General features: G+C 39.0%; 3 protein-coding genes and 1 pseudogene across 5 annotated transcripts in view; 2 read left to right on the top strand and 2 right to left on the bottom strand.

The window, feature by feature from the left end:
* The window catches only part of LOC143861137 (transcription factor bHLH153-like), a 4,792-nt gene extending 1,180 nt beyond the window's left edge, over positions 1-3,612 (bottom strand). Inside the window, exons 1-5 of one of the 3 annotated variants that reach the window (XM_077372061.1) lie at positions 3,297-3,612; positions 2,888-2,935; positions 348-471; positions 179-250; positions 31-96 (exon numbers count right to left, since the gene is read on the bottom strand). In XM_077372061.1, the coding sequence (XP_077228176.1) occupies positions 31-96; positions 179-250; positions 348-446 (237 nt within the window). In that variant the 5' untranslated portion in view covers positions 447-471; positions 2,888-2,935; positions 3,297-3,612. The remainder of the gene's footprint in view (positions 1-30; positions 97-178; positions 251-347; positions 472-2,887; positions 2,936-3,296) is intronic. The other 2 variants (XM_077372060.1, XM_077372062.1) reach the window with 2 other exon arrangements.
* Positions 3,613-25,773: 22,161 nt separating this feature from the next.
* Positions 25,774-28,882, top strand: LOC143862417 (protein FAR1-RELATED SEQUENCE 5-like). The gene is made up of 3 exons (XM_077373461.1): positions 25,774-28,123; positions 28,200-28,272; positions 28,460-28,882. The coding sequence occupies exon 1, from the start codon at positions 25,793-25,795 to the stop codon at positions 26,579-26,581; it is 789 nt and encodes a 262-aa protein (XP_077229576.1). The 5' UTR covers positions 25,774-25,792; the 3' UTR covers positions 26,582-28,123; positions 28,200-28,272; positions 28,460-28,882.
* LOC143861338 (protein FAR1-RELATED SEQUENCE 5 pseudogene) lies at positions 26,609-27,268 on the top strand (annotated as a pseudogene).
* A 15,276-nt stretch (positions 28,883-44,158) lies between the features above and the next one.
* On the bottom strand, positions 44,159-68,660 carry LOC143862375 (uncharacterized). The gene is made up of 7 exons (XM_077373415.1): positions 68,335-68,660; positions 52,975-53,046; positions 52,005-52,072; positions 48,490-48,637; positions 48,310-48,393; positions 47,435-47,524; positions 44,159-44,524 (listed from the first exon to the last, which is right to left on the bottom strand). Exons 1-7 carry the CDS (start codon positions 68,596-68,598, stop codon positions 44,519-44,521), a joined length of 732 nt encoding a protein of 243 aa, XP_077229530.1. The 5' UTR covers positions 68,599-68,660; the 3' UTR covers positions 44,159-44,518.
* Between the last annotated feature and the right edge of the window lie 3,429 nt (positions 68,661-72,089).

The raw sequence follows: 72,089 nt of genomic DNA, 5'->3' as shown, positions 1-72,089 counted from the left end.
CAATTTATTTTAAGGAGTATTTCTCTATACCTGAACTTGGTCTTGAAGGAATTTGATGTATCCCGTCGCCTCCAGTAGAACTGAAGCTGTGTCTGACTGCAATCGACACGTTAACTAAGAAAACGTAAAAGGGAAATGGAAAAGATATAATTTTATCAGAGAATTTAACTGTGTTTACCTTTCCGAAGGGTGAGACGAGCTGTTGCAGTGCTGAAATTTTTTGGCCCAGCTTCTCTTTCTCTTTCCTCTCCTGTATCAAATTTGCAATTTGCGATTAGTGCTCGTAAAACGTGAAAACTTGTAAATCCAGACTGACTAATTAAGCCACTGTGAGAAGAAGAGCAGACCTTGATGGAAATGGAGTTCTGTGTTTTATGTCTCTTGACAGTAGTGCAAATGGCACTGCCGGGGTCAAGTGATCCGTGGCTTCTTTTCAGTTCAGTCATTGGCCCCTATCGCTCCTTGCTGCTCCTTGCAAGTGAAGGTAAATGCAAGTGAATTTCAGATTACAGAATTCACAACTTTAAACTATGGGACCATCAATTAGTTGGTCTCCACTCCCATTTGTGGAAATGTTGGGCCACACCGAGGTTGTGTGGATCTAAGTAGGGCTGTTTGAGTTGGACACAACTGAAATCTAGATGGTTGTTTAGACCTTCTTTGGTGTCTTTAGAAGAAGAAAATACAATATGGAAATTAACAAGAAAGAAATAATGAAGTATGGAACAAGAGGTATAAAAAAATTGTTCTAGATAGCTAAAACAGTGAATGCACTCTATAACTATATCATATATTACATTTTTTACATGGGAATCTAAGAACCCAAGATAAACAATAACACTTCTAGCTAATCTAGATAAAAACTAGGGAAAAATACTCTTAGACCCCCTGTGGTTTCTGACACATTCAACTTAACCCCTAATGTTTAAAAAGTTACAAGTAGTCCCCTGTGGTTTCAATTGTGTAAGGTAGGACAGTTCGTCCACAGATTGAAGGGTTAGGATGATCCGATGGAGCTGATTTTTTAGGCACACCCTATCTATGTCAGGGCCCATCAAATGAATGCTTTGGATCATCTAAACAATGTGGGCTCACTGTGTTTTTGGTAGTGTTTGGATTCGGGTATGGGCCCACATTGTTTGGATGATCCAAAGCGTTCATTTGATGGGGATAGGCTGCGCCCAAAAATTCAGCTCCATCGGATCATCCTAACCCTTCAATCTGTGGACGAACTGTCAACTGATGGGACCTACCTTATACAAGTTGAAACCAAGAGGGGTCTTCTTGTAACTTCTTAAAAACTAAAACTAACTTCATTTATCTTTTCTTAGATAAGAAACAATCTTATCTAACTTAACTACTTCAGCCAAACTACTATCAATAGTTATTCGTAGGTTTTACCCCCACAAAAAAAAATTATATATGAAAATAGTTTTTGTATATACGAGATAAATTCTGAACTAGACTGAAAAGTCAAGCATTTCAATGCCTGATTTTTCAACTTTCAACCTTCTTATTTTCAACTCACATATTTAAGCAAATATACTGGAGCGTTTTAGGATCATAGTTTTGGGCCACGACAGAACAAACGAACGGCTTAGATCATCTGGATAAGTGGGACCCCAGATTACATTTTTGTTGACGTGAAATACACAGGTATCATGAGTAGTGCTGTTATCAAAATAAATGGGTGCGGAGCTATAATGAGGGAGCACCACCATTGGAGACAAGACCCAACTTCACCAACCGAGACCCAGTTCAGAATCTATCAGAAAATCCTAACCGTCAAATGGTTAGTTAGAACGGATGGTCTAAAATAGAAAGGTCAACAGTACAGGTCATTTATAACTGCCAGAAATGAAGGTGGGACCCATCTGATGTGCCACGTCGATTTTCATACATTTGAGTGTCCCTCCCTCAAGAGTCAATCGTCAGACAACACATTTTTCTTACCACGGGTCCCACACTTACCACAGTATGAAGGAAACTTACACGGATATTTCAATTTTGGACTATAGATTAAACGGTTCAATTTCATAGAAAGTGAGGAAAGACTTGATGGCTAGGAACATACCAGAGAACATGGCCTTAGATAGGAGAGAATGGAAGAAAATGATCAATATTTAAGTAGTCAATTTAACACCTTCTTCATGAAAATATAGTAAAGGATTCATTAGCTGACCCCAACTAGTTTGGTACAAAGGCTCAGTGGAGTTGAGTTGAGATTGAACGGTTTGGTAGAATGGCCCATCCACACCTGCTTGGATGAACAGTCTAGATCTTGTGCCCATCTAACACGACCATGGTATGATTTTGAATAGAGGGGAAACAAGTTTTTGGGTAGGGGCACAGTGGCACTCGTCACTAGACAAATGAACGGTTTGGATCATAATCCTAAGTGGGCCACACAGCACTTTTGGTCAGATATTCTTAGGCCACAATGTAAATAGCAGCTTACTTAGCATGTATCCCATAAGTCACCTCGGAAGGATGATCCTAGCCCTCTGATCTATATAAGGGATAAATATATTGACTGGAGGGTTAGGATCATCATACGGATATGATTTACTGGGTACAGCCTATTTACATGATGGCTCAACAAGTGAACGGTTTGGATCATCCTACGTAGAGGGATACACAAGACTTTTTGAATAAAACTGCACTTCACGCGCACACAGCATATCACATCTCTATTTTCCAAACGATTCAAACGAATTCCCATCTTGGAAGGGAAATATTTAGTCCAAGGAGAGGAGTGAAATTACCAAAACAATGGGGTGTATATATATAACATTTCCCCAGAAAAGAGAATTAGTACAGAGAACATATATTTATTTACAATTAAAAAAAAAAAACAGAAATAACGACATATTATCATAAAAATTACCGAAAAATTCCCCTCCGCATTGCAGTGAAGAAACTTCAGAAGAACGAGCTGCAATTCAAAATTTTAATTTCACCCTATAATTAGATAAAACTCACCCAAAATGGAAAAGATTAGCAATATGATTTTTCGCCCCCTGTAGGATTATGCGCCCCCCTTTAAAGTGAATTGTGCGCAGTCTTGACGCTTTTTGACGTAAAATTGGGAGGGGGACGCATAATTCTACCGTGGGGGCGAAAAAATCATCGCCCAAAAAAGTAGGGAAATTTGATCACAAACTTCAATTAATTTCTGAAACTTTGATCGGAAACTTCAACAAGTTACGAGATTTAGTAAAAAGTTCTAGAAACTACTCGCTACTGGGCAGGTAAGAAGTTTGAAGGATTTTGACCAAGAAGTAGTGGATAATTACCAGAATGCCACTCTAAAGTAGAAGAGAGAAACCAAAGAAGCCAGTCTAACAGGAAATTTGGCCGGAACTCTCAGAATCCATTAATCGGAAGCTACTTTTAACTTTCAAGAAGAAACAGAATCTGAATCTTTTGGGCAAATCAGAATTCCAGTAAGATTGTAAGATTAGATGGAAGGAGCAATGAAGAGAAAGTCCGGTTGGATTTCGGTAGGAACTTGAAAGAATCGCCGGGATTTGTGCTGGAATTCAGGAAAAGGAAAGAGGTGAGGGGAAAAAGGATGGTTTAGAAGAGGGAAGAATGGGTTTTGAAAGGAGAATTTTATAAGGAAGGAAAGAGGGTCTCTCTCTCTTATGACAGCTCATCTCCAACCACACAAATTTCTTCACTAGGGTTAACTTTAACCCTAGCTCATGTCACTTTCTTCAAACCATGGTTAAACAATGACCAGCTCGGCTTCACTCTTGCACAATTACTTAATTCTCCTTGCTCTTAAATCAGAGAATTTATACGGTGGAAGTACCTTATTTTTGAAGAAGTACTGTACGGACCGCACTATAGGATGATCCAAACCGTCATCATGATAGGCCATAACGTAAATAGGTTGTTTCCAAAAAATCATTTCCATAGGATGATCCTAGCCCTCCGATCTATTGAGGTTTCCATAATATGCAGTTCATCTATAGATCGGAGGGCTAGGATCATCCTATAGAAATGATTTTTTGGGTACAACCTACTTTCGTTATTGCCCATCATATGGACGGTTTTGATCATCCTATAGAAAAATAAGGGATTATGAGGGCTTACACCGTATGAAATCTCCTTAAATCAATTGTCCAGACCCTGGTTTTAAATCTCAGTTTCTTATACGTTTCGGACCTCCCTGAAAGTCTGAAACTGAAATTTCGGCACTTCATACGAAATATCACCGTAAATCCAGGAGAATAAAAATAATTAAAAAAGGAGATGATATTTTCACTCCCCCGCATGCGACCCCTTATAACATGATTTGATGTCAACACTGAAATGGGAAACCTGAACGCTTTTTGACGATAAATCATCTTAGGGGGGGGTGAAAATATCATCTCCCTTAAAAAATTTACATTTTTGGGTTGAATTTGGTAAATTTTCATACGAAATCTTAAACAACAAAACCTTGGACCGACGAAATTTCAGTCTAAATTCAGTACCGTTTTGGATATTGTCAATTTCGGTGTTATCTAAATCCGAAATTTTGGAGAAATCTGAAACTCACTTAAAAGGGAAATGATGTATTTTTTGGGATTTGCTAGGGTTCATCACAAAAGGTGTTTGGGGGAACTCTGTTGCATTAGAGAACACTGACCTAGGCTCGCTTTTCAACAGATTTTGTCATTATTCATGAGGTGGCTGCTCTCTCATGCAACAGGCGATGTTATGGGGAGTCCCTTTTGTGATGGACCCTAGTATATCCCTTCGCATTATGATATTTTGATAAAGGGCTATGACATTTTCACCCTTTCGAACCTAGATTAAGTTCTGACCCTTTGTCAAAGAAAAAAGAACAAATTGATCTTGTAGGATTCCCAAGAAATTCGTCGATTTCTTCCGGAAGCAGATGATTATTCATCTGCTTCTCATGTTCCGTAAATAGTCGGGACATTGAGGAATATCCAGAAAGGCATTTCGGGAATCGATCCGATTCTATCTCTGTTGTTCCGATTGAAGTATGCATTTGCCCTCCTTTTAACGTGATTTGACGTCAAAAGCCTTAAAGTTGCCACTATTCATGTCATAAGGAGGCGAATGTGTACTGCAGAGGGCGTGAAAATATCAACTGTCAGAGGTTATTACAGTTGCCAAAAGCTCTGACAAGCCAATTAAAAAAGAAAAGAACAGCTAACTTAGTGCAATTATTAAAGCATGGTTGTGCCGACATCCCAAAAAGCTCTCGCGAATAAGGTTTTAAATTTCGGTCTAGGGAGGTCCTCACCAAAACTGAAATTTTAGCCGAAATCACGAAATTTCGGCCGAAATTTGGTAAAAGATCTTGAAATGTTGTTTTTTTAGCCGAAATTTTTGTAATTTCGGTTGAAATTTGGTGAAGGAATAAAAAATATTATTTTATCAATAATTTTGCCCAAATTTCCTAAATATCGACCGAAATTTGGAACATTTCAAATGTTTCGGTTCCGGAACGCTTCGGTGTGGGTCCCGACGGTCGAAATTTAAAACCACGCTCGCAATCATATTATAAAAAGAAAAGACAAGCTGAGTTTGTGCAATTATTATAACATCTTAGTGCAAACATACTAGCTATTTGGTATATGAGGAAAGTGTCTCTAGTCTCTCCCCTAGATAAGCTTATCTACTCCTCCCTTTAAAAAAACACAGTTGGCCCACGCTGTTTGGATGATCCAAAGCATTCATTTGATAGGTCCTAACATAGATAGGGTGTGCCCAAAAAATCATCCTAGAACTTCATTTTGTTGGGCACACCGTGTCCAAAATGGACGCATATAAACGTAGACGTTTATATGTGTCCATTCTGGGTACCACAAGGCACCACAAAACGAAGTTCTAGGATGATCCTTTGGTGCTGATTTTTTTAGGCACACCCTATCTATGTTAGGACCTATCAAATGAATGCTTTGGATCATCCAAATAGCATGGGCCCACTATGTTTTTTTAAAGGGAGGAGTAGATAAGCTTATCTAGGGGAGAGACTAGAGACACTTTCCTCTCGGTATATTTGCATTTTTATTTTTACATGCTTAATTTTAGGGATGCTAATATCCTCCGGACATTTTAGTCAAATTTAAACTGACTGGCGTGAGTTTTGTCAAATGATACAAAATCTACCTAGCTACGAGCCAAAAAGCCCTCGACTCGAGGCGACACGTGTGCGGTTGCAGTTAAAGTGGGTATACATCAGACCCTGCAACATCGATTTTCTTCTTTTATCTTTATTTTGGCGGGAAATCGTTGTCGAGTAGTGTGGGCCCCATCCTGTTTCAAAATCCGGGCCCACCTCATTAGTCATAAGTCGTAACATAACAAAATTTCAGCTGTGGGCCAGTTCTTTTGTAGCGCTAAAGTCCACAAGCGCGGCTGCGCGGGATTCTATCTCCGTTGGCCCCACGCGCTTATTGTTGTCAGCTTCTTACGAGGTAGGACGTATCTACTTGAAATTACGATATTCACCTCTAGTAATATTATGATCATGGAAGGGCCATGGTTTGAAAAGACCCATGTATCGGCCCATAGTTTATTTTATTTTTAAAAATTTCTTTATTTTTAAATAAGAAGAATAGCACCAATATCAATTGTATGTGAATAAGAAAATTTTAGTTTAAACCGTAGAAAATTGGAAAAAATTGTTATATGAAATTATAAGAGGAATGCTATCCGAAGGGTGCTCTTGCAGAAACCAGCCGCAAGGGCGCCCCATTGGATCCATGTCTTCAATGGACATTTAGAATAGCAATGGGAAGTGATATATCCGCCCTTTTCTTTTACTTGGGACAACCTATGGTGTATCTATCACTGCAGAAGGGCTGATGTACCTCACGTGGGAAGGATTCAATGAACCTGATTGCCAAGTACACTGCCAAATCTCGATGTCCCATACAGTGGGGCAAATTTATCATTTCCCCACTTAAAAATATGGATGTAATGGAATAATTAATGCCCATCATGGCTAGAACCAATATATGCTCTATTTTGTTGCCAAAGGCTAGAAGATCAGTGGCGTCTCAAACGCTGTCGATCTTCTTGACATCTTCCGAAGTATGTTTGGTTGCCAAATTTGCAATGAAACTCCGTTTGACTCCCAAACATCATGATTGTCTTTTATCCTATGAGATGCCCATGTAGTGGAAATGTTCCATCTAATCTCCCAACCAAATTTCACCATTTTGCTGGAAGAATAGTAGAAAAGTCTTGTCTTATTCCCTTTTCTCTTTTTCTCTCTCTTTCCTATCTCTCTCTACAAGCCTCTAGATTGGTAGTGGCAACCCTACATCTTCCACTAACCTTTTAGAGGATTGCCGCCCAACTAAACACTACTTACCTCTCTTCTAGGGATGGCAATTAAACCCGCAAAAAAGGGGATCCGTCCCGTCCCACGCGGTGCGGGGATTCCTCGATTTAATCGGGGACGTGGTTTAAAAAAATTGTCTAAAATGGGGATGGGGATGGCCTCACCTCCCCGCCCCATAATCCTCGTTTATAAAATTACATAAATATCCATATATATCTTTAGTATTATGAAAATACCTCCATAAAGTGTTATATTTTAGTTTGGAACTTTGGATTCTTATTTAATAATTGTTTGATTAGGTTAAAAAAACTAAAAAATTGCTATTATGGTAGGATGGGGAAGCATGGGGCGGGGAATTTTTTCCCCGTAGTGTGCGGGGTGAGGACGAGGATTAGATTTTCTCCGATGGGAGGGGATGGGGATGGAGAATTCAATATCTCGCCCCCGCCCCTACAGTCTTCCAGTACTCTTCTATACATCTTCCATGCTTGTCTACTTCCTTTTGACTTCTTCTTTCACTAATCTCCCAACCACCTTCGAGCAACCAAACAGAGCATATAGGGGCACCCTCAGGGTGGTTTTTCAAGGACTTCATCTTATTAATTATAAATATAAATTTTTATGTTTATGCTGATTTTGAGAAAATAAAAAAATTAGATATAAATGACAAAAATATAAGTTAATTGTAAGAATACATGATGGCCCAACACATGGTGTGTCACATGTAAAAAGGTAAAACATTAATATTATATTAATAAACATTATAAATGTTAATATTTTTATAAATTTTCAAGAATTAAAAAATCAGAAATAAATGAGAAAAACTATAACATAATTATAAAAATACATGATGGGGCCCAACCTCGCTTGTAGAAAATCTTAAATAAATTTGTAAAAGTTTATATTGTTGGCCACCCTTAGTTTGGTGCATTCATGGAATGAAGTAAATATTGGGCCCATCCTTCGCACACGAAAGTACAAGTGGGTCCTACTTGTAGGCCCAACTTTCAGGATAGTACAAAGTGAGACCTACTTGTGGGCATAGTTTTAAAATTCCACCGAAATCAACATGAAATGCACAAAAATTTTCCAGCTATTCATCCCAGTGAAATGATGCCGAAATCGAAATAAATACTGGAACCTCAATCGTAATTGCATTAGCCATATAATGTATATGTATGTATTACATAAGTATATTTATATAAATTGCATGTGAAATTGATGTATATATTATGTATAAATACTTGTATTAATTACATATAAAATGTATAGTATATATTAAATTATCAGGCAATGGTGTTCAATGCTATTAAATCATTATGAATGATTGTCTTGTTAATGTGATGGTTTATAAGTGTATTTGGTCTTATTCTAGTATTTTCTCAAGTTTCATATTAACATTATATCATTTGCACAGGTTTCTTTGATTTTATAGGATTTTTATCGCAATTTTCAATTGAAACTAAAACGTTTACATTTCCATGGCACCCAAAACCGAAATTTAAGACCTTGTTAGTGGTGAATGTATGATAAGTATTGTTAAAGCATGGGCTCACATGAGAGTATAATCAGAACTTATGAACCCATGACAGAGTAAAGTGTGGCTTACCTATCAAGTCTGTGCTGAGTCTAAATGGGTCATGGCCCGAGAGAGGAAAATGGGTCCTTCTTTATTTGGGCTATGTGAGAGTCTGAATGGGACTAATTACTTGTAGAGGCCACATAAAAGTATAAGTGAGGCTTATATGTCGGCCCACATATATCTAAATGTGCATCAAATAGTATACATTTTTGGTCATTTTAGGCAGCTCAAATATATCAGATATTACCGATATAAATGTTTATATATAGGACTGACAAGGATATCGACCAATATATTTTTAACACTTTTATCTTTATATCAATATATCCGCCCATAGGGGCGATCCCAGAAATTTTGCACAAGGGGGGCAAAAATTATAGTAATTTTTTTTCTATCTTAGGGATGATTGGAAAGGGGGGCATATTTTTTAAAAAATGGGGTAAGCATAAAAAAAAATTAAAAAATAAAGATATATTTTTTTTCCCAAAAAATTAAGGGGGGCAATTGTCCCCCTTCCATTTCAAGTGCCATCGCCCCTGCTGCCCATACATATGGTAAAGATATTTAAAACCTTGCGACGTAAAAAGAATTCAAACCACTAATGTAAGCTCAATCAAATCAATTGTTAGGCTATGAATTTGATCTAGCTTACCAACCAAATTAAATACGTTAAGATCGGACCACATTCAAATCTTTAATTGGTGTAAATGACATTCACATTCTATTGATATAAGAATGGAACTCCTATCCCAACTATATGCTTTTCTAATTCGCCCTTGAAGTCCATTACGATTCCAAAAATGCTATCCGTAGACAATAAAAAAAGTACTTAATAAAGTGGTTGGGATGCCAGCAAAACGGCACTTTGTTTAGAAAATAAAGAGAAAATCCTGTCTTACGTGCCTAGTTGGCCTTAACACAAATAAACAAAAAGAAAATATAATATAGACGGAGAGAGAGGTGGGTTTGAGGCAACCGGACCTCCTAGAGGTTCAATTCGAGAGGAACCATAATTCTCCTAAGACAATGCTTCCTTTGTTGCTGTAAAATTCTCCACAATTCCTTGTAATACAACTATTTTAATACAAGAACAAAGGGAGTTACACAACGCCAATCCATTTGCCCACTTTCAAGACACATCATCAACAACTAACACTCACTATAAAACACGTAAGCCATAACTACATACTCTACATAAAAAGTACATTCTAACCCACCTGACATACATCATAATAACATGCACAAATCACCATATGTTGTGTCAATATAAAAAGTACATTACCATACGTTGTGTCAATATAAAAAGTACATTCTAACCCACCCGACATACATCATAATAACATCCACAAATCACCCTATGTTGTGACACATGCGCATGAAGACAAGGAAGTGAGCTCCAATCCCCATGAAATGCAAAAAAAATACTGGAAATGGCCAAATCGTTTGTCAATTTCACTTTAGTCTTTATTTTCCAAACGAAATTCAATTTTGGAAGTATTTTTCATAAATTGGAGAATGTCATTATCAAATTTCAATCTCCGTGAATTTTGAAAAATATCATTTTACCCTTTTTCAGTATTTGCACCCCTTTTATTTATCTTTCCAGTCCTTTGAGGTACAAACAAAATGGGATGAAAATACTAGAGCCCGAAGGGGGGCGGCACATAAATACAGAGCATTTATATGGTGTCCGTGCCGTTCAGGGTAACACCTTATTTGATCCATCAACAGCCAACTTTATAAGAGTCTGTAGTTGTATAACTATGTCATACCCCATATACATATGTATGCACTAGTGCACATGGGTTTTATTCGGTGTCTGCACGGACATGCAAGTATTTTTCTAAAAATATAGTGCTGCTTCCCTCATTTGATGTTCAAAACCGTTCATTTGTTGGACCACAACGTAATTAGGTTGTACCCAAATACAATCTCCATAAGATGATTCTAGCCCTCCGATCTGTACTTGTTTCTGTAATATGCAAGTCCCCTCTACAGATCGGGTGATTAAGATCATCCTATGGATATGATTTTCCGGGGTACAGTCTATTTATTTACGTTATTTACGTTGTGGTTAGGGTTGCAACTTGAGTCGGATTTTACCCGATCAACCCAAAAAAAAAAAAAAAAAACCATGGGCCGGGTTTAGGAATTTGGGTTTTTTTAATAAATAAACCGACCCGATCTGACCCGAGTTGCAACTCTAGGGAGTAGTCTTTAAAAGCTTACACAGGAAAATGGAATGGAATAGTGATTTTTGGAATATTGTCGTAAAATATTTACTGAACTGACTTCTGGACATTTCCGTAGTTCTATTCCAAACATAATAGTTCCTTCGGTCCTCTTTTCTAGTAAAAGCTAAGCATGAGACAGAGACCTTCTCAAGAAGAAATATACTTACACACCCAATACCAATCAATGCCAACAGAATAATCTTGCCACTAAGGCCTTGTTCGTTTGAGAGGCCTTGTTCGTTTGAGATAGTGATAACCGATTGAGAGCCCCAAACCGATTATTTGACTCAAAATCACGTTTAATTTTGAGTCCAATAATCTGTTGGGGGCTCACAATCAGTTGGGACTTGGGACAATCTCAAACAAACAGGGCCTAATGAGTAGATTGAGAATTAGGACAAGTTCAAATCATATTTTGGGTACTCTCATCAGCATGTTTAAATCAGGTTTAAAACGGGTTTAGGGATAATTAGGACAATTTGAAATAAAAAAGAAGGAACTTTGCATGAAGGTGAAGGCGACAATGTGAGAAAATCCGACCTGACCCGAGAAATTATCTCGGGTAGGGATCGGTTTAAGAATTATCAGTTTTCTATAAAAAAAAAAAAACCCAACCCCAACCGATCCGATACGAGATAGTTTCTTGGGCAAGGTAGGGTTCTAGAAGAAAACCCGACCCGCCCCACCCGGCTTGCAACCCTAACTGTGGTCCAATAAATGGCAGTTTTTATCATCCTATCAAGTGGGTCCCCACTATGATGTATACCATTTTGTGTCTACGTATTTGTAGTCTTGATATAAATGGAGGGAGCGGAAGTTGTGGCAGAAAACATGGAGAGGATGCGCAAATCACGTACTCGTAGAGCAAATTAAAGCTTGTTGTTTCTTAGAAGGGTTAAGGAATTAGGAGAGGCATCACGGTCATGCTCATTCATCTATATCGTCATTGCTGTTGCTATCAGTTATAGCAAAGGTCACCTCTTCCTATCTCCTTCATCCAAAATTGAAATATCAATTAATTAAACACCTAAATCCTTAAAAAAAATATCTTGTTTTGGCCGGAACCATGTTGTCAAAGTCAAGACATCTAATTTCAAATCTTTTGCTCACTATGTATCAGATGAGAGAGAGGAGTGTCATTATCAAAACAGGGGAGTGTTGCTAACTAAAAAAAGCAGAGGAGTATCATTATCAAAATAGGGGAGGTCTGATATCTACTTCCCTGTTTTGATAACAGGGTCCACCATATCTACTCCCCTGTTTTGATTAACTACTCCCCTGTTTTACTAACAGGGTCTACCATATTACTAAGTTTACAAGTTAGCACAGCAAGACTGCAAGAGTGAGCCCACTATATATTTCATCTCACAAGAGTATCGCAGGAAGGTTGGGCTCACCATGTATTTCATTTTACAAGTATAAGGCACTATTAATCTCAGACCCAATAAGTATCTTATTTCAGAGGAGTGCCTCTAGGGAGCCCATATTTTGCCTTTTTAACAAATGGCAAAGTACAGAAGCATTTTTTGGAAATTTGAAGAAATCACGTCAAAATGTCAGTTGTTGAGAAAACTTGAGTTACTCTTTTACTTTCATTTTACCTATTTTGGTTGGACTGAATGCTTAATTTGGGTTCGACTAACATAATTTGGGTTCGAGTGAGCAAAATTGGGTTCGGACTAAAATAATTTGGGTTCTGATGATGCCGAAATCTGCTTGTACGATCTAGCGGTGGTAAAGATGATCCTGTAAGAACACTGTACTCACAGAAAAAGTGTTAGCGGGCCTGGAGTTGTGGCTCCTGGCGCGCACTTCGACATTCAAGTCAGAAATCGGTATCACAGGGAAAGTGAAAGGAAAGAGGTGAAGCTTAGAAACGTTACCAATGAGTGTGAATGAATCTGCTGTGAGTGTGAGGGTCCCTTTTTATAGAGAGAGAAGTCCACAACGTGGTAAGAAACATACTGTTTTAGGAGTCAAAAGGTTTTCGCCTCACTTAAGGATTCTTCCTTGGGGACGGTTCCTCTTTTAGAAACATTACTACTTTTAAGGAGTAGAGAAGGATCTACAATGAACTTTCTTCTTATCATATAAGAGTCAGTTTCAAATAATACGGAATGCCATGTGTCGTTCATCAGCGGGAGGTGCTGATTTTACCCCCAACTATTGCCCCCACTTCCTTGAGTTAGATCCGAGTAAAGGAAGTAGCTTGAGGTTCATCGGTACCTACCTTTCATGGCTCGGATGAACTTGTTGGGTCTTTTCCATATGTGGTTCTTTATCCAAGGTGGCTCTGCTCCTGAATGATTACTCGGTATCGATATAGATGGCAATTACGATTAGATAACATATTTCCGATGATCATTAAAGATCTCAGATTGCCACGTATTATGGGAATCTACCAAATAAGACGTAGGAAACAAAACAACGGCAATAGAAATAATGGCATGATGGGAAAGGAACTTTCTCATAATAAGGTGCACTTTTCCTTGATGATAGAGTTCTGACACGTGTCCAAAAGGCGGCGAAAACCCTAACTGTCATCAATTGTTTTTCCGTTTCGTATTCTCTTTATAAGTGATTTTCTTCTTCTATTTTATTCACACTGCTTCTTGTTTCAAAGCCATTGCTTTAACTTCTTTCTTTTTCTTTGACTTCTAATGGCGCAAGATCGTGATCTCTCCATCCCTGGGCTTTTCAACTCCCAAATTGTAGATGTGGATGCATTGCCTGGCATGGGGCCTCCACAAGAGCTCCTTGCGGAACCGGTGGCAAAGAGAACTCAAAGGGCTTCCATAGGGAAGGAGGTTATCAAGGAAGATGAAATTCCAAGGGTAGGCCCAAGTACTATTCTATTGGCAACTTATGAGGAGGTAAAATTAGATTTCTAACAAGTTTTAATCTTTTGAAAACTTAAACCCAATTTGAAGATTAAGAAATCAAAAATGAAAATTAAGCACACAAGTTAAATCCTATGAGCAATAAAAGAAAAGTAAGAGATAAGAGATAATGCACCCGAGATTTAAAGTGGTTCGGTCCTCCAACGTGAGGCCTACTCCACTCCATCAACCCAACCCGTTGATCGCTTCACTATTTGATCTTCTTAACTTCGGCGAAGATCGGTGCCGATTACAATTCCAATTGCCTTTAACCTTGGTGGCAATCCTCACCACGGAGAGAGGGCTCCGCTTCTCCGAACACTCGCCCGAATACAATTGTTTGAGCAAGAAAGAAAGAACAAAAAAACCCTCACAAGGGTTTACAAAGTTTGAAGAAGATGTACAAATTGAAGCCTATGATCCAAATCCTAATTCTACAGGATGAGAGGCATAAACAAGCTTAATACACTCTTAGGATATTCCAATAGGTTTTTAGAGTGTTAGGATTGATAGTTGTGGAGTTTAGAACTCCCATATATATAGAAAACCCAAAATATGACCGTTTGGGGGTATAGTGGTAATTCTGGCAAAAACCCCGACGACTATAATTTTCTCCCGAAATAGTGGTCTCGGAGTTTCGAGAATTTCTCTCGGAGTTCCAGGAATACAAACAGAAGATGAAAAAATGTTACTAGACCATTTCTCGGAGCTCCGAGGAATGTCTCAGAGTTCCGAGCTCGGAGCTCCGAGAATTCTCTCGGAGTTCCAAGAATTCTCTCGGAGTTCCGAGAATACAAACAGAAGATGAAAAAATGTTACTAGACCATTTCTCGGAGCTCCAAGAATTCTCTCGGAGTTCCGAGAAGCCTATTATCAGCTGGTTTTTCCATTCTGTTTTTCTTATTTATTTGGGCTTCCACTTTTAACCAAGTTGGGATTGTTATGAGGGTTCCAAAGTGTTGGAACACCACAAGGACAATCTCTTAAACATTTAGGAGTCTGTGATTTACTTCATTTATGCCTCTTAAAATCTAAACTAGGATTGGATCTTATACATTCTAAAATGACTTCGATCTTCAATTGCGATGCTTCAAGTCTTCATGCGTCTTGGATCTCCAATGTCTTTGGCCTTCTGAATGCGGTCCAACGCGAGCTTCTTCGCCTCAATCCAAGTAATCTTGTCTTAACACACTCATGATCTACAACTTAGACAATCAAACACATTAGTAATATAAAATCACTTGTATATTGGAATCATCAAAAGAATATGGTAATGCCAAGGTGGGAACCATTGGGCTTACAATCTCCCCATTTGTTATGATGACAAGCACAAAAGATTTTCCAATAAAAGCACACATATATTTCCTTACATCAGATTTTTCTCCCCTTTGGCATCAATAAAAAAGATGGGGTAAAAGAAAATCAAAGGGATAAAATTTACAATTTTAAGCTCCCCCTTTTTCAAGGAAAAAGACAAACATAGAACTCCCCCCTATTTAGAGTTTTTATTCAACACAAGAGGGGATATTTAAATAACCATAAAAAGATATTCAATTTTAAGTGCAAGCCCCTAATCTAAAAACACATATGAAGAGAATCGTATGGGGGCTTTGGGAACACATGCTTTCTTTGTTCTACCACAATCCCTAATCTTAGATGCACATTGGAATTGGTAGTGACCATGTATTCCACAATAATAGCATCTAACATTAGGGCTAGATAGACTACTCCTATCATAAAATTCATGATTAGGTCTATGACTAGCCTTCTTCAAGATTATGTTAATAATTTTATCACCATTTAGGAATCCATGGAGACATAATCTTAACCTTTCATTTTCATTATGAAGATATGTTATTTGATTTAAAAAATCATTAGAGTCATCTTCATAAGATTTGGAAGAGCTTGCCATACTTTGGAGTTTAACAATTTGGCAAGATTTCTCATCCCAACTACCCTTAAGGGTTTCAATCTCAAGTTTAAAATTTTCAATTTTTACTTGAGCTTGAGATATGGAAGAAGAAGATTCATTTTTAAAAATATCAAGTTCATTTTCTAATTTTGAAATAGATTTTTTAAGAACTTTATTTTTTGAAATTTGAGAATGCAAGGTAATGCACAATTCATCATAAGATATGTTTCCACTATCACTACTTGATGAATTACAAGAGGGGTTAGAATTTACCTCATCTTCATGGGTGAGTGCCATGAAGCAAAGATCATCCTTATTAGCTTCCCCTTCACTTGAGCTTTTTCCCGAAGTGCTAGAAGCATCCCAAGCGGCTACTAGACCCTTGTTCTTCTTCCAATCTTTCTTCTTTTCCTTGTACTTCGAGGAAGATGACTTGAGAAGTGGACACTCCGGTCTTTTGTGTCCCGTCTTCTTGCAATTGTAACACCTTATTCCTCCTTCTACTTCACTTTCTTCTTTCTTCTTCTTTTTGTCCTTTTTGTGCTTCTTTCTCCACATGCTTTTAAACTTTCTTAAAGCTTCTTTCTCATCACTATCCGCTTCACTTGAGGATGATGAGTCCGTCTTTGAGGCCTTTAAAGCTAGAGATCGACTTTCTTTTTCTTTCTCTTTCGGCTTCTTCTCTTCTTGACGGCTAGTAAGGAGCATCTTATGAGTGATAAGAGATCCTACAAGCTCCTCCATAGTTAGCGTCTTGAGATCCTTTGATTCTTATATGGCGGTGACCTTTGGATCCCAATGTGGAGAAAGTGACCTAAGCAACTTACCCACAAGCTCGTCAGTAGGATAAGATTTACCAAGATTAGCTAATTCATTTGTTATTTAAGAAAATCGGGTATACATTTCGAAAATATTTTCGTTTTGACCCATTCTAAACATTTCATATTTGCTCTTTAACAAGTTTACTTTAGAATCCTTGACTTATGATGTTCCCTCATGGGTAATGGCAAGAGTATCCCAAATAACCTTGGCGGAATAAAAAAGAGCCACTCTATTAAACTCCTCCGTAGATAAGGCGCAAAACAAAGAATTTATAGCTTTGTAATTTAAATTTGCTTGCATTTTCTCTACTACATTCCATTCTTCAAATGGTTTGGAAGGCAAAGTGTAACCATTGTTTACAATGTGCCTAAGTTCCACATCTATCGAAAGAAGATAGATGCGCATCCTTATCTTCCAATGTCCATAGTTGGACTCATCAAAGAAATGAGGTCTAGTTGTGGAATGGACTGCCGGAAGTCCGGTTCCATTTATGTTTGCCATTTCACAATTAGAAAGTTGCCAATGATCTTATGATCTTTCCCTTGTTAAATTTTTAAAAAAAATTTACCAAATATTTTAAGAAAAGAAAATCTTTTAAGAGCCAAGGCTCTGATACCAAGAGAAATTCCAAGGGTAGGCCTAAGTACTATTCTATTGGCAACTTATGAGGAGGTAAAATTATGTTTCTAACAAGTTTTAATCTTTTGAAAACTTAAACCCAATTTGAAGATCAAGAGATCAAAAATAAAAATTAAGCACACAAGTTAAATCCTAAGTGCAATAAAAGAAAAGCAAGAGATAAGAGATAATGCACCCGAGATTTAAAGTGGTTCGGTCCTCCAACGTGAGGCCTACTCCACTCCACCAACCAAACCCGTTGATGGCTTCACTATTTGATTTTCTTAACTTCGGCGAAGATCGGTGCCGATTACAATTCCGATTGCCTTTAACCTTGGTGGCATTCCTCACCACGGAGAGAGGGCTCCGCTTCTTCGAACACTCGCCCGAATAAAATTGTTTGAGCAAGAAAGAAAGAACAAAAAAACCCTCACAAGGGTTTACAAAGTTTGAAGAAGATGTACAAATTGAAGCCTATGATCCAAATCCTAATTCTAGAGGATGAGAGGCATAAACAAGCTTAATACGCTCTTAGGATATTCCAATAGGTTTTTAGAGTATTAGGATTGATAGTTGTGGAGTTTAGAACTCCCATATATATATAAACCCCAAAATATGACTGTTTGGGGGCATAGTGGTAATTCTGGCAAAAACCCCAACGACTATAATTTTCTCCCGAAATAGTGGTATCGGAATTTCAAGAAATTCTCGGAGTTCTGGGAATACAAACAGAAGATGAAAAAATATTACTGGACCATCTCTCGGAGCTCCGAGGAATGTCTCTGAGTTCCGAGCTCGGAGCTCCGAGAAGCCTATTGTCAGCTGGTTTTTCCATTCTGTTTTCCTTATTTATTTGGGCTTCCACTTTTAACCAAGTTGGGATTGTTATGAGGGTTCCAAAGTGTTGGAACACCATAAGGACAATCTCTTAAACATTTAGGGGTGTGTGATTTACTTCATTTATGCCTCTTAAAATCTAAACTAGGATTGGATCTTATACATTCTAAAATGACTTCAATCTTCAATTGCGATGCTTCAAGTCTTCATGCATCTTAGATCTCCGATGTCTTTGGCCTTCCGAATGCGGTCCAATGAGAGCTTCTTGGCCTCAATCCAAGCAATCTTGTCTTAACACACTCATGATCTACAACTTAGACAATCAAACATATTAGTGATATAAAATCACTTGTATATTGGAATCATCAAAAGAAGATGGGAATGCCAAGGTGGGAACCATTGGGCTTACAGAAGAAGTTCTCGCAGCAAAACCTCTCCCATCTCCGGAAGCCGGCAAGAAATCCACAAGGGCCCCGCCCAGGGTCCGCCACTCCTCCCCAGACACCTGTGACATGTACTGCCGGGACAGGCTTTGAGCCTTTGCCCACAACTACCGACGGTCGGTGAGGCATGCTAGGATTCTGGGCTTGGAGTTCGCTAGAGAGTTCCTTCAGTTGGGTGAGGAAACTTGCAACCTCCAGTTGAAGGTCACCCTTCTTGAAGAGGAGACTGCGGCACTAAAGGCCCAGTTGCAAGGTTCATCGGCGGATGCCGGGCCTTCTCAGGGGGTGATTTCCCCCAAAGCGGAACTAGCCGAGTGATTCACCTCACTCAGAATTCTCGGGCCCGGATCTCTTTATCGAGGAGGCGGGAAGCCCTTCTTTGCAACTCTTCCCTAAGGATCCGGGGAAGCTTCTTTTCGCCCGGTCGGGAATTTTGAAAAATTAACAATGACTTTTTGATTTCATTGTCTTTTTTCTTCTCTTTTTTCTTTCTCTGGCCTAGAAGCCCTTCAATGTAATAGCTTTGACAAATTAATAGAATTCCCTTTTTCGCTTATACTTATCATCATTTATACGTATTCTTCTTTATAATTCAATCACACCCATGAATCCATAAAATCAGATATTCGGGTGAAGTTTTCGGTACCGAGTTATAAACTTCGTGATGCTTACTTGTTGATCGAATAGGTCCGTTCCGAACTTATAAGTTTTCTTGGGTAGCTTCTAGATGTTGTTGAGAGATGGTTCATGAAATGACGCCCCCTTCATAATGTCAAGCATCATCGTTTTTCGGCGCAATGATGGGAGTATGAAATGTCACCCTCTAGGGAATGGACATGTGTTCGCCTTTCAAGGCAAATCATACTTTTCCCACCTATGAAAGACTTTTTGCGTAACTGTTCATTTACATTTTCCTTTTTACCTTTTACTTTGAGCATTTCCTCTGGTAATTTCTTTCCCAAAGAAGGACGATGCAAGGAGATAATCGCGAACTCTTCTCACATTACTTTAGAGGAGATTACTTGGTGATTCACTCCTTCATCAGAATCCGGTGAGTTTTCGTCTTATTTTCATTTCTTACATTTACTTTCAACGAGAGATGTCTGGGGATAGTGATTCTGAAAATTCCTCTGGGAGTGGGGCTCACATGGCGGATTCAAAATCTCCCCCCAAGATGCCCTCAACTGAAGAGGTTAGAGATGAGGCAAGTGCGTGTGAGTCTCCACCGGTGGTTAACAATCCCAGGAAAAGGCGCCCAACTAAAAAGGAAAGACCACCTAGGAAATCCAAAAAGGCCAAAGCGGATTCTGAGGCAACCGTTAGTGCTTCCCGTCCTGACACTAGTCCTCCTAATCTAATGATGTGAGAGTCGTTAGAAGAACGGAACATTCTTTTGACTCGAGAGTTGGCTGAGTTATTCGAGGCCATGGGCAAGGTAAGAGACCCTATTAGATTGGAGGCGGTTACTTCTCAAATTGGTATCCTGTCTGCCAGAGATATTTTCGAGTTTCGCCGTGAGTATAGGATTCCCACAGACTATATCATTCGTGTGCCTTCCTCCGATGAACGAGCTTGCTCAAGCTCGGTTGAGGGAGAAATGGCCTTTTATGTTGAAGCTTTCAAGGGAGGATTAAGGTTTTCGACGATGGGACTCGTTCCCCTGATACTCGAATTTTATGGTGTGGCACCTTCCCAGTTGTTTCTGAATAGTTGGAGGAACACACTGGCCTACCTGGACAAGAGTAAACTTTTAAATGCGGGGGTGTTTGTTGACATCTTCCGTCGTTGTTTCAAACTAGTGGACGATGGAGGTTGGATGAACCTTACTCTTCGTAGGGGTATAATGGTTGGAGATAAGACCCCTTCTTCGATTAAAAGGTGGAAGAATAGCTTTTTCTTTGTGAAACCCCCTTCCTCCGTTGGATGGAAGTTTCCTTTCGACTGGAGAAAACCATCCGCTGATAGGATGGATGTTATTCCAACCTTGGGGGAGATGGGGGATCGAATTTTTAAGTCTGTTTCAGCAGTTGTCAAAATTGACACTTGGGAATTCAAGAAGACATCTTCCAGTGAAGAAATTGACGAAGAGATCAGAGCCGTGTCAAGCGGTAATTTTTCTTTCGTTTAATCTTTTTGTTTAATCGTACTCACAGTGATGGAAAACTTGATTTATCCTCCCTTCTGTAGGTATGGCGCCTAAAAAGTCTAATGTTCTGACCAAGCCGACCCTCATCATATCCGCAGCAGCCTTGGAGAAGGCTCGGAAAGTTAAGTTTAGGGTGGACACTTCCATTAGTGTCCGTCCTTCGAAGGTCCCGGAGAAATCAAAGGGATCGGTCGGGGATGACCAACCTGGCATGGGAAAAAGGGCAAAGGAAACTCCAATTATCTCACCGACCGAAGGTACGACCGGAACTCCCCCTTCTTTTTTTGTCGTTGACGCGTTCAAGGTGATCTTTTCCATCCTTCTTGGAAGGTTGGAGACAAAGATTCCGCCCTTCACAATCTGAGGGTCGGTGTGGAGATGTGTTTGACAAGCCTACTGCCAAGAGATAGGGAAGAACTGAGGAAACTAAGTTCTGGTGCTTTAAGTCACTCTTTGCTTCATGCGCAGAAGAAGATAAACACATATTAGAACCCCTCTTCTCCTTTCTAACTATATGGGCTTATGTTCTTCCTTTCCTTGTTAGGCCAACGACCTTAGCGCCATGGCTTCCAACCGCATCATGGACGTTCTTGCTGATAACTTAAAGCAAAAAGGACGTAATTGATACTTTAGAGGGAAATAACAAGTCCTTAGAGACCAAGGTTGTCGAGTTAGATAAGAGGGAACAAGCTGATGGGGACATCATAGCTGCCTTAATGAAAGACCTGGAGGAGGCCGAGAAAAAGCTTGAAGAGTCAAGGGAGACTCTCCGTAAGTCTGTGGAGGGTCGGGCCGAAGTGGAGACTCAAGCGATTGCCAGGTTCAAGGAGAGTGAAGAATATGGCTTCGAACTCGCCTTTCACACTCTCGACTTCGAGGTAAAGGTTTTTGTTGAGTGCAAGCGACAGGTCTTAGAGATCATGCCGAGTTTCCCTGTGGATCGTTTTTTTGCCCCAAAGACTGACGAAGTCGTTACTGACTCTCCATTGGTCACCGACCTGGATCCTTAGGTATTCTTCTTTGGTATTTAAGACTTTTTCCTTGCAGTTGGGTGCACAGGGATGCACAGAACATTATTATTTGTTGGTGGTTTGTATTATTTTGTTCACATTGGGCTACAATTCTTGTGGAACTCTCACCTCTATGGGCACCACGGGTATGTATTTATGAATACCTTTTGATCTATGTTAATATGATATCCAAGTTTCCACATACTGCGAGGGCACTATTTGAGAGAGCCACTGCGGAGCTCTCCAATTCATGTAGAGATTGAGAGGCCGCGGAGTCTCATCCCGCTGTCCGCCTCAAGATCGGGTCCCACAGAAAACCCTACGTTCTCTTTTCTTCTCCCCTCTCATAAATTAGAGAGATACATTACCTCTATGAATGAAAAAATTTTACTTTCTCACCACAAATACGCATTCCGATCTTTAATTCGGAGAAACTAAATCCCGGTAAAGTCTCTAAGCACTAAGAGGATTCAACAGCGGGGTGAGAATCTTCAAGAAGATTGCCCAAAAGCCATAGGTTTTCATCCAATACAAAACCTAAAAGCTACATAGGAAACTCTACATTTTCTTTTTCTTCTCCCCTCTCTCTTTTTCAATTTTTTTTTTCATTTTTTCTCTTTTTCGGTTTCACCTTTTTGGTCACACATGCCCCCCCCTCTTGTAATTGGTAGATTTTATTACTAAGAGAAAAAGAAAAAGTGGAGACCTAAGGATAATTAGGGTGCAACCCATGCTCATTCTCTGATAGTAACTGTTGTGGAATTGTGATCTTTGGTTCATCAAAGAAAATCTGTAGTAAAAATAAGTAGTATAAGATCAAAACTTATGAAATATAGTCAATGAAGTCTCGTACGCCTTTGCATGTCCATATCTTGGATCAAGGGTACGGGTCGAACCATCAATTTGTTGTAGTGTCATACTAAAGGTGGCACATCATGTATTTCATTTCACAAATGTCACGGCTAGTGTGCCCACAATGTATTCCATTTCACAATTGTGCCACGCTCTAAGTCGGCCCATGATATATTTCATTTTACTAATGTTCTACATCAAACCTAGGACAATCATTCAATTACTCCATTTCCTTGCCCTTATTCCCTTGTAATTCATTTCACAAGATTGTCACACAAAGATTAAGGTAGATATGCACTTCACAAATGAGATGTATTGAGGTTGGGTCCACTATAGATTTTTACAATAACTTTATTTTTTTCTGCAAATTTTGTACACCATGGGTTTTTGCAATCATTTTATCTTTCTTAGTTTTTTTATTCACATTATATATATATATATATATATATATATATATATATATATATATATGAGGAATAAGAGTGTGCGGTCGAGGGCCTAAACACATGGGTCCCACACTTTTTGTATTGATCAAAACCATTCATTTGCAAGGACCCATCATAGATAGGGTGTGTACTAAAAATCAGCTCCATTGGATCATCCTAACCCCTCCAAAAGTGGAGGGAAAAATGGGCAGATTTGTGGCAAACGGTGTCTATCCATTTTGCCCTCCACTTTTGGATGGGTTAGGATGATCCTATGGAGCTAATTTTTTGTACACACCCTATCTATGATGGGGTCTTGCAAATGAATGCTTTGGGCCATCCTAACAATGTGGGCCCACATGAGTTTTTGGCCCTCGACGGCACCTACGCTTGGTGCGGTCGAGCGCACACTCTTATTCCTCTCTCTCTCTCTCTCTCTCTCTCTATATATATATATATATATATATATATATATGAGAAAACGGTTCCTACACATATGTGTAGAGAGTTCTCTACATACTAGCTTAAAATACAGTGGGGGCCCACATTGTTTGGGTGATCCAAGCCATCCATTTTAAAGGCCCTCACATAGATAGGGTGTCTACAAAAAATCAGATCCATAGGATCATTCCAACCCTACGATTTGTGGAGGTAAAATGGATGTCTTTAAACCTTCACAAATTAGTCCATTTTTTGCCTCCACAGTTCGAATGGTTAGGATGATTCTACGGATCTAATTTTTTATGGACACTCTATCTATGTGAGGGCCTTAAAAATGAATGGTTTGGATCACCCAAATAATGTGGCCCCCATTGTATTTTAAGCTAGTGTGTAGATAACTTATCTACACACACACACACACACACACACACACATATATATATATATATATATATATATATATGGAGAGAGAGAGAGAGAGAGAGAGAGAGAGAAAACGGTTCCTACACATGTGTTTAGAGACTTCTCTACACATTAGTGACGTCTGTCGTGTGCCTTAACAGCAGCCCTTAGATCAATACAAATCTCAGCCATACGTTTAAAAAAAGAAAATGAGGGCATCGAGCAATAAAGCCAAAAATGAAAAAAACCCAAATCTCTAGACCTCGTCTCTTTCTCTGAAACCCTCACTAGTTTTGGTGAAACCTCATCTCCTCGCATCTCCTACACAGGGTGAGAAAAACCCAAAAAATCGAGAGTTCTCAAAACAAAAGAGAAAAACCCAAAATTTTTGTCTCCTCCTCTCTTTCTCTGAAACCCTAGCTCCTCACTGCTTTTGGGTTTTTTAAGAACTCTCGTCTCCTCGCATCTCCTACACAGGGTTTCCACCTCCTTCACCAGGTAAGGGTGAAACCCAAACAGAGAGAAGAACAAGGGTGAAACCCAAACACTACGAAGACAAAATCGTCGCCCTCATCTCCTCGAGTGAGGATCTCCTTCACCAGGTAAATCCTTCTCCACCCCTTTCTTTCTTTTTCCATTTTTTATGCTAAAAAAGGAAGAATCGGGCAAAACCTAGTTTTTAAGGAGGTGGAAACCCTGTGTAAGAGATGCGATTTGTATAGTATGGTGGTGGCCAATTGGATCAACAGCCCTGATTTGCCGATTTGTATGGATCAACAGCCCTGATTTCACCGTGGTCCAAATAATCTTACCGAGAAAATGATCCTAGTCCTATCCCTACTTGGTGTAAAATGGCTGGGTCAAAAAAGTTATACATTTGCCCTCACAACATGTGGTTACTAGAACATTGGAGATCAAATACTCGCTTAGTTTCCATTACAGGTTGAAATAACAACAGAAATTAGTTCTAGAGTCAACTAATATGAGGAAAGTAATTCCTCTAAAATGGTTTACCCTCAAATGTGTTTTTGCTCTCATATTTACCCTCTCACCGGAACTAAATCATTAACAACTAACCCATAAACGTCACTCAATAGCTGTAGTGATAAATGCAGAGTTAAAACTAGGTATCTGCCCTTTATGCTTCTCATGTAAAGGTGTCTTTAGTAGGTTTCTGAAAATATAAATATAACTCATGTAAACGTCACTCAACTGCCCGGACATCATTTCATTGCATTATAAATATTTTGCTTATTTTACAAGAAACTAATTTTGGGATTTTGTAAAATGAGAGTGCCTTTCACTGTCTTTGGAATTTCAGTCTTCTTACATGTCACAAGAAAAGCATGGGGCATTGCTTTCCCAATGAACCAAACCAAACAGACACCTAATCTAAACCCTTTTGAACTAGTATTCTAAAATTTGAAAGGAGATGAGATAAATTATGTCATCTGAATGTGTTGAGTTTCTTACTTCTATTTATATAGTTAGGATTCTTTAAGTTGTGTGGTGTCCCGTGTATGGCCCACACATTATGTTGCAGCTGATGATTGGTTTATTTTGAGGTGTATTATGGACCCTATATCTCTGTCTAAAACTTTTAACCCAATCTAAGATACTCTGTGGTAATAGGAGTTGTAGATGAACCAAAGCTTTCTATAAGTAGCTACTATATAGACTTCTTGGTTTTTGGTTTCTTATGATGGTGGTTTTTGGTGTGAGATTCATCTTTACGGTTTCTATTTACTTACTTATCTCATTAATTTGCAATTTTCTAAATTTTGAAGTTACATGTTTATCTCGATCTGATGTTTTTTGGGTTTGTATGGTCGATCACTTGCATCTTCAGGTTTTTTGATCCTCCTTTACAGTATATGGATCCGTTGGGGCTGTCTATTGTGGAGGTTGATGAAAATAGATTAATTATGGCTGATGATACATTGTCGCAAGCCGATAGGTTATGTGTTGATGAGGGAAATAGATTAGAGATGGGTGATGAAGAGGAACCGCTAGGTTGGGTTGATAATGACGAGGGCGGTACTGGTACCTCAGAAACACCTAATAAGGATGATGCGGCGAGTGTTTTAGCTAGCAAACCTTTTGAAGGCCAGCTTTTTGATAATTGTGAAGATGCCTATGCATTCTATAACTCATATGCATTGAGTACAGGTTTTGAAATTCGAAAAGGCAGGACCAATAGGCCGATCAAAATAGGTGAACCTATAAGGAAGAGTTATGTATGTGATAAAGAGGGATTGAGAAATCCTAATGATAAGAGACAGATTGGGATGGATGTGAAGCGGCGTCGTGAAACAAGAGAGGGTTGCGAGGCAAAGATGGAGATTAATTTGGCAAAAGATGATAAGTGGGAAGTTAGAATTTTTGTGGAAGAACATTGCCATGATCTTACATCTCCATTGAAGACACGATTGCACCATTCACATAATACATTACATAAGAAAGCCTCATGTAAAAACTTGATGGATAAAATGCACAGTGATGGGTTTGGTCCTTCTGGCATTGCAAGGGCAATTAAAGCTTCAAATGATGGTTCATCTAGTGCTCTCACACCAGATCAAGTGTCGTCTCATTTGAGAGCACATAGGGCTAACAACATGGGACGAGAAGCTGCCACAGTAGCTAATCAGTTCCATCAGAAATGAGCGGAAGATCCGAATTTTGAGTTTGCCATGGAGATAGATGTTGATGGAAACTTGAGATCGATGTTTTGGGCGGATTCAATGGCCAGAGAGGCATACCTAACCTTTAGTGAAGTAGTTGTTTTTGACGTCACTTATAAGACGAACAGGTATATGATGCCGTTTGCACCATTTACCGGCGTAAACCACCACAGACAGTCTACACTTTTTGGTTGTGCTCTCCTACCAGATGAGAAGGAGGAGACATTCACTTGGTTGTTTCGACAGTGGTTAAAATGCATGTTTGACAAAGCTCCAGGGTGTATAATAACTGATATGGATGGGGCGATGAGAAACGTGATTAGGCATGTTTTTCCAAATACACGTCATCGCTTTTGCTCTTGGCACATTAGTAGGCATCTAGTTGAGCATGTTCCAGACATGCGAGATGCAACTAGTCAGTTTTATAAGGAATACAACCATTGGTTTTATAGGAAACACAAAGCCAACAGTGAGAAGGAATGGGGAGCGTTGGTGGAGAAATATAATTTAGATGAAAGACATTGGTTATGTAAGATGTGGGATTTACGAATGCACTGGGTTCCTGCTTATTTTAGAGACACATTCACAGCTGCAATGACTTCAAGTGCACGAAGCGAAAGCATTAATACTTTCTTCGATGGATTTGTTAAGCAAAGTACCACTTTATAAGAATTCGTGGTACAATATGAAAAGGCACTTGTGGATCGACGAAAGAAGAAAGCTGAAGAGGATTGGAGGACTAAATCATTACATGCAGTATTGAAGACAAAGAGCACATTGGAAGCAGATGCTGCAAAGTGTTATACTAGGAAAATTTTTGACTTGTTCCAACTTCAATTTCTAGCGAGTATTGATTGTTGAGAGGACAAGGAGAGTGAGAATGGAAACGTCACTGAATACAAGGTAAGAATGCGTAATGAGGAGGAATGGAAGAGTTACAAGGTTATATATGATGTATCGGAAAGTGTTAATGCTACATGTGAGTGTGCGATGTTTGAGACCGCAGGGATTCTATGTAAACACATACTTCGCATAATGGATATGAGGCGTTTAGGTTCTATTCCCGAGTGATATCTCTTAAATAGGTGGACAATTGGGGCGAGATATCAAGTGAATAGTTTCGCATCTACAAGCATAGGAGATAGTGACAAAGTAACTTCATTTGAGAGATGGTGCATTACATCAAGGGTTCATAAAGTACTAGATGAACACCCGAGAAAAAAGAGCATTTTGAAGAAGATGGAAGAAGACTTAAATGTGTGGGTGGCGGAATGCGAAGAAACAAAGAAAGACAAGGAGAGTGTCTTGGAAAGCAGTGGCAGTCAAGTACAATCCAACTATCCTCTCGAGATACGTATTCACGACCCTCAAGTTGTGAGAACCAAGGGTCGGCCAAAAAATGCTACAAGGTTTAAATCTCCATTGGAGGCCTCTCAATCTCAACCCAAGCAGCAAAGGATGTGTAAAAAATGTGGAGAAAAAGGCCATTATGCGACCACGTGCAAAAACATACCCGAGGAAGAGGTATGTTTTTAAATCTCAATGTGTTTCTAATATTTTTTTTCCAAATTGGAAGGTTTATAATATGTTTCTCATATAGATGACTACAACGAAGGTTGTATAGGAAGAGGTTAGAGTTGGCGAGGAGGAGGACCACCGTTGGAGTGCACTAAGTAAGTGTTTACAATCAAATCTACTTCTAATAGATTTATTGAAACAATCATAATGCCTCTATTCTTTTTAATTAAAACTCATGCAAAATGATTGGCCATCCTTTTTTTATCTGTGTGCCATATCTTGTTTCACTTCTAATAGATTTTTGTGTACCACTGATTAATTTTAATCATGCATTTGATGCAGGTCAGTAGAAGAGGTCGGAAATTGGTCACTGAAGCTTTGGTGCAGATTTTTTTTGTTCACCTGCTATTTGGAACCAACAACATTTTTGCTCACCTGCTGTTGGTGAGATATCAAGTGAATAGTTTCTCATCTACAAGAGAAGTTTTCACTGGTTTTTTCAAATACATAATGCAGAGTTCAGATTAGAGTGACAAGTCTCTGCCATTTTAAACGTAGTCGAACAGGTGTTTGTAGAACTAGTGAATTTCAAGCGATTGTGTTTAAGTTCGATCCATGCCTCATCTTGCATGCCATTTATTTGACAAAAGTAGAGAGAAAATTTCAGTATTAGAAGCTCCTTTAAGTTCCTTGTTAGATATTATATCCCAGTTAAACAGAACCAAGCATCTACATATTTGTATTAACTTGTGGTTGAAGATTTAACTACCGTACTGATATTATATCCCAATATCAGTGAGGTGTGGTTACTTTTTTTAATGCGTTATTATTATAAGGAATGGAAATTGCAACTGCAAGACACAGTTTTGCTCATAGTGAATCTCTCATTGTGCATTAGAGTTGTTGTATGGTGAAGGAAGAATTAGCTTGTTCTCCTAATTGTATTGGAAGGGTTTGAAAATTAGAGTTACTCTATGCTCAAGGGAAGTGGATTTGCTCATCACCAGACTGCATCATCATTTCCACAACACTTGCAACCATTACACCCTTTTGCTAACTTACTCTTTCATAGCCCTTGTGGTAGTAATTGTGTTTATACCTGCTCACAATTACTATCCCTTGGATGAATGAACTACTCAGGAAGGTGTTCCTCACATGAATGAACTGAGAAAAAAAAACCCTACAGATGGTAGTTGACAATAGATCATCTAAATAGTGGGCTCCACTGTACTTTTCATGTATTTTCAAACAATTTATCTGTAGTTTTATAATACGATATCTTTGGTTTATGAGTGACTAGAGATACTAGATGGTATTTATGGTGGCCTACAAGATGAACAGTTAGGATCACTCTTACTATCCTTCCTAGAGACACTTGTTGGGCCTCTGCCTTGTTTATGTGATCATATCCGTTGATCTAAATGACAGCCATAAGCCCAGCCAAATGTCTTTGAGAACACCTTGATCAGATAATCATAGACCCTCGATCCATCAAGCCTTGATCTTTAGGGTTTCATTAAGAAAAGCTAAGCCGTTGATTTTTTTAAGTTCTTTATCTAGCTTATGGGAATGTCTATTTAAAGTAAAACCAAAACCATGTGGGCCACCTCATGATGTTCTACAAGATAAACGGTTGCCTTATAGTGGGGATGTCTCTTCACCCCTTTTTCTTCCTCGGGCCACCCACCTCTATTACACTAAAGGGGGTTGACCAGGGAAGAAAAGGGGACGTATATATAGCTTCCAGGACCCGAATATTTGTCTAAAGATGCCTGTTTTGCAAACTAATTCTTGTTGAACTCAAACTCCAAGAAACAGTTTTGAACTCAAAATCAATTCTCAAGATCCAAAACAAACAGAGCCTAAATGCAATTCTGAGTCCAATAATCAATGTTGGATTCAAAATCAATTCTCAAAATCCAAAACCAACAAGGTCGAAGTCGACTTATCAGTCAATTTACATGAGTATTTCAGTAATTTAAAGGAGGCTCATTTTTTCTTTCTTTCTGTTTTGGTAAACAAAAGAGGAAAAATGTGGGGAAATGAATTTGGCAATTCGATATTCTAATTTTTTTTGGAAAAAAAATAAAGAATTGAAAAAAGAAAATGTACTTTCTCCTATTGTGAATTTCCACAACACTTGCAACCATTACACCCTTTTGCTAACTTGCTCTTTCATAGCCCTTGTGGTAGTAATTGTGTTTATACCTGCTCACAAAGTGGCAAAGCTGGAGGTCTCAAAGCATTGGATTGTGGTTAAAGCATTTACAAGTGCAACCATGGCGAAAGCATATGAAGCTTACAACTATACAAGCAAAGCATTACAAGAGATGATGTCTGTTACAATATGATTGAGACTCTTTCATTCTTCCCACCTCACTTAGTGCTACATTCATAAAAAAAAAAAACAAGGAAAAAAACCACAACACCCATAACTTTAATCCACCCAGTTTCATTCTCGACCACTTTAACGGCTTCACGTCCCTGTTGCACCAACACCTTCAATTCAGCAACCTCATTATCCAACCTTTCCAACACTTTAATGGCTTCACATCCCTGTTGCACCAACACCTTTAATTCGGCAACCTCGCTCTCCAACCTTTGCAGACGTTGATTTGCAATCATGTTGTCCCTCCTCAAACGAAATTCGTTGTCGTCAACATCATTTTGACACCAATGGAAATACTCACACTTCTTGATGCCAAGTTCCTGTGTTGTATGAGCTTTAGGAATTTGAAATTTGGTCAAGAAATTAAATCACACGTATGAATTTTTACTTACAACGAATCCACATGTGTAGTAGGGTCGTCCTCGGTTTCCATTCTTATCTGACTTAGTTATTCTGATACAGGCTTTCTTTTGACACTCACAATTCACCACAGTTGAACTACCATCACTCTCAGTAGACGACGCCATCGATTAACCTTAACTATCTGCACACAAAAAACAGGGATTTCATAATAACTAAAAGAATTGGTTACGTATATATAAAGAATTAGATCATGCCAAATATCCTCATGGATGAAGAAGAATTGGTTAGGTATCCTTAAACCTCTCAGCTATTAACAAATGAATAACAATATCAATAAAACCACAATGATTTGAATGTAAATAAGGTTTCATTGCGGTCATGGAAACACAGTCAGAACATATCCCATATTTCCACTTCAAATGTCACAAAAAATCAATTAAATGATGTTCACAAAAAATCCTCTTTGAAACCCAGAAAAAATAAACAACATGAACAGAACATCCATTAAATGATGTTCACAAAAAATTCAAGATATTCCAAATTGTGAACCAAAAGTCATCACCATGTCAGTATTCTTTTAGAAATGCTCAAAATCATGAACCAAAAATCCAAATCCAGTTAAAATATGAAAAATAAATTCAAACATAAAGATCCTCTCCAGATTTGTGATCTGGGTGTGTTTAAGCCCAACAATATAGAGTTCCTGGAATACAAAAGCCCATACAATTCTACACGACAAAAAATATACTACAGGAGAAATAGAAAAGGGGAGAGAGAAAAGATTCCCACATTATCGACCTTCTCCTTCTGATGCCCTTTGCTCCATTTATGTACACAAAAGCCGTAAAAGCTAAAGAGAAAACTATAACAACCTAAACATTGATAGAAACCCTAATTCATACTGGAAATAAGCATTTAAATCCCTTCAACACTGGAAATAAAATCAAAAAAATATTAATAAACTCTTACCAGTACAGACTATGTTGAGTAAATAAGCTCTTCTTCCTTCTCTTTTCCTCCACAGCTCGCTCTTCTTACTCCTTTGTTCCTGCTTGCTGAAACGAAAGGGTCGGAGTGCATATCTGAAGAGAAGAGGTGAATCTATTTAGATCTAGGGTTAATCTCGTCACTTCAAGAACAATATCCCAGATCTACCGTAATAGAGAAACGCTAGCCCTAATCCCTGCATTTTGAGGGGAAAAAGGGAAACGCAAATAAAAAGAGAGAAGCTGCTAACCCGAGAATCTAAGGCGAGGAAGCGAGATGCGAGGAGACAAGAGTTCGTAAAAAACCCAAAAGCAGTGAGGAGCTAGGGTTTCAGAGAAAGAGAGGAGGAGACGAAATTTTTGGGTTTTTCTCTTTTGTTTTGAGAACTCTCGATTTTTTGGGTTTTTCTCACCCGGTGTAGGAGATGCGAGGAGATGAGGTTTCACCAAAACCAGTGAGGGTTTCAGAGAAAGAGACGAGGTTTAGAGATTTTGGTTTTTTTCGTTTTTGGCTTTCTTGCTCGATGCCCTCATTTTCTTTTTTTAAACGTATGTCTGAGATTTGTATTGATCTAATGGCTGCTGTTACGGCACACGACAGACGTCACTAATGTGTAGAGAAGTCTTTAAACACATGTGTAGGAACCGTTTTCTCATATATATATATATATATATATATATATATATATATATGAGGAAAGTGTTCCTGTATATATATATGAGGAAAGTGTTCCTGCTAACATTACCAGCTAACATAGCTGCTAACATCCCTTTATAACTCTTCTCAATGGCTCGTTTAAATGGACCCACGCACATATGCGAAAACATATTATGGGCCCCTATTTTTCCTCCACTCTGAAACGACTAAAATTTCTCCCGAAAACCCTAAAACATCTACCTTCTTCTCGCTCTCACTGCCAGCAACGATTTTGTTTCACGCACATATGCTACCCATTGATTTTAACCCCAGGATCATAGTACTTGCATACCAGATTTCTCTTCTTTATTTGAAATTTGAGTTCCACTTCCTTCTGTATCACTCTGGCCGGTACAAAATGTTAGTCAGTCTCAATGTAATTGGTCTGCTCTTACAAAAGGATTATTTACAATATGTGTAGCTTCTTCACTCCAGCCTACTTTATTGCTAAAAGGCCCATTTTCTTGTGCTCCCATAGTTATATAAATGTCTTCAATACTTTCTTTAGATGGTGCCTAGCAAACCTAGAAGAAAAAAAATTTTAAAAAAATCTTCAATAGCCTGGATATGATTTACACCTCTTGCTGGTATTCCAAAACACTTGTTTTTCATGCAAATTCCCGAGTCTTTGTAGTCCTGATTTGAATCATCCGGTGACTGAACTTGCAAAGAAGCCCTAAAATTGGACCATGGTAACCTCAATTGACATAAGAAATTTTTTAGAAAGCTGATGACTTTTTGGTCATCTTTGGGCAGGTTTTTCCCAGTTAATTGAACAAGCCAATGGTGCTTTTATCGATCTTTATTCCAGTACCCAAAATTGTTACTTGTTTCACTAGAACAGAAGGATCTGGGGCTACCTTTAGGACATCATAGAAACTTAGAGGAACATGATTGCCTTTTAGTTACCATTAAAAAAAATAATCCCTTTTAATAATTCATGACTATTACTGTAGAAGGAGAAGAAGGTTGAAAGGTCGTCGAGATGAAACCCTAAACAAGAGAGAAGGAGATTTGAACGAGAGGGAGAGCCCGTCGTTCGTTTGGAGGTTTTAGGGTTTTCTAGAGAATGGGAGAGAATAATTAGGCGTTTCAGAGAAGAGGGAGAGAAGACAAGAGTGTGTACACGTATTCACGTTTTCTTTTTCTTTTTCTTTTCTCCCGACTTTGTTTTGTTTTTACCTATGGGCCCACACCATATAAGCCAATGGGAGGAGTTATAAGAAAATGTTAACAGCTATGTTAGCTGGTAACGTTAGCAGGAACACTCTCTCTCTCTCTCTCTCTCTCTCTCTCTCTCTCTCTCTCTCTCTCTCTCTCTCGCTCTCTCTCTCTCTCTCTCTCTCTCTATATATATATATATATATATATATATATATACTAGTAAAAAAACCCGTGCGATGCACGGGCCAACAAAGAACTATATGGACCACATCATAGGTTGATCCAAACTGTCCATGTGATGGAACACAACATCAATAGGTTGTGCCCGTAAATCATTTCCATTGGCTGATCCTAGCCCTCCAATCTATAGAGGTTTCCATAATTAAAAAAGCATAAAGGACGGGGGTGGGAATGAAATTATGTGGCTTTAACGGGTGCCTTTGTTAAAAAGCATAAAGGAGGGGGTAGGATTGAAAATATGTGGATTGAATGGGTGCCTTTGTTAAAAAAGTCAAAAAAAGTGATGTGTAATTCTCATAGAATTTTGGGAGAAATTCAAATAATTCTCTCATTTTCTCTCCTGCTATATAGTATACAAAGGCAAGGTTTTATCTTGATTTTTAATCTAAGTGGGAAGTCAAAAAGGTAGTTTGACCAGGATAAAAAATCAAGGGGCAAAACCCTGCCCCTTGTAATTTTGATGGTCGAGTAGCATATAAAAACTCTGAAAAAGAATGCATATTGGTGATGATAGAAAAATAAGCAAAAATCAAGAGGGTGGAGAGCGGTGGGGAGGCAGAAAGAATTTTCAAAAAAGAGAATACCACGGAAGTGAGAGCCCTAGAATTGTAAGTGGCATAAATGCCCTCGCAAAACCGGATGTATTGGTAAAATTTCCTAAAACACAGTAGGATTCAGAAGGAATTTTTGGAAAATAACGAAATGAAATAGAGAAATCAGCAATAGCTGGCGTTGTTGTTTGGACGTTTCTGTAGGGGCATTTAATGTTTAACACGACAAAAAATGCCCACCCGAAATCAGATGTATTGGTAAAGTTAATTGAACATTGACGTGGGATTTAGTGCCAGCATGGCAACAGGTAGGGGTGTCCACCTCGACAGGGAGGGCTGCCACCTCAGCATAGGTCGATCCAAACCGTCCATGCGATGGAACACAACATCAATAGGTTGTGCCCCAAAAATCATCTCCATAGGCTGATCCTAGCCCTCCAATCTATAGAGGTTTCCATAATATGTTGTACCTCTTAAATCTGATAGTTAAGATCACCCTATAGATTTTTTTATTAAACAAAGCATAGAGGGGGGTAGGATCGAAATTATGTGGCTCTAATGGGTGCCTTTGTTAAAAAGCATCAAGGAGGGGGGCAGGATTGAAATTATGTGGCCCTAACATGTGCCTTTGTGAAAAAGCATACACGAGGGGGTAGAATTAAATGTGTGCCTTTGTCTAAAAAAGTCAAAAAAATGTGAATGGAGAAAGGGGAGGGCTGCCACATGGGCAGTGAACACTAAACCCCCTCCCTCTTTATTATATATATATATATATATATATATATATATATATATATATATATATATGAGAAAACATTTCCTACACACTTGTGTAGGTAAGTTACCTACACACTAGCTTAAAATACAGTGGGGGCCCACATTGTTTGGGTGATCCAAACCATTCATGTGAATGGTCCTCACATAGATAGGGTGTCCACAAAAAATCAGATCCATAGGATCATCCCAACCATTCAAACTATGGAGGCAAAAAATGGACTAATTTGTGAAGGTTTATACACGTCCATTTTACCTCCACAAATCGTAGGGTTGGGATGATCCTGTGGATCTGATTTTTTGTGGACACCCTATCTATGTGAGGACCATTTAAATGAATGGTTTGGATCACCCAAACAATGTGGGCCCCCACTGTATTTTAAGCTAGTGTGTAGGTAACTTACCTATATATATAATGAGCTTGAGGTTTCTGAGGTATCACGCAGGGTGAGCAAGCCTCCATATAACACTACCTACATGTTGTTTGACTCATCCTACTTATTTATTCTATAGGACGTCACATAGATAGGGTGTCCCTAAGAAACCACCTTCATACCATAATAATAACCATTCGATTTATAAGAGTTTAATTTGTAGCCATCCATTTGAAAACCTCCACTAATCATAACCATAACCATAACCCATAACCCTAACCCTAAGCATAACCATAATCCTCCCTATAACCTACAGAACCAATGGGTTGGATGGCTCAACCAACTATGGGAGATGGGGTATTTAGAGGGCTGCTCAGGGTGAGCGATACCTCGGAAACCTCTTTTTGATGTATATATATATATATATATATATATATATATATATATATATATGAGGAAAGTGTTGGTGAGCTTAAGCTCACCAAACTTATGGTGAGCTTAAGCGCTCCAATCACATGGGTCCCACATTTTTTGTGGTGATCCAAACCATTCATTTGCAAGGCCCTATCATAGATAGGGTGTGTACCAAAAATCAGCTCCATAGGATCATCCTAACCCCTCCATTTGTGGAGGACAAAAATGGGCAGATTTGTGGACAAATAATGTCTGTCCATTTTGACCTCCACAAATGGATGGGTTAGGATGATCCTATGGAGCTGATTTTTGGTACACACCCCATCTATGTAAGGGCCTTTCAAATGAATGCTTTGGATCATCCTAACAAAGTAGGCCCCAATGTGATTGGGCGCTTAAGCTCACCAACACTTTCCTCTATATATATATATATATATATATATATATATATATATCCAATTTTCTAAAAGGGAGATGATATTTTCACCCCCCCTTCCTCCATTATGCATGCGCTTCCCTTATAAGGTGATTTGACGTGAACAGTGTGCAACTTTAACGCTTTTTTACCTCAAATAACCTTATAAGGGGACTCCGCATGCTTAATGCATGGGGTGAAAATATCATTGCCCTTTCTAAAATTATTTTCAAATTATCACAAATATTGGTTGATATTTCAATATATCGGATCCCGAAATACATCTCTCAATGTCGAAGAAACATCAGCCATTATTTTTGAATTAAAATAAAAATATAAGCTACATCGGACCCATGATGATATCTTGATATCAGCAAGGGCGCCCGTGATAACCGATGTATCATTGGCCACTTAAAACCTTGATTGGAGTGAATTCAGCCGTTAAAAAAGGGTCAATGTCTGATATTAGAAACAAAAATAGATTAGCAGAGTAAAAAACCACCATTAACTCCAGGGAGACAGATGTTAGGTCTCCTTGTCCAACTTAGTTTCATAAACAGCTTGTGAAAAGAATTGATAAAGGAAGCCCCATTGCCAGCTTTGGTGGACCCACATATCCTATTTCACAAACAGAGAAATCAAGGGCAATGGGACCCCGAAATGACATGACATGGGTCGTACCGCTTCCACTGTCCATCTAGAGGAAACACATTGCATTCAAATATAAGGAAGTGACTTTTACTTTATGTCGCCTACACTTCAATGTTATGATAGAGCTAGGAACTCTTCGTGGAAGTTGATCAAATGACCAAAAGTGATACTAGCTAAATGACCTATCCATATAACTCGCTCATGTATTTCTTAGGGAAAGGATAAATAGGACCCCTTTTCATTACTTCGGACACCCCAGGTACACTTTATCTATGACTGCAAAGAGGCAGCTGTACATCACATAGGAAGGATTGAAGGGACCTGATTGCTATCGTATACCGCACCTGGGTGTCCCAAGTAATGAAAAAGGGGTGCATATATCATTTCCCTTTTCTACTTGTATCCTTCTTAACTCTACTTAAAGCCTCATTCCAACATTTTTCATTTACTCTCATTTATCCTAGCGAACCCTCTACCTACTTCACTCATTGTCCCTCCTTAGCACGCCTCTCTCACGAAGTCCTACTAGCTCTCTATTCTCACACCCTCTACCTACTTCACTCATTGTCCCTCCTTAGCACGCCTCTCTCACGAAGTCCTACTAGCGCTCTATTCTCACACCATCTTTCTTCTCTGTTCATAGTACCATCTTCTCTAATCATTCTTATCCTACCTAGCCTCTCCCTCTAGAAAGGGTCTATGGGCATACCAAGACAAATACCATAACATCATCAATAAAAGAAAGGAGAGATCAATCAAAAGCTCCATAAAAAATAATCTCATCATCCAGCTTGAAGCACCAAGTGGGGTCATTGGAGTTGGAGCAAGGTCAACTTTAGGAGGCAGACGAAGTACTTTTGTTTCTTATAGTTTTTCTAATATTAATAAAATTTCAGTACATACCATCTGAATCCCCTTCAGCTCACCTTTGTAGCACTATTCAAGCACATTAAGCACTAGTGGAGATCATGAATGTTGTGGAATTATGATATTTGATTCATCAAAGAAGAAGAAAAATCCGAAGTAAAAATAAATAATATCACCTAAGGGGTTGTTTGGATACGTGGATTTTAGAATCCACATCTCAGTTGAAAGGGTATAAAATTCGGGATTTTACAATCCATTGTCTTGGATTTAAAGTATGAAATCCAACTTCTAGAAATCTGTCCCCAATCCTAAGATTTCTAAAACCTGGAAACATGATATGATCTCCTACTCTCTTGCTCGACGGAAAGAAGGGCAAGAAATCAGAAAACATCAAACGGTCTTCTTCTTCTCTCGTCTCCTATCCAGGATTTTAAGAAAATCTAAGATTCTAAAATCCACATATCCAAACGCCCCCTAAAATTTTATGAAATATAGTGAACGGAGTCTCGATCACCTTTGCAAGTTCGTATCTTGAATCATAGGCACTGGTCGAACCACTGATTCATTGTAGTGTTACACAAAAATGTGGTACATCATATATTTTATTCCACAAATTTCACCACAAAGGTGTGCCAACTATGCATTTCGTTTCACAATTGTGCCATGCCACACGTGGGGCCCATGATAAATTTCATTATATATTTGCTAGTGTCCATCACATAAGGCATTTCACGGATGGTCTGTTGCATGTTAGAGCAGCCATAAAGGCTCACTTTTCAGCAAATTGTCTTCATTCACTGGGTGGCTGCTCTCACTTGCACTCAAGCCTCTAAAAACATGTGGGCCCACATTTTCTAGATGATCATTAATTTATTCCATTTCCTTTTCCGTGTTCCCTTTAATAGTTCATTTCACAAGCTTGTGACAACAAAGATTACTGTGTATATGCACTTTACTTCACAAGTAAATGATGTGCCCACTGTATTCTTTTTTGGTAATTATTTTACTTTTTCTACACAGGGCACGTTTTGCTGCCGGGAATTTTTTTTTTTTTTTTTTTTTTTCATGGTAAATCAGGAGTCTCTAGGAGGAGATGAGGGTGAGATAGCTAAAAATCAAGAAATACAATCCCGGAAACTATCCCGGAAACTAAGGTCTTCAGTGATGTGAAGTTGCTAAAAATTGGGAAAAAGTCTATCCGGTTTTGAGTAGAGTTTTTTGTTTTCAGATTTTGGTTTTGAGTAGAGTTTTTTGTTTTCAGATTTTTAACAACTTTGCATCACCGAAGACACTACTTCCGAGATTGTGTTCCTTGATTTTTAACGTTTTCACCCTCATCTCCACTTGGAGAATCACTATTTATCATGAAAAACAATTCCTAACAGCCAAACGTGCCCGAAGTGTTGCGCCCATGGGTTTTTACAATTGTTTTCTTTATTTTTCTTACTTTTCTTGCTTATAACATTGACATTATAGGCGCACACACACACCCACAACAATTAATTTTCCAATTTTCTAAGATTTTTTCTGAATTATCACTCAATTTTAGCAAATATTGGTCAATATTTCAATATATTGGAGCCCAAGATACATTGCCCGATATCCAGACATATCAACTAGGGCTGCAACTCGAGCCGGGTAAAACCCAACCCGCATCGACCCGACCCGAAAATAGCCTGGGTCGGGTTCAGGTTTCATGGGTTTCGGGTCGAGCCGGGTTCAACATTCAAAAGCCCGCATGAATCTCGGGTCGAGCCGGGTTTGAAGGGGCCCGACCCGACCCGACCCGAGTTACATAAGTTATAGTATGTACATTTTTTTCTATTGTTAGTTAAAAGTTAAAGGGATAATTACATTTACACCCCCTCTAGTTTCTGACACATCCACTTCCACCCCTATAGTTTAAAACATGACAAATACACCCTTGTAGTTTCAATTTGTTTAAGGTAGGCCCCTTCAGCTGAAGGTTCGTCCATAGATTGAAGGGTTAGGATGATCCGATGGAGCTGATTTTTTGGGCACACCCTAACTATGTCAGGACCCATCAAATGAACGCTTTGGATCATCCAAACAATGTGGGCCCACATTATTTGGATGATTTTTTGGTACTGTTTGGATTAGGGTAAGGGCCCACATTATTTGGATGATCCAAAGCGTTCATTTGATGGGTCCTGACATAGATATGGTGTGCCCAAAAAATCAGCTCCATCGGATCATCCTAATCCTTCAATCTATGGACGAACCTTCAGCTGAGGGGGCAAACCTTAAACAAATTGAAACTATAGGGGTGTATTTGTCATGTTTTAAACTATAGGGGTGGAAGTGGATGTGTCAGAAACTAGAGGGGGTGTAAATGTAATTATCCCAAAGTTAAAAGTGAAAACCCACGCACCCACTGTTACTGTATGTGAGTGTAATTTCTGCTTCTATGAGCTGAGTTGATTCAAGTGTTTGATTCAGCATTGTTTGATTGTAATTACAACATTGTTTGATTCAAGTGTGATGTGAGTGTAATTACATCATTGTTTGATTCAAGTGTAATGTGAGTGTAATTTCTACTTCTATGAGTTGAGTTGCCTTGCCAAACAAGAATTTTCCTTAAAAATTTGCGTCAACGTGAAAAAACCCGACCCGACCCAAACCGACCCGAGATTTATCATGGGTAGGGCCGGGTTTGGGAATCGTGGGTTTTCCGAAAAAACACCCGACCCGACCCGACCCGACCCGAGATATTTCTCGGGTAGGGTTGGGTTCTCCAAAACCCGACCCGCCCGACCCGAGTTGCAGCCCTAATATCAACCCTTGTTTCTGAATTTAAATGAAAATTGAAAAATAAAAATATAAGTCACATCAAACCCAAGATGACGTTTTGATATCGACAAGGGCCCGTGATAGGCGATGTGTCATCAGCCACTTAAAAGTTAAAAGCTTGATTGGAGTGAATTTAGCCATTGAAAAAGGGTAAATGTCTGAAATTAAAAACAAAATTAGATTAGCTTAGTAAAAAAAAACCACCATTAACTCAAGGGAGACAGATGTTAAATCAACTTGTCCAAGTCAGTTCTATAGACATTGATGGAAAAGGTATTCGATAAAGGAAGCCTCATAGCCAACTTGGGTGGACCCACGTATCTTATTTGACAAACAGAGAAAATCAAGGTGATGGGACCTCGAGATGACATGGGTCGTATCACGTCCACCGTCCATCTAGAGCACTATAATATTCTTCTTCAACGAGAGAAATGCTGGAATCTATTTTATAAGTTTTTTTGGGGATTGTCTCTTCTACTTAGATAAGTTTATCATGAAATTGTTTGAATGTTATCCACCATTTTTTAAAAGAAAAATGTTATCCAAGAACAAGAAGTAGACATGTACAGAGGATAACAGTCTATCCAAGGATAAAATAAACCCCACCTTGCTATTCCCATGTGGTGAACAGCCCCCCTTGGGTCAAATGTATTTGCATCCCTACTCATCTACTAAGTGGGATTCTAGTTGTGTGGAGGGCTTAGATTTGTCCCTTTTAACTCCACCATGATCAATGGCTGAGATCTTATCCAAATCAATCTCTCTCTGTCCTCTTAACTCCACCATGATCAATGGCTGAGATCTTATCCAAATCTCTCTCTCTCTCTCTCTCTCTCTCTCTCTCTCTCTCTCTCTCTCACACACACACACACACACACACACACACTTGTTAACAACACCATATTCGAATGGGACCAAGCCCTTTGAAAAACTTTTCAAAAGGTGCCCAGTCATTGTCTATCACAATCTTTTTGAAAAGAAAAGGAAAACAAAAACCTACCCATTTGTTTCATTGTGGATTGTTCTTAATTAGTTAATAAGAAGATAGAGACACAAATACTACTCCTTAAACAACTTGATTACTCATGATCATATGCATGTATTTGTTCTGTACAATGCGACAAGATTCGTGCGGCAGCTAGATCTTGTCGCGAAGCACTATTTTTAAAATATTTAACTAGGCATGTAGATTGATTAATTACTCATTTGTTTAATTGATGCATGATTATTCGTGTTTTAATCATGTCTCAGAGCCTCTCCAATCTCTAATACTACATTCTTGTCTCATATGGATCATGCTGCTACAAAAAAAAAGGTATATTAAGACCAGGTCCATGAATTGTTGGTCATCACAACTCACAAGTCTTGCCTATTACCCTTCATCTCATCCTCATCAGATGATTCCATGCCTTTGGAGAAACATGATTTAAAAAATCCTAAAGATGTCTCTAAGCTATTGATTTTTCAATGCCTCAATCTTGCAAATGAGATCTCCATTCGCCATCAGACTTGGACCTATATACTTGTAATGGCTCATCTGAGGAATGGTTACAATCATATGTCATGTGTGCATTGAATCATAGTCAATTTCGTTCATCAAGACAAGATCATCTTGCTTGTTGATAAAAATGAAGATGAATGATTAAAATGAAGGGCACCCTTCTTTTATCATTCCTGAATGATTCACTTTCCCTTAATGATTCGCGCCCTACTTTTATTATCTTAATGAAGATGAATGAGTATTTTTTTCAAACAAAGTGTAAAATGATTCACTATTCCTGAATGATTCACTTTCCCTTTCAAATCTTTTAATAATAAATTCACATAATATGAGTATTTTTATCAAACAGCGTGTAAAATGACTGTAAAAAATAATTTCTAATGCACCTTAACAGTTCCCTAAGGGCACTCGTTAACAAAAACCCTTTTATCAAACAGTGTGTAAAATGATGTAAAAAATCATTTCCAATGCACCTTAACGGAGCCACAAGGGCACTCGTTGACAAAACCCATGATAAAAATGAAGGTAGCCCTTCCTTTATAATTCCTGAATGATTCACTTTCCCTTTAATAACAGGGCTCGTTTGGATACCTCATATTTTCTATTTGGATTTGGAATTGAGTTTTGAATACAAAATGGATAGATCCAGCTCATGTTGAGGGAGACAGAGAGGGAAGGAGGTTCTTCCTACTGGAGGGGAGAGGTTGAGGAGCAAAGAGGGTGAAGGCAACTGCGAGATCTGTGGATTTCCAATTACTTATTTTCACAGAATATTTGGAAATCTGATTTTTTCCACTGTCAGTCGCTGAATTGGAAATCCAAGAATTCCAATTCACAATGCAAAAAGGCTACAAATGTGAGAAATCCAAATCAAAATCTTCTTAGCATCCAAATGGGCCCTTACCGTATTGGGATTTTGCTAGGCAATTTTGCGGGCTCACTTTTGCATGTACTTTTTAATAAAGTGAGGAGTGCCATCATCCATCATCAAAATACAAGAGTGCTGATAGCATTTTCCTAGTTTTATTAGCTTCTAATTTTAGAAAGATAATATTTTGGGAAACTGTTTGTGACTTGAGCTCATATAGCTTATATGAGCTCGAGTGCCACAAACACATAGGTCCCCCAAACCATTCATTTAGAAGGCCCTCCCATAGATTGGGTGTGTACCAAAACTCAGATCCATAGGATCATCCTAACCCATCCAAAAGTGGAGGTAAAAATGGGCAGACACTGTCCACAAATCTGCCCATTTTTTTCATTTAGAAGGCCCTCCCATAGATTGGGTGTGTACCAAAACTCAGATCCATAGGATCATCCTAACCCATCCAAAAGTGGAGGTAAAAATGGGCAGACACTGTCCACAAATCTGCCCATTTTTTTCCCTCCACTTTTGGAGGGGTTAGGATGATCCATAGAACCTAAGTTTTTGGGGACACCTTATCTAAGTAAGGTCCTTGCAAATGAATGGTTTGGATCACCACAAAATTGTGGGCCCGCCCTGTTTTGTGCCACATTAACAATATCCTTTTAAATTGTAAATTAGTAAATTACAAAACATAATCACCATTTCGGGCAACATAAGCAAATATCCTTTTATTTCTCTCCCAGACACCCCCTTCCATCTTCGTCCCACTCTCCCCTCTCCCCCATCTCTAACCATGATACTCAAGTACTCTAAATAAGGTATGTGGATCAGCTAAATGAGTATCTAAATGGGTTTTAATAGGGATATCTGACCCATGTTAATTTATTAGGCTAGGTTGAGTATGCAGTGGGTTCTATATTTTGCAATGAAATCTTACAGAAAAAAAAAAAAGAAACAGGCACAAAATAAAGACAAATTGGAGAAGGAATGATGTCTTGGCAACTTCCATGTTTCAGAATAATTACAGAGATGACACATGTTTTAGACTAATTACAGAGCCACTGTTGAACAGCCATTTCCACATTTATCCCTTCCCTTTCATTTCCTTTTCTTCTTCTTTTTCTCGATTACTTGGGTAGCTAAGACAGCTACTGTAATTTTCGGTGCGAGCTATGCCAATTTAAACACGTATATGACAAACTCCAGCACATTTCGGCGCATTTGATTTAAATACAACTTGTAATAGCATATGATAATCAGAAGCTTGCCTGGTTGTAAGATACAAGCTTACGCTCGCACTTGTGGAAGAGCGCAATCTGAAAAGTTTTTCGGCTTTTCATCCCTATGAACAAAGAACAGTCATAAGAAGGTTATATAAAAAACATGAAAACACAATGCAGGAATCAAAACAATGAAAGGTGAGAAACGAAATACTACATAGCCTTGAGAACAAAATTAATTTTAAAACTGTCCAAGAGAATAATATTTAGCAAATTGCAAGCATGTACATCGAAGTCTAAACTTTGATGGCTGATATTCCCACCCCTTGTTTTCTTACCATCCACCTCCCTATTAACTATATTTTCACTGCGTAGAGCAACTCATTCGGAATGGTAACAGTCATAATAAAATTCTAAATGAAGAGATCAGCTTTCTTGAACAATGTTTTGAATATGATTTTCATTTATTAGTATTTCCAAAGTGATCCACCCAGCAGTCTATTACCTAGGCATCCAAAAACTAATTATGTGGTTTGCCCATAGGCCTTTATGTTGCCTGTGTACGGGATATGAGTGTCGGAATCCAACATGGGTATCATATGTCAGATTTGTCTAACCTCAGAAAAAAGGATTATTAGATTTGGCTAATTTTGATTCTTTTACATGACAATACTGTTATATATTGGAAATTCTGGTAGGTTAAGTAAATATAATAATTTTATTATTATATCCCAAAACGGGATTTGCTGGCGTCCATCGCAAAAGGCATTTTGCGGATGGTCTGTTGCATGTGAGAGCAACCACCTCGTGAATGAAGACAAAATCTGCTGAAAAGTGAGCATGTGTGCTATCACATGCAACAGACCATCCGTGAAATGCCTTTTGCGATGGACGCTAACAAGTCCCAAAACTTAAAAGGATAGCTAAAACTCAAAGCATGTGATAATTGTAAATTTATTCTAGTATCAAGGAAAAATATATTAAAGAGATCTATAAGTGTCACGGTGAATCCTAAGGTAATGGAATCTGACACTTGTCTGACATGGATGAAGTACATGCGTACTTCACCGATTCAGCAGAATCCTACATAACCTTAAGTGCAGTGCCAAGTATTATTTATTTATTTTTAACACTTTACGAATGCCCTGTAAATTTCTGGTGAGGGTGACTTGATATTTTTTTTCCTAGTCCTTGCTGACCTTTATTTTGGTTCTAAGTTCTATTGCTTTATATTCCCTGTTTACTAATTATGTATATTCTGATTTCCAAATTTTTCTTCTCTATTTTCACTCAGACATGAACTATGTTAGCAATATGTATTTCTCTAGGCTTGTTTATGAAGTAATCGCCTATGCAATCACCTTGCAGTCAAATGAGGGTTGTCGCCTAGGCTTGCCAAAGGCGCCTTCAACTACTATGACCATATTAAGAGATGCAACAAGCTACACTTTCAACTACTATTATGACCTTAGGCTTGCCAAAGGCACTTTCTTCTCTATTTTCGCTCAGCCAACAAGTTTTCTACTGCCTAAAGGAGAAAATGGAAAAGCTTGCATAGAAAAAAAGGATATTATGTTCTCAAGCAATTACCTCGCGCATGTTTTGATAGGTTTACTGAAGCAATATTAAGATTTGGTTTAAGTAATAGTAGTATTAGATCACATAATGTTTGTAAACAGATGATAATGTTGTTTTTATAGGTATACAGTGACTTAAGGCTATTCAAAAACTTGGAAGCCCCGGAGTAGTTGGGGATTAAAGTAGCTCGGTTAAAAAGGGGATTATTTACCTATCAGTTCAAGCATATACTGGGTCTCGAAGAAACATCAAAATCCAACCCCAACTCCAATGGAACAAAATCTTTAGCGAGAAGAATGGTGATGTATTCAGTTTTCGGAATTTTGTCACATGACAAAGCAAGATGCAATATGTTATGGCAAGGTCATGTGCAAAGGCAGAGTACCAGGAAATGGCACATCCACATGTAAGACAGTCTGGCTTAATCTCTACTATCCGAGATAAGCGTCTCAGCTAGAATTCCCATGAAGCTATATTGTGATAATCAAACATCATTATATATTGCCTCAAATCCTGTATCTCATGAAAAGACTAAACATATTGAGGTGATTGTCACTTTGCCAGAAAGAAGGCAACATCCAAAGAGGCTACTGTGGTGGTTTGGGTGGCATTCTCCAAGACAAAGAGGGATGACGATTGCCATTTTCTCGGAGCTGGCCGAAGAGGATGAGATCTACAGCCTGGAGCTCCAAGCTATAAGTCGAGGCATAGAGATGGGGCTGAAGATGGGCTGCTGTAATGTGTGGTGTGAAACTGATTCCAAATTTGCTTCAGACATCATAAATGGTGCCTCAAATCCCCCCTGGAAACTTCACATGCTGGTTTCTGGTATTTTAGTTAATTTGAACAAGTTCCAATCCTGGAGAATCTCTCACGTATGGAGAGAAGGAAATATGGTGGCTGATTATTTGTCTAAAAGAGATTGTGCAGTCCCCCCCCCACCCAAAGCCTGCTTGATTTGCTTCATCTTGATTGTAAGGGGCATGTCTACTTTAGATTGTGATTCCTGTTTGTGCTTGCTGTTCTTATATTTGGCTGGATGTAGCTGTGTTGTTGGGGCTTGTCCCCCTTGTTGCTGGCTTTCGAGCCCCCTATTTGTAATTGTCCATCTTCTTTTATGATATTTGGTCGGGGTCTTGCTTAACCCCAGCTTACACACCAAAAAAAAATCCAAAGAGGCTACTACTATTTTTCAAGTCAAAAGATCAGCTTGCAGAGAATGGATATAGGAGCTTGTATATATTACAAGACCAGTCTTGAACAAACCATGTAGATATCAAATCCAACAAAACCATATTAAAAATGTGTGCTTCAATTAGTAATGATGAACACTTTTTCGTTCCCTAAACTTCCATGGTTTCTTTGCCCATTCACAAAATCAGGGATATGAATTTTCCTAGCACGCCGAATATCGAAGAAGTTTTCAGTAAATCAGGGTATGTAAAAAAGCATACCTGTCTCCTCCTTCGGCTCTGTAATATGTACAATGCACGTGCCATCACATAGCACGGTAGAAGAAAGCCAAGAAACTGAAGAAGTGAAACCTGAAACCAAAGTTTACATAATATTATAGCAGCATTTTTGCAATATTATAAAAAAAACGGAATAAAAAAAATAGAACCATGCGAGCACTTGCAGTTAGCAAGAGGTAGCATAGCACATACAAATGTGTTATTTGGACACACACATGATTAGATATCCAAGATGAACATAAGGTTTTAGATAAAGCACCCATAGAACACCCTATACAGGGACAATCTCGGAGTTATATGATAGATACACGATCACAATAAAAATATTCAAAAGCAAGGGAAATGCCACCATGGCTCACAATCCCAATGTACATGTAGCACAGGTATGGTGACTGGGACCGAGGATCTGGTGGGCCAAAACATGATCGACAATAGCCTGAAAAATGCAACAATTCAAAAATTTTACCTTTCTGATCCCCACAATGTTTGAGTTATGGTCCACCATGCATCAGATCATAGTGGCTCACCAGATCAACAGTTCCCATCACCTTACACATGTTCTGTGCAATTTGTTTTAGAGGGGTGGGGTGGGGATAATGGGGACTGAGTCACTTTGCAACATGCAAGCCATGATGGCACTCCCCCATAAATTATTCCAAAAGCAAGAAAAATAAGATAAACCAATATTTCTCCCATGTTGAAGCACCATAGTGATCTTCTAGGAAAACAGAATATCCTTGTTACATCCAGATACAAAATCATTAGGATTTGTCCCACTATGACCAAAAAAGATATATATGCATTGAAATATGTGCCTCTGATAATTTCAAATCACAAGAGAAGGTTTGGGAACTTACGTCGAAAAAAGTTGACATATCTTGCACTAGCCCAGAGTCCCTTGTGACCATTAGAGCATGCCGAACTAGCAGAAGTAGCATCAGCTACACACATTAGCAGACCTTTTTAAGCTCCCAACAGCCTTAACACAATCAGTAAAAAAAACAAGATGGGATTTCAAGTGGAAGGGAATAATGTACAATGAGAGCGATGGAGCGACAACAGGCCACGCCACCAGTGTTTGCAACAGCATAGTCGTCATATTCTGCTTGCAGTAACCGAGGCTCCGCAGTGGCGAAAGCAAGGAAACGAGGATCATGGAGATCTATTCTTGGACCCCAACTTTGTCTAATTAGAATGAGTAACATAAAAATGGTGAATTATAGGGTTAGAGAAGCTAGTTCAAATTAGAAGGAAATGAAATTGAATAGAAGAGTATTTTGTATGGGATTCAAAAATTTTAAGATTGAGTATATGAATGCATGCAACTGAAAGAAGAATTCATTCCATTGGTCATTAGACCTGAACACATTGCATCAACAATAAATGTTTTTTTTGTAATCTGTTTCTATCACACATGCACAACATACTGAAAAAGAGAAAAATATAAAAGATTTTCATCACAAACATGCACAATAAATTTGTTTATGCAATAAAAATAGTTAGGGTGAATTCACACTCATAATATTGCTTGGAAACTGAAGCAGAATGTGCATAGTTATTTTAACTGTTTTTTAAAGCTTTAGAGGTAATTGCATAGTTATTATAACAGCAATCAATTAATTAGACAAATGTTGGACACTCAGTAATAACAAAATGAGCAGTAAAACTGGTTTTGCACCAATAAAAGAAGAACAAATAATGAACTAGCAATCAAACAAAACTAGAATAACTTATTCTTTGCAGAGATGTCAATGCATACCTCGCAAATTTCATGAACTTTGGCAACTAGAATAAGTACTACCAATGGTTGGCTATAAGTTAGTTATAGACAGGGTTTACGAACTTAAAATTCAAATTGGACTTGAAGAGGCCCCCAGTCCTGTTTCTGCCCAAAACTCAGTGGAACACTTGATTTGATTTCTCAAGATTAACGAACACATTTCAAACTTCCTATAGATGAGCTTGTTTGGCAATTAGAACAAGTGCCACCAACGGTTGGCTATATGGTAGCTATATGATGCACGAGCATCTCCTTTGGCATTTCGCATCAGCCCTCAGAACTCATTGGTGTAGGCTTTTCATTTGTTTTAGCTTATTAGTGGTAGTTCAGTCATTTGACTAGTGTTCTATTTACTTTTCTGTCTGTTCATTAGTAGGGGTAGTTTGAGCATTCTAGTTTCATTAGGGGTATTATATACATTTCTTGCATTCCCTTGCATGTCTTTTTTCATTAGTTTTTTGTTGAATTGGAATGTTGTAGAGATTCTCTTTGGAGAGAAATTCGAGAGAGCTTGGCTTTTCCCCCTATCTTTCAGGATTTTTCTTCGGAATTGGAAAGTAGAAGATAAGCTTTTCTAATCTTTTTTCTCATCTTCTTCCATCAAATTTCTAGTTGAATGCAAGGATCCACCGCCGATCTCCCGCACTTGATCAAGCTCTTGCATCCCCGCGCACGTAGCAAGATCAAGATCAAGTGATCGCTAAAGTGTTCGTCAATCTTTGAATTTTGATTTTCAGATGAGTAGGGGGATGCAGACCAGATTTGGAAAAAAAAATCTAATTTCTTTTCTCTTTTTCCATGATATTTTGCAGGGAAACGATGGACAAATATTTGCATGCTTGCAAGAAACTCCCAATTAGTCATATGTTTGATTCAAGTGGAATTTTTTAAGTCAAATCGAACTAAAATGTAAGCTCTTAGCATGCATGCAACCGGAGTTTAACTACTAGTTTGCTGAAATCTCATTGATGATCAGCGAATAATTTCTAACATGTTTCATATTGTCAAACTACCAGTTACTCCAAAAGCTTAAGCTGTTGGAGAAGGCGTTATTTATCTTTTATACTTTAACACTCCCCCGCATGTGTGGCCCACTTGGCAAATACGTGGCACATGTGGTCGCACTTTGGGCCGACAATCGCATGTGGATTTTTGCTATCCGGGAGGTTTGAACTCGAGACCTTTGGCTCTGATACCATGTCAAACTGCCAGTTACTCTAAAAGCTTGACACCATGTCAAACTACCAGTTACTCCAAAAGCTTAAGCTGTTGGAGAAAGGCGTTATTTAGCTTTTATACTTTAACACATATATTAAGATAGTTTGGACATTTTTAGGCTAGTGCACAGTATCTTACCAAATATGGGTGTTGAGCTTCTACATTTCTGTAAGCGGGACACAACCCATTGCAGGGTGCAGGTCTTTGTTCCCGTTTGATCAGCAGCACGTTAAAAGGAGTAGATAAACAGAAAGAGAAAAGAGACAGACTTTGGAACAAAGTTGCCAGAGTGGGAAGCAAGTACCAGAAGAGAAAGAGGGAAGAGAATGGTTTAGAAAAGAGAAAACGCAGGAAGCGAAAAGCTCTGCAGAAAGTAACGATAAAATGTGTGGAAAGTGTCATTAAAAGATAACATGAAACATGAAATAAGCATCATTAGAATCGAAAAAAGTACATAGAAAGAGTGGGATTGTAATAGGTTAGGGAGGAAGTGTTAATAAGAGAGAGAATTTCAAGTGCAAAATAAGACTTCACTAGAATTACAAGTTTTAGGAATTTAGAGTTTCACATATTTTATTCACGTATATTTAATGTTGGACTTTTTTGAAAAAGATCCACATAATTTTCATTTGAAACTTAAAATGAGTTTTCAAGTTTTAAATGCACTCTCTTTTTTTCTTTGTTTTAGCTAATAAAAAATTGCTCTCTTTGTTTAAATACACTCCTTCAACATTGACAAAAGGAGACAATATTCTTTTAGGAAGACATAATCACCTAAATAGGAAGCTTACTCTTAATTAAGAGCAAGCGTGTAGGAACCACCAGGGAAGCGCGCTTCCCCTAAATTTTGGGAAGCGAGCAGAACTTCACTTCCGAAGCGAGTTTCAGGGAAAGCGAGCTTCCCATCCAACTAAGAAGTTTCCAATAACTATGCTTAGGAATTAGTCACAATCAAAAGGCCACATACCAGGATGATGGGAGGATTTCAGAAATAGAGATATTTAAGTTTCGTCAACTCATTGACTAACCATACCAGGATGTCAAGAAGCGGAGTGGGAGCGGCAATACAAGATACAAGTTATTTTAGGACCAACCCATCTGATAATAGTGATATTCAGAGGCAACAGTGGATGCCTATATGGAAGCACAATGGAACTATAGGATCAACCAAATAGTTACAAAACCCAAAAAACTCAATGAACGAAGGAAATTGAATTGTAAGTTGGACTGGGAAAAGAAAATTGGGGTGTATGTGAGGCAAAGGGGGCAAAAAAAACAGGGAAACAGAAGGCATAAGATTGAACAGCAAGAGCTTTTTTCCAAAGACAACTTCTATAGGGCCCTTTTGGATCATGCACAGGAGATTTCTCAGTCAATCACAAGAAATATAAACTCCGTCCAATGACAACTATATGAACCTTTTGGAGGTGAGATCTTTCACTCAATCTCAAGAAATATAACCTCTGTAAAGCTATTTCAATCTAAACTATGCAGCATATATGCGGTCTAAAAGGAGAAGAAATAGCACAAAAAGGTAAGGCTTATAGGAAATACCTGATATCAATTGCCATACCATCGGAACTGGGTCTGGTTGGTGAGACAGAGTAATTCGGGGTGAAGACCTGATCATTAAAAAACGGAAAAGGATTAAACATTTTCAATAGTGTCAAACAGAAAAAACATGTTATTCCTTCATTTTTGTTAGAATTTAAGGCCAATTCATGAATGTACTAAATTCTGGAACGTTTCAGGCATGAGCAAATCGCACAAAAACACCTACTAGCCTCTCCATTGCCTAAACAGTATGAGTATTCTTGTCAGCAAGAAACCCACTAAAAAAAGTGTCAAGATTTAAAACTCTCCATCTATAACTAGCTCTCTTTATCCTAGTCAATGAACAATATTTTTGAAAATTTCCGCATTTAAAAAAAAAAAATTATACAAGAGAAGAAAAGGCATTTAGTGCCAGCACAAACTACAAAGAAAAAGCTACGTTATATTATCCAAGGGTTTTGTTGAAGCCACTTCAAACGACAAGAGGCATTCTTTTAATTCTAAAGATTTAAATAGAATAATATTTTGACATTCTTCCAGTTCACTTCAAAAAGAATGCATAGGTCCACTTCACCACTACTAATTTTGCTCGTCCAATCATCTATTTCAAACCTACAACTGTGTTTTGAAGAATTTTTCCATAAAACATGACAATAACAACCATGCCCAAAAATGAGAAGGAAATTGCAGTTCTATCTTTCTGGACGAAATGCAGGTAGTAATCTGCCCATTTGATGGGATTTCGAGGGTATAGCAAGCTTCTCAGAAGTACAAGAAAAGGAATTACTGAAATAGAGATAAATTCCAAAAATATTCTGAACCTAACTACTAAAATCCATTGAAACAAACCATGATGGTGGGCTTGAAAACTCAAAGAGAGATGGTGTTGAAATGCTTGTAGCTTAGAAAATTTTTCTGAAAAAATATAATTACAAAGAAAATGATCAAGTTGCAGAAGTGAAAATCAAACCTGATTGCAGATTTCACAGGTGACATCTCCTTTCTTATTGCACCATCTCTGAATGCACTTCCTATGAGCAAACTACAACCCAAGAAAGTAAGCAAAACCTCAGTCAGTAGGTGGATCTAAGGTCCCAATTCCAAACCTTAGAACCCAAAATCCAGAATGGTCAAGACATACAAAAATACATACATATATAAAGATCCAAACAGAAAATCCTAAAAGGAAGGCCCAATGCCCCAGTTATGAAATGCAAATCCTAAAAACATTAACTTAAAATCAATGATGAAAAACAGGTCATGAAAAAGAATGCATAGGTCGGTCCTGTCTTGAACAGTAAAAGAACAGCAAAAGTAACATGAGGCTTTATTAGTAATATCAAAAGCTAGAACACTGCATAACACAAAAACCTAGAATTAATAAATAAAGAATGCAACAGATGGGACATGAAAATATGCTGAGGAACTAGAGTACTGGACCAACTGGTTATGTCACGACGCGACCCCACTGTGTAAATAGCCCAGCAATCTTTCCTCCTTTTCCGATGTGGGATCTCACAATCCAACCCCCACCCCCCTTGGGGCCAGCTAGGCACACCATACTAGGGGAGGTCCAGCTTTGATACCATTATGTCCCGCCCCGACCTCACTGTGTAAATATTGTCCGGGGTTCTGGGTCAAGAAAAACACAAAACACAAAACACAAAAACCTAGAATTAATAAATAAAGAATGCAACAGATGGGACAAGAAAAACATGCTGAGGAACTAGAATACTGGACCAACTGGTTATGTCACAACGCGACCCCATTGTGTAAATAGCCCAGTAATCTTTCCTCCTTTTCCGATGTGGGATCTCACAATCCACCCCCCACCCCCCTTGGGGCCAGCTAGGCACACCGTACTAGGGGAGGTCAAGCTCTGATACCATTCTGTCCCGCCCCGACCCCACTGTGTAAATATTGTCTAGGGTTCTGGGTCTTCTACCCACCCTAGTTTTGTTTTCCAGCACCACGACCGTGCCCGACCCACCACGCAGGGACACCGTACTAGGGGAGGTCCGGCTCTGATACCATTCTGTCCCGCCCCGACCCCACTGTGTAAATATTGTCCGGTTCTAGGTTCCTATACCCACCCCAGTTTTGTTTTCCAGCAGCACTACCGTGCCCGACCCACCACGCAGGGACACCGTACTAGGGGACGTCCGGCTCTGATACCATTTTGTCCCGCCTCGACCCCACTGTGTAAATATTGTCCGGTTTTGGGTCTTCTACCCGCCCCAGTTTTGTTTTCTAGCAGCACTACCGTGTGCGACCCACCACGCAGGGACCCGCCCCTTGGAGATGCTGAAAACGCATCTACACAGTTAAGGGTGAGGACCACATATGTAGCCCAGCAATCTTTCCTCTTTTTCCGATGTGCGATCTCACGGGTTACGTACAGATGATAGAAGAAAACAAAATGGCCTTCAAAGATAAATCTAACACCATATTCCCCACAAGGCTAAACACAACACCTATCATAAGAGTAGGAGACGAGATGGGAGAGAAAAGAAGAAGGAGACCAGCAGTCGTTTTCTGATATCTCGCCCTTCTTTCTGCCAGCAGGAGAGTAGGAGATCATCCCATGTTTTCAGGTTTTATAAATCTCAGTATGGGGGAGAGATTTCTAAAACCTGGATTTCTTACTTAAAATCTAAACAGAAGCGAAAGACGGTATCTTTCTTCTCTTCTCTCCCATCCACGATTTTGAGGAAATCCAAGATTCTAAAATCAGCGTATCCAAACGACCCCTAATTAAATTCAAAAACAGGTCATGCAAAACCCATCCAGGGAAATCAGACCAATGTTTTAAAAACCAGACCGGTGATGATCAAACTGGGTAAAAGGTCCAGCTCGGTTCAAACAGGTTCAACCGAGGTCTAAATCAGGTTAACCATGATGCGCTTGGAGAAGTCCCCCAGGTTATTTAAACTTTATAAATGTACATTACCTTATAAGTATTAAATATCTTAAAAATATAAATTTCTTTACAACTATTAAATATACCTTATAAATATAAATCTCGTTTTAGCTCCCCCCAGGTTTATGCCATGCCTTTTTTCAGGTGTGTTGGAATACTATGTAAGGAAATCTGATGCAATTGTTTGAGAAGTTCCATGTGGGCCTATCGCTGGACAAAGCACGGGCGTTGCTCTCATTGCCATCAACCCTAAGAAAGATGGGGAGGAATGCCTTTCGGATGGTCTATAAGCCTGGTGGGTTGTATCTACAAAGTACAAACTACTGACCAACGTATTAGGAGACACGGTGAAGAAAGTATTGGGGAAAGTGCTATAAGCCCTCTATTATTTCTGATAGTCAAAGTGCTTTCATCAGTAAGAGGCAAATTTTGGATTGTTCGCTTATTGCAAATGAAGTCATTGATTCCTACGTGAAAAATGGTGAAGCGGGTGTCTTGTGCAAACTTGATATGGAAAAAGCCTATGACAGAGTGGATTGGGATTGTTTGGATTACTTGCTAGGCGGGATGGGTTTCGAGAACCGCTGGAGAGGGTGGATTAGGAATTGCATTTCTTCAGCTTGGTTTTCCATTCATGTTAATGGCTCTTCAAAAGGTTTTTTTAAGTCTTCCAGGGGTTTGAGACAAGGGGATCCTCTTTCTCCTTTTCTGTTTGTTATTTTAGCCGAGACTCTTAGCAGGTTGATTTTCAAAGGAAGTAGTAGGGGGTTGATTGAAGGTTTCACCGTTGGGAGAGATAGAGTGGTACTACCGCTTCTCCAATTTGCAGACGACACTCTTCTCTTCTGTACTCCTGATATTGATAAGATTCTGAATCTCAAGGCAACTCTTAGATGCTATGAGATGATCACAGCCCAACGATCCAACTTTCTGAAATCTAGATTGTATGCTTTAAATTTATCGTCCCTTGAAGCCAACGGCTTTGCAAGAATTATGGGATGCAAATTGGAGTCCTTGCCTTCTTCTTATTTAGCTCTGCCATTGGGGGTGGGAAGACCAAGCAAATCCCTATGGGTTCCTATTGTAGAAAGAATATAGAGAAGATTGGAAACTTGGAAAAGGAATTTAGTTTCTAAAGGGGGGAGATTGACTTTGGTAAAGGCGGTGTTGGCTAATATACCGGTTTGCTTCCTATCCTTGTTTCACTGCCCTATCAGTGTAGTTCTGAGAATTGAACAGATTCAGCGTAGGTTCCTTTGGGGAGGTTCAGATAGTAAGAGTGGTATATCTTTGCTGAAGTGGGAAAATGTCTGTGTTCCAATTAAGAATGGAGGCTTGGGCATCAGGAGAGTTAGGGAGTTTAACCGTGCTCTCTTGGGTAAGTGGCTATGGCGCGTTGGGGTGGAGGAGTCTTCTTTATAGGTGAAAGTGATACGGAGCAAGTATGGTTTTCTGGATGGTAAATGGGTCTCGGGTGATAAATTCATTAAGAAAGGTTTAACTATTTGGCGTGTCATTAATTTATGAGGCTGAATCATGTCTTCGGTGAAGATATACAGTTTAAGGTATACTCGGGGGACCGCATTAGATTTTGGATGGATGCCTGGTGCTCGGTTGAGCCTCTGTGTGTGCTGTTTCCTATGTTGCATGGATTCGTGACTTGAGTGGGGAGAATCCCGTGTTGAGACTATGGACACGGATTCCGCCACGGATTCGCGTGGGACACGGGCTGATTCGTCTCGGAGGCGTGTCTCGCACGGTAGGTAATTATCCCAGCGAATCCGACACGCCAACTTACTATTTTTTGGGCGAATCCTCCTACCTTTTAACTATTTATTACCTAAAATAATAGATAGACCCTGGAAATCTCTTTTCCTCTGTCTTCCTGCAGTTTCAAAAAGTTTACCAGCCCACTCTTTGCATCTGTCTACCTGCAATTTCAGAAAGTGCAGTTTCAGAAACTCTGCCAGTCTTTTCCTCTGTCATAAAGTCTGCCAGATTTTTCCACTGTCATGAAGTCTGCCTGGCCTCTCTTTTCCTCTGTCTATCTGGAGCTGGCTGCTAGCTCTCTGCCCCCCTCAATTCTATAAAGTAATTGTTTATAAGTTTTTTATTATTTTTTAGTTTTCTCTCTCTCTCTCTCACGGTGATGATTTAGACGTGAAAAATGGTCCTTGGTGCTGTAAGTTTCCTTGGCCATCTTTGTTTTGGATACTGAGAACAGATTTGTAAGTTCAAAACTGATTATAAGACTCAAAATTATTTCTCAACATTCAAAACAAAACTGGGTCTTAATGGTGATCAGTCCAATCCTTCATGCTACTGTTTTTTCCTTCTCTAACTAAACCATACTAGGACTGCTGATGTAAACAAAGTGCAAAACATTAGGCCAAGTTAGATATTTTAATGAAATTGCGTAGACGCTGAGTTCATGTTCGAATTTTGGAATATTTTATTCCATTTTCTCAATTATTAATTTAAATTTTGCTTTAATTAAAATCAATTACCAATTTAATATTTGTTTTGAAGTATAAAAGCATATTGAATGTTGTTGCTTAATTTTTATCATGTAGAAATAATTTTTTTATTTTTTAAATAGTTTTAAATATTTATTTGAATACTTTAATTAATTTAATACAAATGCCGAATCCGAATCCTTGTTTTTTGGTTTAGCCGAATCCGACACCTCGAATCCATGTCGGATTCTGACACCCGAATCCGAATCCATGCAACTTAGGCTGTTTCCCACCTTGTTCAGGGTAGCATCGAATAAGAATGTTCTTGTTAGCGATTGTTTCGATAGGGATGATCATAAAGTCATTTGGAGGCCTAGCTTCAGGAGGAATTTCTTCGATAGAGAATTGGAGGCGATTTCCCAGTTGTTAGAATTATTAGAAGGTTGCTATATCAAAAGATGTGGGGTTGATAGAAGAATTTGGTTATGGAACCCTTCCGGGTTTTTCTCGGTTAAGTCTTTCTATTTTCATTTGGTTCCTTCTAGTGGGGAGCCCATTTCCGCCAAGGTTTGAAAGTATCACTGTCCCCCCACAGTCAGTTTCTTTGGTTGGGCAGTGTGTAGTGGCTGAATTCAAACTATTGAGTTCCTCAGAAAAAGGGGCGTGTGGTTAGTGGACCATTGTCCTTTATGCTTGGAGGATGGGGAGTCTATTGACCATCTTTTTATTCATTGCAGGCTAGTGAGAGAGATCTGGGGGTTGTTATTGTCAAGGTTTGGTATATGTTGAGTGTTTCCTAGTTCGATACCTGACTTGATGAAGAGCTGGGAGTTTGTTCCGTAGAAGAAGGGAAAGTGTTATGGAAAATGTCTCTCCTAGCATTGTGGTGGGTTACTCGGGCAGAGAGGAATTCAAGGGTCTTTGAGGGAGTAGCTAAAACTTCTTACTGGCTCTATCTGAAAATTATAGCCTTAGTTATTTCTTGGGCTAAATCTTTGCCGTTGTTTCGATTTGTTTCGGCTTTCGACCTTCGGGAGGGGTGGCGTATAGTTTGTTTTGATGTAGAGAGAAGGCCTCAGATTATTCAAAAGTGGGAAGCCCCGCCTGCAGATTTTTTTCAAAATCAATTTCGATGGGTCTAGTTTGGGAAATCCTTGTCCGGCTGGTGTTAGAGGTCTGTGCAGAGATTCTTTAGGTTCGACTTTATGGGGCTTCTCTGGTCCTATTGGCATATCCGATTCTACTGAAGCGGAGGTTATAGCGGCTTTTCATGGTATCAAGCATTTGGGTTCGGATCTTTTTGATAAGGTGATAGTGGAAGGTGATTCTTCGAATGTGATTAGATGGCTTTCGGGATTGGTGGCTCCCCCTTGGAGGTTTCTTAGTTTCTTGGAGGAGATCTCTTATTTGACTTCAGATTCTTCTATTGTCTTTAGGCATGTTAGGAGATCAGCTAATGATGCAGCTGATTCTCTTGCTCGATCAGGGGTGGTTAGATTGGATTTGGAGTGGTTTGACTTCCTTCCTCCGTGAGGCTTTTGTTTTTATTCTTTGTCTTTTTTCTTTTTCTTTTTCCTTATGTAATTCTTGTGGACCATCTCGGTTCTTTTTCAATATATCATATTACCATTTCAAAAAAAATATACATTGGGGAAAGTCATCTCGCAAAATCGAAGTGCTTTCATCAAAGGAAGATAAAAAGTTGATTGCTAATGAGGCTGTTGAATTTTATACTCGAAGTAAGCTCGAAGGAGTGATGTGCAAAATTGGCACGGTGAAGGCCTACAATAGAGTTGAATGGGGTTGTTTGGGGCATTTGATGAGCCGATAGGCTTTGGGGCTAGATGGAGATCATGGATTGCTAGGGGTGTCTTTTCTGCTTGGTGTTCAATTCTGATTAATGGACCGCCTTACAGATTCTTGGATTGCTAGGTGTGTCTCTTTTGCTTAGTTTTAAATTATGATTAATGGACCACCTTACAGATTCTTCGGAAATTCTCTAGGGCTCCATCAGGGAGATCCTTTGTCTCCTTTCCTATTCACGATGGTTTCCAATACTTTGAGTAGAATGATTGATAAAGGTCAAGGGAAGCGGTATGATAGACCAAGCGTTTCACCGTTCTTTCTTTTTTATAAAATCTCATTGCCATTCAAAAAAAAAAAAACTATAGTAAATGAATCCATATGTTATTGTGCAATGTATTATAACATGATTTAAATTTAAGCAAATATTCTTCATGTTGCAATGAAATCCTAAAAAAGAATAAAATCTAACTGTATAAAAAGGAAAAAGAAAAAGCTAACTATCCTATAATCTAAATCCAAAGACTGTGTGCCATGCACACACAAAAGAAAAAGAAAAAATAAAAAAAGAAAAGAAAATTGAAAGAAATAGTTGCTTTAGATAGAAGATGGAGAATAATTTGTAGGCAAGTATTTAGGTTGCTATTCTTAGATTTTTGTTGCTTGCAGGGATCTCCCTCCAAGCAACCATCCTGTTGTACAGCAATTCATATTGGACTGCCTAAGGTAGATTCACAAGATTTACATTTCTTTGCTTTTATAAGTCATCCATGGAGCAAGCAGGGAGGCATTTTTTTGGATCGCAGCGGGGCAAGCATGGAGACAATTTGGCTCGTAAGGATCAGTTCTCTTGGCAAGTGCAGAAGAATCGAAGAAAGAAGAGGATCAAACGTATGGGGGATAAGCGTTTCCGTGAAAACCTTGGTGATTGGAAATGCTGCCGATGTGGTTTTCACAATTTCAGAAAACGAGTGGAGTGTTGGGGATGTGGCAAAATCTGGTCTTCCCGGGATAAGAACTTCGAGAGATCGAGGCCCGAACCTTCCATGCGAAGCCAAAATATGCAGTCAGATTCGAATCCATTACCTCAGCATACTATGGGAGATCCTGATAGTGAGGATGTTGTGCCATTGGCCTCTATCAAAGGAGCTCGTCGAGGCTTGTGGGGCAAGATCCGAACAGGGTGGTCAGGAAACATTGCAGCCCTAGAAGAGTGGCTTCGGAGAAGAAATGGGTCGGAAGGTTTTGTTAAGGTTTATAAAGTTGATCTATTAGAAGTAATTATTATCCAGGATCCAAGGGCGAACGTGTTAGATTCCCAAATGGCTTGGGCTGCAGCGACTAATTCTCCATTCGTGGAGATCTGTACCTGGTCGAAGAAATTCGCTAGCATGAAGGTAGTGGAATGGTGGTGCATTACAGGGATTCCTCCTCAAGCCTGGTGTGTTGAGAATTTTATCAAAATAGGCAAGAAGATTGGTCAGGTGGTAGAGACGGATCTTTCTTGCAAATCAGGTAGGGGTTACTCAAAGGCTAAGATCCAGATTGCTACAAGCGGAAGCTGTCCGGTGACTGTGGCTATCCCGGTGTGCCCTGAGGGAGCAACTCTGTGGGCAAAGTGTGAGAAATGTGATTCCTCTTCAGTTGGATCACTAGGGGATGGTCGGTCGGTTGATTCCGTTGAATCGGTGAACACGGAGGATGACTGGGAAGACGATAATATCTCTCTGAGTGCCGACGGGCATTTGGATTTGCTACCGGAGATGATGACCGCGCACGATATAATATTGGATGACGGTGCATTTTTAGAGGCGCACGATAGAATCTCGGAGCATTCTAGCAATCCGTTTGATTTTCAAATTCAGGCTCCACGTGTCGATCAATCTGTGGCGGAAGACGGGCGGATTTTCCCTTGCCAGCCAAATGATAATCACGTGGCTTACCCTTCTCTTGTCGAGCACGTCTCCTATGAAAATGACCGGTTATACCCTGCCGAAGTTAACGAAATACCGTGTATTACCGGTAATATAGACCCTTGCTCCATGAATCTTTCAGATGGACTGCTTGACGGGCTGAGAGGCCAATTGCTTTTTTTTATTAACAATATTGTGGGCATTCAAGAATCAAAGCGGTCCAATGTTAATAGAGCGGCAATCAAGGGGTTGGGGGTTCCGAGTAATTGGGATTTCATGTCTAGAGATGCAGTGGGCGCATCAGGGGGGGTTATTGTAGCCTGGGACGCTGCCCTCTTGGAGTTGGTTGACTCGTGGTGTGGAAGGTTCTCCCTGTCCGTTGTCCTTAAGGACTTAAATAAGAAGTTATGTTGGACTTTCTACAGTATCTACGGACCGGTTTCAAGGGCCGAAAGAAATTTGTTATGGGAGGAGCTGGATGGAATCAGGGCTAAATGGTCTCATCCGTGGTGCCTGGGTGGGAACTTTAATGAAATCAGATTGGTGGAGGAAAGAAAGGGTTGCACAAGATCCAGCCGTAATATGAGAGCCTTCTCAAGCTTCATTGCTAGACATGAATTGATTGACATTCCATTGATGGGAGCCAAATTTACTTGGTCCAGAAACAAAAGCAAAAGCAGACTAGATAGATTCCTCATATGCCCAGCATGGATCAGTTGTTTTCCAGAAATATGTCAGAGTGCCCTTCAACACACAGTTTCTGACCATTACCCGATTCTATTGAATCCAAGACTTGATTCTTTGGGCCCCTCACCTTTCAGATTTGAACTAGCCTGGCTTGAAGTTCCTAAGATGACAGATAAGATGGGTCAATGGTGGAATGAGCATTCGGCTTATGGTAAGGCGGACGTGGTTATCGGATTGAAGCTTAGATATGTCAAGCAAAAAATCAAGGAGTGGAGCAAGGAAGCTGTGATGGTAATAAATGAAAGGAAAGTTGGGTTATCTCTTCGCATGAACGAGATTATTGCAAAAGATGAGTCGGGTTTGGCTACCGAGGAGGAGATTGAAGGAATTGGAAGGTTAAAGGAGGATCTCAATCAAATAATCTTACGAGATGAAATTTCTTGGCGGCAAAAATCTAGAGTGAATTGGCTCAAAGAAGGGGATAAGAACACTGCATACTTCCACGCTATGGCTAGTGTGAGAAGAAGGAATCGAATTCACATGTTGGAAGTTGATGGGGTGTTATCGGATGATAAGGGTGTCATAACGAAAGAGATTGTAGATTTCTATAAAAACCTCTACTCCTCGGATGCAATCCTTCGTCCTTTCCCCGATGGAGTGGATTTTGGGCGCCTTGAGCAACAGCATAGTGAAGCATTGGAGTCCCCTTTTCAGAGGAAGAAATTCAAAAGGGAGTTTTCTCTCTGGGCAAGGATAAAGCTCCAGGACCTGATGGTTTTTGTCTAGCTTTTTTCCAAAGATGTTGGAAGTATGTCAAGGGAGAGGTGATTAGCTTCTTTCATCAATTTTATGAAGGGATGGATCTGGATAAAGGGACGGGGGCCACTTTCATTGCGCTTATTCCCAAAGTGAAGGGTGGAAACAGTGTGAAAGATTTTCGTCCTGTTAGCTTGGTTGGTTGTCTGTACAAAGTATTAGCTAAAGTTCTTGCTGATCAAATTAAGAGGGTGCTGCATAAGATCCTTTCCCCGAATCAATGTGCTTTTGTTAATGAGAGACAGATCCTTGATTGTTCCCTCATTGCGAATGAGGCGATAGACTTCCAAGCAGGAATGGGTGAAAAGGGCGTTGTATGCAAACTTGATATGGAGAAAGCTTATGACCGGGTGGAATGGAACTGTCTTGACTATTTGCTTGGTAGAATGGGATTTGGGGAGAAATGGCGTTCCTGGATTTCGAAATTGCTTGGTAGAATGGGATTTGGGGAGAAATGGCGTTCCTGGATTTCGAAATGCATATCTTCTGCTTGGTTCTCTGTCCTTATCAACGGTTCCCCCTATGGCTTCTTCAAATCCTCTAGGGGCCTAAGGCAAGGAGATCCTCTGTCCCCTTTCCTTTTTGTGGTGGTGGCGGAGACTCTTAGCAGGCTTTTGGAGAAAGGAAAAGAAAAGGTCTAGTCAAAGGATTTCTAGTTGGAGACAAGAGCTTAGTGATCTCGCACTTACAGTTTGCTGATGATACCCTTCTGTTTAGTTCTCCTTATGTGTTGAAAACTGCAAACCTAAAAGCTATTTTGCGTTGCTATGAAGTGATTTCGGGTCAAAGATCTAACTTCCATAAATCAAATGTCTTTGATATCAATATGAATCAAGAAGCGATCACTGACTTGGCAAGTATTTTGGGTTGTGCAGTAGATTCCCTTCCCTTTACTTATATAGGTCTCCCACTTGGTATGGGTTGCCCTAGAACCAATTGTCCAAAGGGTGGAGAGAAGACTGGACACTTGGAAAAGAAATCTTGTATCCAGAGGGGGGAGAATCACTTTGATCAAAGTTGTCTTAGCAAATATTCCTATATACCAATTATCTATGGTCAAATGCCCTGTGAGTGTGGCACTAAGATTGGAAAAAATTCAAAGATGATTTCTTTGGGGTGGATCGAATGAAAAGAATGGCATTCCTTCGCTAAAACGGGATAAAGTATGCACACCAATAAAGGCAGGAGGCCTTAGAATTCGGAGAATCAAAGAGACGAACCAAGCTTTGTTAGGTAAGTGGTTATGGAGGTTTGGGGAGGAAAGTAGTCAGCTCTGGGTTAAGGTGATTGATAGTAAATATGGTGCCGAGCAAGGTTTTAAATTTCGGTTTCGGTATGCGTTTCGGCCGTCACCCAAACCAAAATTTCAAAATTTCAGTCGAAATCAGGTACACCATTAAAATATAATATTATGTTTAATACCAAATTTTGGCCGAAATTTCGATAATTTCGGTCGAAATTTGGGGGAAATCCTACATAATTAAAAACAGGTATGCAAATACACTTTCCCAAATTAAAAGAGATACAGATATCAGAAAAAAGAAAAAAAAAACTTCCCAACCTCATCTTCATCTTCTTGAAACTTTCCCAAACCCATTTTCTTCTTCGGAATCTGCAAACCCAAGGCACACACAACGAGCAAAAATTGCAAATCTCGTCTGCAAATCCGATTGATGGTTTAGGGTTTTTCTTGATGGGTTTGATCTCCATTGATAGGTCTGCAAATCTGATGGAAGGCTCTCTTTTAACCACACCATCCCACTTTTTTGCCCTGGAGCTTGAAGATGAACACACAATCTCCATTTGGATCGTGGATTCTAAGAAAAGTTGAATCCCATGAGCAAGCAAAGAAGATGAAGAACAGGGTTTTGGGTTTTTACAGCTCAAAATTTTGACTTTTGCCTAAAACGTGAGATTTGCCCTCTTTTGCATAAAAAGTGATTTCTGAAATTATCTTTTCCCGATATTTTGTAAGTGAAAGTGGGCCCTCCGCATCAAACAACCAAGGGCACGTGTAACACTTTCCTGAGTTAAAAAAATTTGAGATCGATTTCGTAAATTTCAGCTGAAATTTACAGAAAATATGAAATTTCGCCGAAATAATGTACCATTTCGGGTATGTTCAATTTCGGTTTCGGTGCTAACCGAAATCCGAAATTTCGGCTTTCAGTCGAAATTTTAAACCATGGTGCCAAGTTAGGTGAATGGGAATCAGGGGACAAATACAGGAAGAAGGGATCCACTAGGTGGCGGGAAGTGATGAAACTCAAATCTAAATTCGAAAAAGGGATAAGGTTCAGGGTTTACTCAGGGAATCGTATCAGATTCTGGTGGGATGCTTGGTATGAGGCAAAACCTTTGAGAGACCTTTTTCCTGATTTGTTTGTTGTGGCATCAGACAAAGATGTTCTTGTAAAGGATTGTTTTGTTCGAAAGGATAGTAAAGTGATCTGGGTTCCTTCTTTTAGAATAGACTTTTTTTTACAGAGAGCTTGATTCGGTTGATAGGTTGCTTGCTCTGCTGGAGAAAATCTACATCAAACGCTCTGGTAAGGACAAAAGAATATGGATATGGAACTCGGAAGGGGTTTTCTCAGTTAAATCTTTTTATCATCATTTGTTGCCATGCGCTGCACCCTCTAAAGTAGCCAAAGTTTGGAGCATCCAAGCTCCTAGGGTTCAAGTATTTGCATGGGCAGCTATTCTTCGGAGAATTCAGACTGTGGATTTCCTTAGGAAGAGAAACATATTGATTATCGGTCATTGTCCGTTGTGCATCGAGGAGGGGGAAACGGTTGATCATTTATTATTACAGTGCAGGGTGGCTAGAGAGGTATGGAATAGATTATTATCCAGGTTCGGTGTTGGTTGGTTTCTCCCATCAAAGCTTGAAGATTTGTTTGACTATTGGAAAATGGCGCCATGGAGAGGTAAAGGGGAAACTCTTTGGAAGGTATCCTTTCTTGCCACAATATGGGTCCTTTGGAAAGAAAGAAATGGAAGGGTGTTCAAAGGTTTCTCTAGGAGACATGCCTTTCTCTTTAACAAGGTTATTGCTCTCATTGTTTCTTGGGTGAGAATCATTCCCAGTTTTGCATTTGTGTCGGCATTCGATCTTTGGCACGGGTGGACTGTGATTGGTGGTGGGACTAGGGGAGCCCCATCGGCGGATCAAGTTTGGAAACCTCCGATGCATGGATTTTCGAAATTAAACTTTGATGGTTCAAGTTTGGGAAATCCGGGGCCTTCTGGTATTGGAGGCGTACTTAGAGATGATCTTGGTAGAGTCATATGGGCCTATTTGGGTCCTATTGGGATCTCGGATGCAAATGAAGCTGAGGTGCGAGCCATTCACTTCGGTATAAAGTTATTATCAAAGGATGACCTCGCTCAAGTTGAAATCGAAGGGGACTCGAAGAATGTGATTAGATGGATTTGTGGATCTCACTCAATTCCATGGAGATTTGCTGCATGGTTTGATGAAATTCAAGATATCATCGGTGACTATCATGTTCAAGCCTATCATGTAAAAAGATCCGCTAATGGTGTTGCTGACAAACTAGCCAAGGAGGGGGTTTCTAAGGATAGCGTACAAAGATTTGATTTCCTCCCTCCTTGATTTCCTGTTTTTCTGAATTGTATTTCCCTCTTGTCCATTCTTTCGGGCCCTAGGCCCTTTTAATATATTATACTTATCATTCAAAAAAAAATTGAATGAATAAGGGTAACTCTAGTAGACCCCATATGCATGTCACATTTAGAAAATCAAATCTGTTGAACTGGAGGGCAATCACAAGTCTGCAGTTGGTCCCAACATAACTAGATGAGCCAAGAAAGTTGATCAACAGGCGTCTTTAGAAGCACACCAAGAGAAGCTAAACCATTGATTTTTCCCAGCATTGATCATAAGATGGGGAGCCCACGTGTCATGGGACCAAGATCATGTGGGTCGCCTCCTACGGATCCATCAAATCAATGGTCTTGATCACATATGTCCAATTGGAACCCAAGGTTGATCAATAAGATGATATCCTAGCAATGATCGTTTGGGTAGTGAACCCATAAATATAGGCTCATGGTTCTGCCATCTCTATTTTTTACTCGTAAAAATTTAGCCATAAACACGCATACATTTTACATGAATCATGAGCACCGATTGCTATATTCTTGTATAAAAAACTCAGAAGCACAAGTTTGTCGATATATCAGGTTTACCCAGATTTAGCAGTACTACCAATGAACGGGGCAGCTCAATCGGTTTTTAGACTCTACAACCTGCTTGGTTAAACTGGACCCAAAGAAATAGCCAATTCCAGCAAAACCAGCCGGTCCAATCCAGTTTTTTAAAAAACCGAATCAAACTAAACACTCACAAATATCAAAAGATATTTTCTAAAAATACACACGTAGGTCTACCAATCAAATGACCAAAAAAAAAAAGCCACCCTTAAGTATAATCCAATAACCCAACACTTAAAATCCAAACCAAAAAACAAAAGCAATACCAAAGATGGAATTAAGAGTGCACAAGACATAAGCCACCCTCAAGTATAATCCAATAACCCAACACACAAAATCCAAACCAAAAAACAAAAGCAATACCAAAGATGAAATTAAGAGTAAACAAGACATAAGGACCCTCAACTATAATCCAATAACCCGACACTTGAAATTCAAACCAAAAAACAAAAGCAATACCAAAGATGGAATTTCTTGTAAACAAGACACAAGCCACCCTTAAGTATAATCAACACTCAAAATCCAAACCCAAAAAAAAAAAAAAAAAAAATACCAAAGATGGAATTAGGAGTACACAAAAATAATTACATGCAATTCAAATGATAAAAAAACGAAAAATGTAATGGCCAGTCCCAAAAAAAAATGCAAAAGAAGAATACAGAATATACCATACGATAAAAAAAATTAAACAAGAAAAAGACTACCTTTTGAATCAAAGCAAGGACCAAAAACTCCAAGCCTAATTGATGTCATGTAAAAATACAAAAAATACGATAATTAGACCAGAAAGAAAAACTACATTTTGTAGGTGTGATTCCAAACACTCAAACCTCAAAACCCTAAATGCAAAAATGATAAATTATTAAGTAATTTCAAATGCCCAAAAACCCTTGAGTGCAGAACCTAAAAACGAAAACCAAAAGCAAGAAGATGATGATGATAAAGAAGAAGAAGAAGAAGAGAAGGACATTAATAAGAAAAATTAGACACGTACGAGGGTAATTCAAGAAAACCAAACCCCATTTGCAGAACATGATCCTTTAAAAAAAATCAACCACGACCTTTATAAAAACACATTTAAAGTAAATTCCAATATCCCCAAAAAGGCCATATAAAACCCAAAATCAGAAATCACATAAAACGAAAACCCAATACCACGAATTCAATACCCAAATTAACAAACAAATCATGCTTTAAAAAAAGTGAAGCATCTCTAAACTGAACAATTTCAAGCAGAAAAAGAGAAACATTCAAGAAAAAAAACAAATTAATAAGTCTCAATTGGAGGCTTTTAAAAAACCTAAATATCTACTACCATTCTACCAACACAGAGAAAGAAAACCTAACAAAAATAAAAAAAAGACCAAAAGCAAAACCCAATAACCAATTCCATAAAAAACAAAAAAAAAATCCACAAAACCCTAAAACCAAAACCCATAAAAAACCTAATTACATGATACCCAAATTTAACATTAAAAAAAAAAAAAAAAAAAGACCTTAAGCGTGCCATTGCATCCACATGGAGCTTCCATTTCATGCTCTTCATCTTCCTCTTGACAAATCCTACATTCAATCATCTCCCCCTTTCTCTCACTCTTCTTAGAACACCCCTCTCCATTACTTTTCAAAGAAATACTATTATTCACAAACAAATTCTCCCCATTTTCTTCTCTACCCGTTCTGTTAAAACCCTCGTTCACAGATTCAAAACAAGCAGATGCTATAATTCGATCCACACACACCATAAATTCGTCCACCATTTTCCTTCTCTTCTTCTGCTTTTTTCTCCCTCTGTTTTCTCTCTGCCAAAAACAGAGGAATGCAGAGAAAAAGGACGGAGGGTGTTAAAAGCAGAACCGCACGACCTCCAAATTACCAAAAAGGACCTTTGCTTTACACACTTTGACATAAATACCCTCGGTGAGAGGGACAAATTACGGAATGAATTCTAACGGCAACCTACCAAAAAATGAGAGAATTCTAATGGCAGGAATTACCTGCTGCCAGGACATTTTTGTAAAATGAACCTAAGTTAACACTCAATTACCATCAAAATTGCGGAATGGAGAAGTAATGAGATTTCTAAATGAAGGTTAATTTTGTAAAATAGTTTAGGAGTCGACTTAGAGTCCAGCTTGTTTTCGCTTTTCTAAATCAAAAGTTTTCTTAATTTGGGTCGTGGTTCATTAAAATGCCCTTGTTCCTTTCTAAATAAAACAATCATGGACACCCACTTAGTTTTTACAGACTGTTTATTTTTTAAAAAGTTCAGTAGGGCCCACTTCATGGGATGATCCAACCAAGGTTTTAAATTTCGATTTCGGCCGAAATTTCGGTGTTTCCATAAACCGAAATTTCGGTCGAAATTGGGTACTGGCCCACCAAATACCGTTTTTTCCAACCGAAATTTGGTAAAGTAATAAAATAATAAAAATTAAGCTTTTGTTTCGCCGAAATTTCTGAAATTTCCGAAATTTCGACCGAAATTACCCCTTTCGTGTCGGTCCCGACCGAAATCCAATTTCAGTCGAAATTTAAAACCATGGATCCAACTGGTTCATTTGTTGGGCCAGAACATAAATAGGATGATCCTAACTCCTACACCGTTTGGTTGCCGGAATTTTTTTGGTTCCTAGGATTTCCGTGGAACAAAAAACTCCCTGAGAGATTGGTGGAAAATAAAAACTCCGTGGAAGAATCCCGGTAAAACAAAATTCCTATGCCGGACTATGGTGGAAAAAAAAAATTGTTTGGTTGCTTAAGCTGTTGGGAAGAAAAAAATCTTCTGCAAGCTTATTTTTGGTTCCTGGGATCATTTTGGTTTCTGGGAGTTTTTTTTTTTTTCCAGGGTAGGGTTTCATGCGGGGTTATTTTGGTTCCTGGGATTATTTTAGGCCCAGCAACCAAACGTGGGTTTCCTGCGGAAATTCCACAAAAGTACCAAGAACAAAAAAAAATCAAGCAACCAAACGGAGCAAAATCTCTAAGATTGGATGGTTAGGATCATCCTATGGAGATGATTGACAAGGTACAGTCTTTTTATGTTGTGGCCCACAAATGAACAGTTTGGATCATCCTATGAAGTGGGCCCATTGTTCTTTTTGAAAAATATTGAACTTCATTTGCGCACAACATATAAAATCTCAATAAACCCATATCAATAATGATGATCTTACTTACCCTTCCTAACCCCAGCTTACCCACCATAAAAGGAAAAAAAAAGTATGAAATTACATATCCACAATTTGTCAACGCGCAGTGATAATTCAACACCTAATATCTTAGACCCCCATCTCTCTCTCTCTCTCTCTCTCTCTCTCTCTCTCTCTCTCTCTCTGCAATGCTATGGGGTCGATTTATCACTGCCCTTTCTCAAGATCTTCAATTTCAACAAAATATTTTCTTAATACGTGGGTGAAAATAAAATATATTTTAAAAGTAAGATATATTTTCTTACAGGGCGATGATATTTTCACTCCCCCTTCATTACGTAGGTGCCCCCCTTATAACGTGATTTGACGTCAAAAAGCGTTAAAGTTGCAAACTTTTCACGTCAAATCACATCATAAGAGGAGCACATGGCAATGCAATGCAGGGGGAGTGAAAATTTCTGGAAAAAATTTGTTGAGGGTACTGTTGATGATAGAAAACAGAAACTTGTTGCTTCAAGGCATGATATCACTTTCCTTAAGACAAGATTCGCCCCCACTAGTAGTGTGCAAAGGGGATCCGCGAATTGCCTCCAAGATACAATGAAGCCTAGTAGGGAAGCCGTACTAATGTTTGATGACGCGTAGCACTAGCGGAATCAAACCCGAAATGCCCTTCCGAAATTTCAAGCCTTAGAGAAATCTCTAGATTCTGTTTTTGCAGAAAAATAGTATCTAGAACAGTAAACAAAAGAAAAATAGTATGTAGAAATACTTGGGGATTTTTGCAGGAGTGTAGAAGAGAGTGTAAAGTCTGTCAGAATTGCCAATTCGATTTCTATCTGAAATGACTGAAGTTTGCACATTTTTATAGACCATCTGGTGTCTTTTCAGTGTGAAAAACACCTCTACAGGGCACCTTTCCAGAATGTTTGAAATCTGACCGTTAGATCGCACCCATTGATATTGAATGGTCCTGAGCGATTCTAGAGGTGACTGTTGGTTTGAGTAAAACCTCTCTCCAACCCAGTCATCGTTAGATCAACCATCTATGGTGTGGATCGCACCCCCTTGGCACATGACCGTTGGGGGAAGGGACACAACCCATTTGATCACACCCTTTGACCGTTGGAGTCATGGGCCCGTTGGGCCCGAACCGAAGCCCAACCCAACTGAACCATTCGGCTTGATGGGCCTGCGAACCATTTGACCCACCCATCCGACCGGTCCACCTTCATCTTGATCCAACGGTGCAGATCAAATCTGGAAAAATTAAAGGCTCCAATCGCTCCTCGCGACGTTGCGTACGTGCGAAGTGCAAAGTGCGCCTAAAAAAGCGCCAATAAAGCGCCACTATGCGCCCTATAGCCCATTGCCCATGCCGCGCGCGCGTGCGCGTTTGCGAACGGTGCGTTGCACCGTCCCACGGGTCCAACCATGGGTTCAACCCAATGTGCAATCAACAAGAGTTAGAAAATGTAGTGCTTTATAAGCCCTTCTCTTTCTTTTCTCTCATCCGGTACGTGACTATCTTTTCAACAACACTTCTACATCCTTTTGTAAAAGCAAATATTTCCAAGAAAACATTTTCTTTTTCCCAAACGCTTTTGATAAAACATTTTCCAAAACACTAAAACATGTAATATACAATATTTTGAAAATGCAAAATCACTAACAATCCCCCACCATTTTCAAAATCAAAGAAAATTTTCTCATCAGGCTTGGAAATCTTATGCATAGATGAAGGTATCTCTCGATTTGAACCTTCACTTAGTGAGGACATATCAAAGTTAACCAGAATTGCATAGTAGACGTATCTTTGAACTAGCTATTCTATTTGGTTAATCGGATACGTCTCACACACAAGATTTCACCTCTTTGGGCAATTTCTAAAACCGACACATGTACTGGCCTTGTGTCTATATCTTGGTTTCATGAGCGCTCTAGAGACTAGCCAGGTCTCATAGGAAGCGGCACCACTTCCACACTCACATAGGTAGGCTTATCAAGAGTGCCCCTGTAACTAAAACACTCCAACACTATGTTATAAGCCTATTAAGAGTTTAAATACTCAGCCTTCTCCTTTTAAACATTACAGGTAC

The sequence above is a fragment of the Tasmannia lanceolata genome, unplaced genomic scaffold (genome assembly GCF_043159265.1).
Source record: "Tasmannia lanceolata isolate RefF3 unplaced genomic scaffold, GAP_Taslan_0.1 ptg000037l, whole genome shotgun sequence".
NCBI classification, from domain to species: Eukaryota; Viridiplantae; Streptophyta; class Magnoliopsida; order Canellales; family Winteraceae; genus Tasmannia; species Tasmannia lanceolata.
This window is presented reverse-complemented; position numbering and strand designations above follow the sequence as displayed.

Bases quoted from the DNA above. Each gene is read 5' to 3' on its own strand.
- LOC143862417 (XM_077373461.1), top strand. From the start codon at position 25,793: ATGGATCCGTTGGGGCTGTCTATTGTGGAGGTTGATGAAAATAGATTA.
- LOC143862375 (XM_077373415.1), bottom strand. From the start codon at position 68,598: ATGGTGGACGAATTTATGGTGTGTGTGGATCGAATTATAGCATCTGCT. The intron at 52,073-52,974 runs GTTTGATTTTCA...TTTAATGATCAG, and splicing joins CCTGTGAAATCTGCAATCAG to GTCTTCACCCCGAATTACTC. The intron at 47,525-48,309 runs GTAAGTTCCCAA...CTTTGGTTTCAG, and splicing joins ATATGTCAACTTTTTTCGAC to GTTTCACTTCTTCAGTTTCT.